Source organism: Tasmannia lanceolata, unplaced genomic scaffold (assembly GCF_043159265.1).
Source record: "Tasmannia lanceolata isolate RefF3 unplaced genomic scaffold, GAP_Taslan_0.1 ptg000019l, whole genome shotgun sequence".
NCBI classification, from domain to species: domain Eukaryota; kingdom Viridiplantae; phylum Streptophyta; class Magnoliopsida; order Canellales; family Winteraceae; genus Tasmannia; species Tasmannia lanceolata.
In genome coordinates, this window is record NW_027518696.1 from 23,089,482 (window position 1) to 23,161,570 (window position 72,089).

Genomic DNA, 72,089 nt, shown 5'->3' on the forward strand with positions numbered 1-72,089 from the left:
AATATATATTTGAAGCTTTCATAAGCCAAGTTGGTTACAGACTGAGACTTACCTCACCTCCTGGAAGTTTTAAGGCCTCAAAAGCCTCATGATCTACTATGATTCCACTATCCCCTGCATTGTTTACCTGCGTAGAAACTTTTAGTTTTTTACCATGCTTACTGCAGAAATACCAAATAAAGTGAACAGGACTAAGGGTTTCCATCAGTTAAGCAATATGAAGATCAATTCATTTCCTAACATTCTCTTTATGTTCTTTTTCAAAGGACCGACTGAAGAACCCAATTGGCAATTCATCTCCGAACAAGATAAAAAACCTTCAAATAACAGATGTAGGCTTCACATATGGTAGTTTATTCCACATATTTCTAATATTTTTAAGACATTATGATTTATTGGATCTTTAGCTATCCATGCGGGGATCGGTCATTTGTGGTCAATAAAGAGTATGTTTTATGAAATATTTGAGAGTTCAACAGAGGTACATACAGTTTATTGACCAAGATTATTGCCTTTAGATAAGGTACTAAATCTTTCTTTTCATGACAAAAGTGAAAAATTAGCGGATTTATGAGATGATAAGTCAATCTTGCATAAAAGTAGTTCCATGATGGTTTAATTTGAGTTCTTCAATTGGTGCTGAAAACATGGCACATTTAGATTTGTAATTATTAGTTGTTTTTTATGACCCTCCATTGGATCTAAACTGATTGTATCTAAGAGGAGTTTTAGCCTGACAGTACAGGTAAACAGTTGGGCATTTGTCTCTTTTTCCTCGACAAGGGCAGTACCAGTAAGTTAACGAAAATCTCCTTCCCCGATGCCATGAAAAAATACGAGATGCTAGATGTGATATCCGATATCTGATATTTGATATGAGATAGGCATGAAGGCATGAATGCTCTTAATAATCTCTGCAATTTCACGGAATCAACTAAAAACAAGAGATGCTTATTTTTTAAATTGTTTGTTTTTCTTAATTGTTTTGGTAACAGAAATAATACTTGCTACTGAAGCAGTATTAAAATTTTCTGATTCTTGAATTTCCATCTTGCTTATATTCCTTTGTTCCATGAAATGAAAAGGAAATAAGAGTTATCTAGGTTTGTAAATTGTTTGTTTCCTCTCAAGTTATAAAGCTCCCAGATATGTGTTTACAAGTTTACATGGGATTTCCTAGGGGATAGGTACTAACAGAATAAAATTTCCAAATGAAGCTAGAACACATCTGAACTCTTTGAGTGTTCAAAACACTGGCTATGTTTATACGTTCCTTTGTTTCTCAGCAAAACTACAATATTTCCAAAGTGGGTTTTGATTTTATTTGATAATGAAGCATGGTAATCAAAGAAATTTATTAGTGAGGCTATCCTGGACAGTTTTGAATTCTTGAATGCACATATTACTAATATTATCTTCTTTGCTCCTTGAGATGAACTAAAAAGAAGAGATGGTTTTGTGTATGATTTCTTTATTTCTTACCAAGATATCAAGCTTTCCAAAATGGGCTTTGACAAAATTTGCTAATAAGGCAATGCTAGCAGAGTCCTTCACATCCATCTGATGAAAAATCACATCAGAAAGTCCAGTTTCTTTGAGATTTGAAACAGCTTCAACCCCCTTCTTTTCATCTCTAGCTGTTAATATGACAATGATTCCATTAGAAGCAAGTTGGCGACAAACCTCCAATCCAATTCCTTTATTTGCCCCTGTAACAACTGCACACCTGAAAGAACAGTTGAATATGGAGTGAAAGACTTCAGTGATTAGAAACATTCTTCTTAGTAGTTTGTTATACTTGTGTACAATGAAAAGGAATACCTCTTTGCAGTTTGATTGGATTTGGTTTCTTCTTCCATTACTGATGCATATGGATGAATTTGAGGTGATGGGTTTCTTGTGTAGCTTGGGAAAGGATGGTTCTGCCAATTTAATAAGCTGGTTTTTGTTGTGTGGCTGCTTATTTATTCAATCAGTTTTCAACGCTTTGTAATTGTAGTCCATATATTTAATGTCAAACATTTTTGATACAAGACTCTCCTGTTTATCGTCTTTCAGTATTTAAAGAGCTGTAAAAGGGTTTTATAGTTCCCAAAAAGCACTTACATGACAATTAAATACTAAAAGACAAGAAACATGAGGGTATTGTATCAAACATAGCTGTGCTGAAATCATAATCATTTCCCGCTTTGTAATTGTAGTCCATATATTTAGGGAAATGTTATCAGCAGTACTGTATTTTGATGTGGGCACTCCTCACTTTATTAAAAGTAAGGTATGGCCCGCACCATAGGATGATCAAAACCGTCCATTAGATGGGCCACAACCTAAATAGGTTGTGTCCCTAAAATTATTTCCATAGGTTGATCCTAACACTCCAATCTATAGAGGATTAGGATCAACCCTCGGAGGGTTAGGATCAACCTATGGAAATAATTTTTGTGGCACAACCTATTTAGGTTGTGGCCCATCTAATGAATGGTGTAGATCATCCTATGGTGCGGGCCATACCGTACTTTTAATAAAGTGAGGAGTGCCCTCATCAAAATATAGTAGTGCTGGTAATAACATTTCCCTATATTTAATGTCATAATACGAGTACTTTGGTTGCCTCCCTAGCTTGACCCATAGAGAGAGGGGGATTTAGGTAGTTCATAAGCTGCATGGGCTCTTTTTCTTTGGACCTAAAATCGGTGTAAAACAAAATTTATGTCAATTTTTAAGTGGAAAAATGGGTGAAAATTTTATTTTAAGCCCATTTTATGTCAAAGAAAACGAAGCCATCCGAAATTGGAGTCCTGCCCATTTGCATTGGCAGTAGTGTTGGTTTCTCATGCCCATGCCCCCATCCGTAGTGTTGGACACCCTATTTGTCATTGATCACACAAATTTGGCCAATGGGAGTGACATGATTTTTTAATTCAAATGCGCATTAACGATCTTGAGGAAGTTCGAAAGAATTGATTGTTGTAAGCCCGTTCCAAATAACTTCACCAAATGCTGGAAAATTCATTTTACATTCAAAATAAATTCCAAGATTACTCACTACACAATATATAACAAGAAATGCTTTAGTTCCCAAAATTGGTGTGGATTAACCATTGAGGAAAAAATGAAAAAGCAAACTAAAACCGGTAGGCAATAGCAATAGGTAAAAAGTGGGAGATTTTAATCTCCCTCTGAATTTTGAAATATTTACTACCTGTTCATATATAGACAGACACCATTTTTTTGGATCAATTTTAGTTTTCTTTCTAGACCAAATTTCACCCAAAGATTACATGAAAAGAAAAGGAAATCATGGTTAGAGTGGATAATAGGTGATCTAAAATTTCCAAGGATATCATGGAGCTCATCTTAAGATGTCTGATTCTAGCTGGTTACATTTCATTCGGCACTATCTTCGATCTGTAATTTTCACTCATCAATGGCCTAGAGTATCAAACCTTTAATCGGACTATTTGGAACCATCAGATCAACAATCCAATAATCCAAATAGTAGATCAAGGCCAAGAATATAGCAAAGGAATGCCTTTAGTACATCAATTGTTAATCTTGGATCCAAAGTTTTTTTCATTTAGTATTTTTATCTAGGAACCGGAACCACCTTTCGGTTATCAGAAACCACTTTTTGGGAACCGGAAATCACTTTGGCTACCAGGGACAATCTTCCTAGAGTCAAATATCAATTATCAACCCTCAAGCCCAAGCCAAATCCCGGAACCCGGTACCAACTTCCAGGGGACCTGGAACCCATTTCCAGGACCCAGAAACCACTTTTGGCCACCAAAAACCACTTTCCAGGAACAAGAAACTAACCCCGGTTATCAATAAAATATTCCTTAACAATTAAGGAATATTTTTGGTCACCACTAAGTTTTCATTAGGAATAAAAAACCACTCACCAGCAACCGGGACCCAAAAACCACTTTTTGGTCACAAAAAACCATAAAGTAATAGTTACTTTTTCACTACTAGGAACAATTTTTCGGCAACTGGAGGTTAGTTTGGGTCACCAAAACAGTTGTTTTAAGATTCACCAGCCCTCCCGCACCTAGAAAACCACTCCCGGAAACCCGAAACCCCGTATACACAAATCGGGACCAACATCGGGAGGTGGGACCCACTCCAAAAATCGCAGGGGAGAGTCCCTGTGATTTTAAAGTCCTCAGGAAGAGTCCCGGGGGCCTCTAAAATCGCAGGGGACTCTCAGTGTGATTTTTCTCAAAAAATCTATAAAAGGGGAGTGCCCCCCTCCTCATTTCTCATCCATTTTCCACTCCACTTGTTTTTGCTCTGGTTTACACACCCCTTTTTTGGTTTGTACACCCATTTAGCATTAGTAACCCCTTTTGGTTAGTACAGCCCTTTTAGTTTTAGCGCCCCTCCCTCTTTGATATTCACACCCCCTTTCCCCTTTTGGTTTTAGAAAGCCCTATAGAGAAAAAGAGAGAAAGAGAGAAGCTTGGGGAAATTTCCAGAACCGGTTTCTGCTGAAATCTCTTCCGCTTTATCACCGGGTATCGGAGTTCTACCGAAATTCCCTTTGGTATACTACCGGACGTCGGAGTTCTACTGGTTTTTCTGAGGATTTACAGCAGCGCCAACCTCAAACTGGTACTTTTATAGCTTTTTGCACTTTCTTTCACAAAAACAGGTTGTGAGTAGCTATAGGGTTTGGGGATCCTCTGGCCCCAAAACCTTACTCTCCTGTTCTCCCCCTTTCTAAAACAAAGGCTTCTTTCTTAAATCCAGTTATTTGTACACAACAAACAATCTGATTAACAATATACTGGTCTTCTTGGTGTTCGATATTCTTGGAAGGACAAGCCTTGATGCCCCCTGATATCAGGAATCCGAAGAACAATCTATTTCAATCATTTTAGTGTTGTTGTCTTTAAACTCACTAGATCAAGGGAGTCCCCTTTAATGTCCGTAAAGTCTAAACAAAGGCTATTTCCTTAAATCTGTTATTTGTACACAACAAATAATCTGATTAAAGATAGACCGTCCTTCTTGGTGCTTTTACAGCAAAGTGTTGTGCCATCTATCTCAAACCATTTTAGTGTTGTTGTCTACAAACACACTAGATTAAAGAAGTTTCCTTTTAATGTAAATAAAGCCTTAATGAAGGCTATTTCTTTGAATCCGGTTATTTGTAAGCCACAAACAATCTGATTAACAATAGACTGGTCTTCTTAGTATTCAATATTTTGGGAAGCACGGGCCTTGATGCCCCCATGTTATTAGAAATCTGCAAAATGGTCTATTTCAATCATTTCAGTGTTGTTTTCTACAAACACATCAGATCAAGGGGGTCCCCTTTCATTTCTGTAAAGTCTAAACAAAGGCTATTTCTTTAAATCTGGTTATTTGTACATAGCAAACAAATCTAATTAAAGATAGATCGTCCTTCTCGGTGCTTGTACAACGAAGTATTGTGCCGTTTATCTCAAATCATTTTAGTGTTGTTATCTACAAACACAGTAGATTAAAGAAGTTTCATTTTAATGTAAATAAAGTCTTAATGAAGGCTATCTCTTTGAATCCGGTTATTTGTACGCAACAAACAATCAGATTAATAATAGACTGGTCTTCTCAGTATTCAATATTCTGGGAATCCACAGAACAATCTATTTCAATAATTTTAGTGTTGTCTACTAACACACTAGATCAAGGGAGTCCCCTTTAATGTCCGTAAAGTCTAAGCAAAGGCTATTTCCTTAAATCCAGTTATTTGTACACAACAAATAATCTTATTAAAGATAGTCCGTCCTTCTCGGTGCTTGTACATCGAAGTGTTGTGCCATCTATCTCAAATCATTTTGGTGTTGTTGTCTATAAACACACTAGATTAAAGAAGTTCCCTTCATTGTTTAATAAAAAGCCCTTCCCTTCCTTCGTAAAGATTTTCCTTTAATTATCACTCTTCATCTTCGATAATCAACTAGCTTGAGATCGCCTCCGCTTCTAGGTGCTCATTTGACTTGTTCAAGACGGTTTACGCTTAAGAAGTAGATTTAGGGGCGATTTTCATTTTTCAGCATTACCGCTCGTCGAAGATTGAATTAAAGAAAACTGTTTACTCGTCTGTATAAATGAGCTTTTTTTCATTTTTACTTAGTTTTCTTAACTGCTTTATAAATTCATGTTCAAGAATAAGCGAAAAACCCTCTCTCCTTACCATTTTTACCTTTCCTTCGGTTTGAAATCCAATTCGGGCATAAGCTTAATCGTAAAAAGAGTATAAAATCAAACTTGCTAAAGTTTTCCTAACATCCACCAATTCAAGTCAAGAGACTGGGTTTCTTGGGCATGAGGGGTGCCTAACACCTTCCCCTCACGTAACCATATTCCTTACCCAGATTTTTGTCAAGACCATGCCGAAAAATAGAGTTAATCAGGGGCTCAGGCCCCAAAGTAGACGGCAACGTCAACCATTGCCTTTCTCCTGAAATTCAGATTCTTATCTTAAATTCACTAAAAACGCAGATCACGATTCTTGGGCCCTAACTTAGGTGGCGACTTTGAAAACCTCTTTTTTCCCATGAAATTTGGATCTTTATCCCAAGTTCACAGGAAACATAGACATAAACATACCCCTAAAGGGAACAAGAGAGAACAACACACCAACAAAGAACACAACCTCCAACGCACACCCCCGAGTGTGGGGAGACGAGTGGAGGCAACGCGGCGCCGCACCAGCCCCCCGCCTGTCCGGGATCCACAGGCACAAATTAAACGGAAAAGTAAAACAAACCACATGCGATAAGATGAACACCAAGATTTTACGTGGTTTGGCTAAGCCTACGTCCACGAGCAAGAAACACAATCTTCCACCATGAAAAAATAATATACAAGGATTACAATGGATTAAACCCAAACCCGCAACCCTTTCCTTGCTTCTCAACCCAATACTGTACAAGAGAGTAACCCAAGAGAAAACCCCAAAGAGAAACCCAAGAAAAGAACCCACGAGAGGAACCCAAGGAAAAACCCTCTCGCTCTCTCTCTCTCCCTCCCTCTCTCTCTCTCTCTCTCTCTCTGCAGTGGACACACAGAGAGAAACCCTCTTGCCGCACACCCAAAGAGTACAATCAAGATCTCTTTTTATAGGTTTTTACAGCCCCCCACCCCCCACCCCCCCACAAAAAGAAAAAGAAAAAAAGGGAAACACTTTATCTATTAATGCTTCTGCCTTCCCACACATGGCGTGGGAAATACGACAACTTTCCCAACACCTTCCATAACCACGCAAAATATCCTTCAATCAACTCATTTTCAAGCCTACTACTTCCAAAAAATCCAACCAATTTTGTTCCTAGTTAACCCTAATTGATTCTCTAAAAATGGCATTTTCTCCCCTCTTTCACCTATAAGGAGTCCATCCTACAGACTTCAAAGGCACGAAAAACCCAAGGCAAAAAGCCTCTACAAGCTCTCTTCTCTCTCGAGCTCTCTTATATTTTCTCTATTTTCCTCTTTTTTTTTCCTTTATCACATTGGGGGCAACAATCGAATGACGCTCTTCTCTCTCTCACCATGGTCTTCAACATCCTCTGCACATGACCCACCTATACAATTTCTCTCCACCAAATATGTAAGCCCAAGGGTTCAACCCTATATGTGTTTTGATGATATACAAACCCAAATCGATTAAGTGTATATTATTGTTGTTAGCCCAAGGTGCCCTATGGGTTCAACTAATCACCTTTCCCTTGCTGTTTTGATATTAGCAAACCCAAATTGATTAGTTATTATGGACTAATGTGTTGTCTTGTAGTATTGTGCCTTAGACAAGAAAGTCATATGTCAATCCAAAGTTAGCACATTAGCACAATACAAAATAACACATGGCTTGAGGATCAACATGCACAAATGGACAAAGTGAGCTTGAAAGCAATGGAGACATCATCCTTGGAAGATTTCCAAGTCAATAGCTCAAGTTGAAGATCCCACAAGCAAGCCTTGCAGAGTGCCAAGAGAACCTTGAAGATGAACAAGTGTTGGTGACTATCTCAAGCATTCGAAGTGAAGATTATTCAAGAAGAAAGTCAAATGTATTAAAGTAATCACAAGTGTTCAATTACAAGCCTAAGATCCAAAAGAAGACCTTTGAATCCAATACAATCAAGGTGCTAAGTAGTTTTACATTTCTAGATTGTATTGGAGATCTCTTTCAAGTGATTTTGCATTTCAAAGTGTTTTTCGATCATCTTTCAAAACCAACCTTGAAACATATTCATATTTCATGAAAAATCATTTTCAAAGGTCCTAAATATTATTAAAACAAAAGTCCATATCCCAAGAACCAAAGCCCAAGTGCTAACCAAAGTTTACAAATGGAAAGACATAACATTGGCACTTAAATTATGAATCCAGCACCTTAAACCTAATTTAACTGGTCTAAAATATTTTTAAATATTTTTGAAAATATTTTTAACAGATAGATTTCATTCTTCTAATATCCGTAGAGTATAAGAACTTCAAAATCCGAAATGAGAGAGATATGAATTTTACAAAACTGACTGCAGAAACTGGTGTAGACACCCCATTTTGTTTTGTTTTAATCAACAAATAAATTAGTGTGTTAAATCCATGTGAGAACCCCCTCTATCATTGATTTATATGTTTTAGGTCATTAATATCTTAATCTGACTTTACGGATCATCAATCGGGACAAAATAAGCTAGGGTCACTTCATAGCCCGGACCCTGATTCCATTCCGAGACCCGATTTCCGTAAATCGTTAGATCAATGGCAGATCTTGACCTGGGTCTAACCATCCAAAACCACCTAACCTCTCCTCTCATCCTAACCATCCAAACCTCACCTAACCTCACCTAACCTCTCCTCTCATCCTAACCATCCAAACCTCACCTAACCTCACCTAACCTCACCTAACCTTACCTAACCCCACCTAACCTTACCTAACCTCATCCTCTCATCCTAACCATCCAAAACCACCTAACCTCACCTAACCTCCTATCCCATTCTCCTATAAATACCCTCTCATCCCACCATCCAAGAGGAGAAGAAAAAGAACCCCTCTCTTAGAAAATTCATCCCTCTCCCTCATCTCTTCAAGGGTTCGGCCATCCTTGCCGGATCGGGTGATTTTATACGTTGGGTGATATATATCAAAAGCAGTCATTATCAAGCAAGGAATCATCTTCAAGGAATTAACATCAAAGAAAAATCAAACACAAAGTGGGTTTCCAAAGAGGTAGGCATTTATTTCAATTCTATGTAGGGTCTGTTTTCATGCATATCTTTTACTTTAAAAGAAAAACCATGTTAGGAAGCATGTAGGGTCCGTTTTCCCCCTGGTTAGCCTCTGGTTAGACCCTGGTTGCACCCAGGTTCGCTGCTGGTTGCACCCAGGTTCGATGCTGGTTGCACCCTGGTTCCCTACTGATTCGCACCCTGGTTCCCTTGCTGGTTTCACCCTGGTTCCCTACTGGTTGCACCCTGGTTCCCTGCTGGTTGCACCCTGGTTCCCTACTGGTTCGCACCCTGGTTCGATATTGGTTCGCACCCTGGTTCCCTGCTGGTTCGCACTCTGGTTAGACCCTGGTTGCACCCAGGTTCGCTGCTGGTTGCACCCAGGTTCCCTCCTGGTTGCACCCTGGTTCCCCTGCTGGTTCGCACCCTGGTTCCCTGCTGGTTCGCACCCAGGTTCGCTGCTGGTTGCACCCAGGTTCCCTGCTGGTTGCACCCTGGTTCCCCTGCTGGTTCGCACCCTGGTTCCCTGCTGGTTCGCACCCTGGTGCACCCTGGTCCGCACCCTGGTTTGTACCCTGCTTCCTCCTAGTTAGACCATGGCTAGTCTCGGGTTTGCTCCTAACTTAGACCCGACTCACTTGACCCTAACCATTAACCCAATCCAACCAAGTAATATCCCAACACAATCCGAGTCGCATGTCTGAATCCATTTGGCCGAATCTCATAAGCCCGCCCACTTTGAATTCCGAAAATTCAAACCCTTGATGATTCCTATATGCTCAATTCTTTGATGCAAATTCCCAATTCCAAAATCCCATTGCTAGATCAATGTTTCTGAATCTCAAGTCCAATGCTCAAATGCAAACCCGATTCCAGATACAAATACCAATTCTGTCTTCCAAAATCCAAGCAACCTCGCCAGTGGAACTACGTGTGGCTTGATCCCCATCACGGGGTACGTAGGCAATTTGGCACTCCCAAGTTCAGTCGCACCTTTCTCTATCTTTCCCATTCCCTCACACTATTGATCATCTCGATTCATCTCGTGTCTCTCGGAACCGTTGGATTACGGTTTCCGTCGTAAGGACCCTTAGAGCCCAATTTAGGAACACCGGTGTCGTGTCGTGTCCTAAGTTTTAGGGAGTCTTAGGTTTTAGGGAGTCCTAGAGTTAGGAGTCCAGCCTCATCACGGACGTTTGCTATGTATAGCAACCGTGCCATAGGTCTAGTTACACTAGTCACCCAATCTTTCCCTAGGACAAGCCTAGTAAACTAGGATGTAGGCAAACCTGCATTAGTCTAAGGGACCATTTGCATTTAGATGAGAATCATATAGCATCTTAGATGAAATCCTAAGATAATAAAATCCTCAACTTGAATTAAATAACTTCTCCTAAAACTGTTGAAACAGTCAATCCCGTCTAGGTCGGTGTCCTAGTTGAGTTAGGCATAAGTAGCTTAGCTTAGGTACACCGAACTACGTCGACTCTGATCCCAGTGAGGCTTGGGTACGTAGGCAGCTTGGATGTCTGATGGCATACCACCCGCGAGTCGGCACCACAAACAAATTGTGGTGTTTTGTATATTAATTTTCTTGTAAATGCTTAATCAAATCACTTAGGACTTTCCATGAAATTAGAATTTTAGGAGAACTTTCACTTAGATTGAATCCAGACAAATTAATAAATCAAGATACACATTTAGGATTCACATTGAAATTAGATCATAGGATGCATGTCACTTAGTTCGCACATTAACATAGAGTTGAATGAGCCATTTAAAATAAATTTAAAAGAGTTAGCTTTTGGAATCGAAGACCGATTATCGGGCAAGAATGGTGCATGTGGTGGATAACTCCCCATACCTTCCATTCTCGTAACCAGGTAGCGAGTCTAGATTTCTGGTTAATTACGGGTCCTAGATCCCACATCTAGGTGGCGACTCTGTCAGTCTCTTTCGTGTGGAATTCGGATTGCCTTAGTGATCCCAAGTTCACAGGAAAGATTAATTCAAATCAATAATAAAATGCACACGCCAATCGCGTGGATACGAGAGACCAAGAGAGAGAGCGCGGCGGCTCGCCCCACGCCCCTCTCGCGGGATCAGGGTACCACAGTCTGGCGACTTTGCTGGGGACCACCTAACTTCATTAAAATTTCAAAAGATAATTCATTTGAATTTAATTTAACTGGCTCATAAAAACTCTATACTTGTTAGATTAGTTTGTCTTGTTTTATTTTCTCTCATCACATTTTACTCGAACTTAATTTAACAAAACCTGAAGGCATCATAGATTGCGCGAACTTATTGCACACACTTACATCACTTGCATCTAAACCCTTGCATCTCACATTCACACACGTCCTATTTTAGGAACCCGGAGTGTTATCTAGCATGGTTGACTGGGATTTCATCACCTGGTGCCTCTGTGCTAGAGAAGCATTCCACCCTTAGCCTAGTACCTTTATGGTACGTAAACGGATCCCTTGTTCACGTACTGATACGCCGGACACTGGTACAGTATATCGAACATGGATTCGCGCTAAGGGAACTCTTGGCCTTACCCCTAGATTAACCCACACATGCATGTAATATACGAACACATGTGCATCACGTGTGTGAGCCTAGTTTAGGATATTCTACCTATTTGTGTCTAGATTAGGCCGTAGTCCATCTTCCAATGGCTACGATCGGTCCTTAGATACACGAACAAAGGCATGAGTCGAGATTCTCTCTCCACTCCGATAGATTAGGATTAGGGTTGATGCCTTCAGGTAACACTGATAAAATGTGAAAAAAAAAAAAAAATTTCCCTTTGGGTTAGGATATAAATCCCATCATTTCCAAAAATCTCATAGGATTAGTCATTCATGATCTATCCGTTGAAAGCAATCTTATGCTATCTCATCTAATCTTTTGATCGTGCGTCTTTCGTTCTTCTGTCATACGATTCGATCGTATCTTCATGCCATCCCCTAACTGGCAGATGCAGAATCTCACAATCTTTCTATTATGCATTCTCATGATCTGATCATGCCTGGTCCAGATAATCCAATCTTGCTTGTACCCCTGGTCTCTTCCTCCTCTAGGGGCTACCTTTTCAAGATTATTTTGCTAAGTCCTTCAGAGTTCACTCTCAGAATCCTTGAGCTAGGGGCATTCCCCTATGCGAATCAGTCATCATTGTCCAAAATTGAAAGTATCAGCCATGATGATGTTCAGAACGAACCAGCCTTCGCCGAGCCTTCAACGCCAAACAGTTGCAGCAGTTAAAGTTTTAGTCACTTACTATTTTATGTTGAGTCAGTCATCATGGTCAGTATAATTGTTGAGTCCGGTCTTACAGTTAAAGGTCAATGCCTAGTCCAGGCAAGTTATCTTCTGTTTCCCTTTCTTATTTAGAGTTGTGAATCCTGAGCATGTTCAGGATAGGTCGTCTGATGTAATAGCTTTTCTTTAAATAAAATTTCAGTCAGTTCCAAAAAGTTCACTTGTGTCTGTTTCTTAAGTGTGCTTCTGATCTTAAAATAAGACTCCCTCCTCAAATGAGGACAAAATTGACGAAACTCCACTTGAGTCACAGCAATTACTTGAACGAGAGGAGGAGCGCCAATCCCAACCTTTCAAAGATGAAATTGAAATGATAAACACTGGCACTGAAACTTTGATTCAGTGAATGCCGATTGAAAATACATTACCCTCTAAAGAGTGTGAAGAATTGATAAAATTATTTCAAGAATAAGAAGATTGTCTAGAAAAGCTACAACCGATACCAGGGGCAAGACATAGATGGAAAGCTCAAAGAAAATGAAGAAAGTGAGAAGATATATGCTATACAAGGGGCATAGAGTGGAAACAACTTTCATATTTCCAATCAATGACCTTGGTTCTCAAATTCATAACAAAAAGCCAACAAATTTATGATGAAAAGTTCAAGAGCAAACAATGAAAAGTGATCATCAGATATCGAGAGTACGAATCCATAGATGGAGGATGTCAAAGAACAAGTTTCGCTCTATGAAAGTCAAAAGCACGTATTAGAATCTTGGAAGAAGAAGATCCATTATCTCTTACCTGGAAATGCCGTCAAATTCTGTGAAAAAAAAAGAAAAGAAAAAATAAATAAATAATCAGTACCAGAGGGACCCTAGTAACCTAGATCGATTCCCAATTTGAACATCGGAAGGCCTCCTTTGGCCGAATAAATCCCACAATCAGAACCCAACGTCAAAAGAATACCGGTTTGCAAACCCTTCGAGCCTGAATCAAATTCTCTTGAAAACCCATCAAACTAGGGGCATCCGCCCCGAACTACGCAAGACCTGATCCCTACACTGGGGTACGTAGGCAGCTCGGTTAAACCGAGTTCGGTCGATTCAAAAAAAAAGAAAAAAAAAAGAAGGACAAGTTCCAAAAGAAGAGAAACCAATTATTCCAGAAAGAAAAGAAAAAAGAAAAATCAATTAACCTTCAAACAATTTATTTTCAAACTAGGGGCATTTGCCCTGAACTACACACGTCCTAATTCCTACATGGGGATATGGAGGCAACCTGTTCACAGGTTTGGTCGAAATCTTTGTTGAGCCTTAAGCCATTCTTTGTAAAGCCCTATCCTACCTATAAAGTCCCTCCGGTGTTCAGATTTAATGATCTAGGTCCCGAAACACAAAAAGAAAAAAAAGAACGGAGTTTGAAGATCTGCTAGACTGAAAATCTGAAAGGGCGGTCTAGGCAAAATTTAAGATCATTTCCCTGCTAAGTTGAAAACCCGAAAGGGCGGCTTAGGCAAAAGCTAAGGGGATAGCCTGCTGGATCGAAAACCTAGAAAGGTGGTTCAGGCAAAAGTTAAGGCTAGCGCGGTCCGCCAAGTTAAAAACCCTGAAGAGGTAACTTGGTCACGGTAAGAGAATCAGTATAAGAAGGCTACAGCCGGTATCAAGACTGAAGATCAACTGAAATTCAAGCAAATTCAAGTGATATCCTCAAAACTAGGGGGCATTGAAGCTAAGCAATCTTAAGGGGTGTAATTAAATCCTTGAGGCATTACTGTTTCAAGGAAGAAGTCCCATGTGCACCAATTGAAAAAAAACATTCCTTGAAAGGATAGACTTACCAAATAAAATATTAACTAAGTCAGAAGTATTACTGTGTCTGTCAGTGTAGTCAGTCAATCTTTGTCATTCTATGTTCACTCCTTCAGAGCTGCTCAATCTTTTGAGTAGTGCATTTTATCTAAGTTTTCTCTTTAGAAAGAGTCAATCGTCGTCCTGGTGTCCAAATGATGCAACTGTCTCGGTGAAGAAGGCCCAGCCTCGTCAGCTCCCTGCGATCGTATGAAGGAGTTCGAGAATCTAGTCAAACAGCTACATTTCAAAGAAGATCAACTCAGAAGAGTTCAGAAGTAGAAACATCAGAAAGCCCAACTTTCGTAAAAAGATCATACCCCAGGAAGGCACCTTAAGCTTGGAAGAGCCCCAGATGCAATGGTGGTTAAGCCAATTTCTCAGAAAGATGAACCATTAAAATTCGGAATCTCCTTCCAGTTGTTAAATACTATCCTGGTCAAGAAATGTTTATCTAAACACCTGTCAAGAGGCAAATCCCACTTTTCCATGATTATATCCAAGAGAGCCATTGTTCTAAATTACCAATCTCAACTGTCTTGTTCAAGGTTTCAGTTATCAAAATCCCCAGAAGACAAGACCAACAGTCTCATTGAGAAAAATCTTGTTGAAGTTTCATAAAAGTGTTCCTAATCCATTCTTGTTACTAATGGTTCTTCGTTCATAAGGTTGGTCGTCTCATCATTCGTCGAAGTCTTAGTTTCCAATATCTTTACTGGGCACGATCTATAATGTCCCCGATTTCATTGAGTTCAAAAAAAAAAAAAAAATCTAAAATTCATCAAATCCAATTCTACGTCAAATTCAAATTCATGAAAACCTCTAAATTCTTCGAGCCCATTTGTGAACGGTGCCTCTTTTCTCGAGGCCATTTGTGAATGGTCTCATCTTCTCCATGAGCCCGTTTGCGGACGGTGCCACATTTCCCAAAAATACAAAAAAAATAAATAAAAATAATAAAAATTCATCAAATCAAATCCCAATTCAAAAAAAAAAAAACAAATCCAATCTTACGTCAAATTCAAATCCTACGAAAAATCTCATGTCCTCTTTGAGCCCGTTTGTGAACGGCGCCTCTTTTCTCGAAGCCATTTGTGAATGGTCTCGTCTTCTCCGTAAGCCCGTTTGCGGACGGTACCTCATCTCCCAAAAATAAAAAATTTATCAAATCCAAATCCTTAACTAAAAAAAAAATCCAATCCTACGAAAAATCTCATGTCCTCTTTGAGTCCGTTTTTGAACGGTGCCTCTTTTCTCGAGGCCATTTGTGAATGGTCTCGTCTTCTCCTTGAGCCCGTTTGCGGACGGTACCTCATTTTCCAAAAATAAAAAAAATTTATCAAATCCAAATCCTTAATTAAAAAAAATCCAATTCTACGTCGAATTCAAATTCATGAAAACCTCTAAATTCTTTGAGCCCGTTTGTGAACGGTGCCTCTTTTCTCGAGGCCATTTGTGAATGGTCTCGTCTTTTCCTTGAGCCCGTTTGCGGACGGTACCTCATTTCTCAAAAATAAAAAAAATTCATCAAATCCAATCCCCGATTCAAACAAATCCAATCTTACGTCAAATTCAAGTTCATGAAAAATCTCATGTCCTCTTTGAGCCCTTTTGTGAAAGGTGCATCATTTCTCGAGTCCATTTGTGAATGGTCTCGTCTTCTTCTTGAACCCGTTTGTGAACAGGTTTCTCATTCTCTGAGTCCATTTGTGAATGGTCTCATGTCCTCTTTGAGCCCGTTTGTGAACGGTGCCTCTTTTCTCGAGGCCATTTGTGAATGGTCTCATCTTCTCCTTGAGCCCGTTTGCGGACGGTACCTCATTTTCCAAAAATAAAAAAAATTACCAAATCCAAATCCTTAATTAAATAAAAAATAAAAAATCCAATCCTACGTCAAATTCAAGTTCATAAAAAATCTCTAAATTCTTCGAGCCCGTTTGTGAACGGGGGCCGCCTCATTTCTCGAGTCCATTTGTGAATGGTCTCGTCTTCTTCTTGAACCCGTTTGTGAACGGTGTCTCATTTTTTGAGTCCATTTGTGAATGGTCTCATGTCCTCCTTGAGCCCGTTTGTGAACGGTGCCTCATTTCTCGAGTCCATTTGTGAATGGTCTCGTCTTCTCCTTGAGCCCGTTTGTGAATGGTGCCCCATTTCTCGAGTCCATTTGTGAATGGTCTTGTCTTATCCTTGAGTCCGTTTGTGAATGGTGCCTCTTTTCTCGAATCCATTTGTGAATGGTATCGTCCTCCTTGAGCCCGTTTGTGAACGGTGCCTCATTTCTCGAGTCCATTTGTGAATGGTCTTGTCTTCTCCTTGAGCCCGTTTGTGAACGGTGCCTCATTTCTCGAGTCCATTTGTGAATGGTCTTGTCTTCTCCTTGAGCCCGTTTGTGAACGGTGCCTCATTTCTCGAGTCCATCTGTGAATGGTTTTCTATCCTCCTTGAGGCCGTTTGTGAACGGTGCCTCATTATCCAAGTCCATTTGGGAATGCTTCTTATCCTCGTTGAACCCGCTTGTGAGCGGCGTCTCATCTCCTTCTAAAAACTGTTTGAGAGCGATCTTTGTCCTTTCCCTTCAGAATCCATTCGAAAATGATATCTCATTCTCTAATTGCCCGTTTGTGAACGGCGCCGCATCGAGTTTTTTTTATTATTCAAGTTCTAGGGTTTCATCTAAGGTTTTGCATTATGTTAAGGTGCGTTGTGTCTAGAGAGTCCTTTGTCGATTAAAGCTACGCAAAATGGTTCTGTCATTTTTAACTTTGGTATTCAATGACTACGTCATCTCTACCAAAGAGGGGCATCTGTAGACACCCCATTTTGTTTTGTTTTAATCAACAAATAAATTAGTGTGTTAAATCCATGTGAGAACCCCCTCTATCATTGATTTATATGTTTTAGGTCATTAATATCTTAATCTGACTTTACGGATCATCAATCGGGACAAAATAAGCTAGGGTCACTTCATAGCCCGGACCCTGATTCCATTCCGAGACCCGATTTCCGTAAATCGTTAGATCAATGGCAGATCTTGACCTGGGTCTAACCATCCAAAACCACCTAACCTCTCCTCTCATCCTAACCATCCAAACCTCACCTAACCTCACCTAACCTCTCCTCTCATCCTAACCATCCAAACCTCACCTAACCTCACCTAACCTCACCTAACCTTACCTAACCCCACCTAACCTTACCTAACCTCATCCTCTCATCCTAACCATCCAAAACCACCTAACCTCACCTAACCTCCTATCCCATTCTCCTATAAATACCCTCTCATCCCACCATCCAAGAGGAGAAGAAAAAGAACCCCTCTCTTAGAAAATTCATCCCTCTCCCTCATCTCTTCAAGGGTTCGGCCATCCTTGCCGGATCGGGTGATTTTATACGTTGGGTGATATATATCAAAAGCAGTCATTATCAAGCAAGGAATCATCTTCAAGGAATTAACATCAAAGAAAAATCAAACACAAAGTGGGTTTCCAAAGAGGTAGGCATTTATTTCAATTCTATGTAGGGTCTGTTTTCATGCATATCTTTTACTTTAAAAGAAAAACCATGTTAGGAAGCATGTAGGGTCCGTTTTCCCCCTGGTTAGCCTCTGGTTAGACCCTGGTTGCACCCAGGTTCGCTGCTGGTTGCACCCAGGTTCGATGCTGGTTGCACCCTGGTTCCCTACTGATTCGCACCCTGGTTCCCTTGCTGGTTTCACCCTGGTTCCCTACTGGTTGCACCCTGGTTCCCTGCTGGTTGCACCCTGGTTCCCTACTGGTTCGCACCCTGGTTCGATATTGGTTCGCACCCTGGTTCCCTGCTGGTTCGCACTCTGGTTAGACCCTGGTTGCACCCAGGTTCGCTGCTGGTTGCACCCAGGTTCCCTCCTGGTTGCACCCTGGTTCCCCTGCTGGTTCGCACCCTGGTTCCCTGCTGGTTCGCACCCAGGTTCGCTGCTGGTTGCACCCAGGTTCCCTGCTGGTTGCACCCTGGTTCCCCTGCTGGTTCGCACCCTGGTTCCCTGCTGGTTCGCACCCTGGTGCACCCTGGTCCGCACCCTGGTTTGTACCCTGCTTCCTCCTAGTTAGACCATGGCTAGTCTCGGGTTTGCTCCTAACTTAGACCCGACTCACTTGACCCTAACCATTAACCCAATCCAACCAAGTAATATCCCAACACAATCCGAGTCGCATGTCTGAATCCATTTGGCCGAATCTCATAAGCCCGCCCACTTTGAATTCCGAAAATTCAAACCCTTGATGATTCCTATATGCTCAATTCTTTGATGCAAATTCCCAATTCCAAAATCCCATTGCTAGATCAATGTTTCTGAATCTCAAGTCCAATGCTCAAATGCAAACCCGATTCCAGATACAAATACCAATTCTGTCTTCCAAAATCCAAGCAACCTCGCCAGTGGAACTACGTGTGGCTTGATCCCCATCACGGGGTACGTAGGCAATTTGGCACTCCCAAGTTCAGTCGCACCTTTCTCTATCTTTCCCATTCCCTCACACTATTGATCATCTCGATTCATCTCGTGTCTCTCGGAACCGTTGGATTACGGTTTCCGTCGTAAGGACCCTTAGAGCCCAATTTAGGAACACCGGTGTCGTGTCGTGTCCTAAGTTTTAGGGAGTCTTAGGTTTTAGGGAGTCCTAGAGTTAGGAGTCCAGCCTCATCACGGACGTTTGCTATGTATAGCAACCGTGCCATAGGTCTAGTTACACTAGTCACCCAATCTTTCCCTAGGACAAGCCTAGTAAACTAGGATGTAGGCAAACCTGCATTAGTCTAAGGGACCATTTGCATTTAGATGAGAATCATATAGCATCTTAGATGAAATCCTAAGATAATAAAATCCTCAACTTGAATTAAATAACTTCTCCTAAAACTGTTGAAACAGTCAATCCCGTCTAGGTCGGTGTCCTAGTTGAGTTAGGCATAAGTAGCTTAGCTTAGGTACACCGAACTACGTCGACTCTGATCCCAGTGAGGCTTGGGTACGTAGGCAGCTTGGATGTCTGATGGCATACCACCCGCGAGTCGGCACCACAAACAAATTGTGGTGTTTTGTATATTAATTTTCTTGTAAATGCTTAATCAAATCACTTAGGACTTTCCATGAAATTAGAATTTTAGGAGAACTTTCACTTAGATTGAATCCAGACAAATTAATAAATCAAGATACACATTTAGGATTCACATTGAAATTAGATCATAGGATGCATGTCACTTAGTTCGCACATTAACATAGAGTTGAATGAGCCATTTAAAATAAATTTAAAAGAGTTAGCTTTTGGAATCGAAGACCGATTATCGGGCAAGAATGGTGCATGTGGTGGATAACTCCCCATACCTTCCATTCTTGTAACCAGGTAGCGAGTCTAGATTTCTGGTTAATTACGGGTCCTAGATCCCACATCTAGGTGGCGACTCTGTCAGTCTCTTTCGTGTGGAATTCGGATTGCCTTAGTGATCCCAAGTTCACAGGAAAGATTAATTCAAATCAATAATAAAATGCACACGCCAATCGCGTGGATACGAGAGACCAAGAGAGAGAGCGCGGCGGCTCGCCCCACGCCCCTCTCGCGGGATCAGGGTACCACAACTGGAAAAACCAATTTTCTGCAGGGGCAGTCGACAGGACCCCCCAGTCAATTGGACACCCTGAAATTGGTTTTTAAAATAAACCAGTAGCCTATGGGCAGCCGATTGGTCCCCCAGTCGACTGGAGCGACTAGAACATGTCTTTTATATATTCCATCAGATTCTATTGGCCAGCCGACTGGTCGAGTCCAGCAAACTGCCAACGGTCTGAAATAGAGCCGTTGGGCTCAAACGGCTAGTTGCTTTTTGACAGTTTTGAGTTGTTTCTTGCCCAAATTACCCCCAAATGATCACAAACATATATGGAATATAAATATGATGTTTCTTCACACATTTAACAACTTTTGAAAAGATTGAAAATCTTATCTAAGCTTAAACTTTCAAAATCCATTTAATTCTTCAAAGAGCTTAAACTTGTGAAATTATTTTGAAGATCTCCGTAGGCTTACTTGTAATCTTTCTTTGGAGATTTATTTGAAATCTTTTATTGTATATCAAGCCTACAAGATGCTAAGAGAGTTTCATCATTGTTCTTCTTCAACAAGCATTTGTAAGAGTCTCCGATTCGACCTGTTAAGAAAGGTGAATCTCGACTTTGTAAGAGGGTATCCGATTCGGCCCGTTAAGAAAGGTGAATCTTGACATTGTAAGAGAGTTTTATGATCCGGCCCGTTAAGAAAGGAGGATTGTGATAGTGGAAGCACCAACGAGGTCTTGGCGATTGGTTGTTGGTAGGGGTGTTCATTAGTCGGTTATAACCGAATAACCAAACTGAACCGAATTGGTTTGGTCGGTTCGGTTCGGTTTTTTTTCTTTTCGGTTCAGTTTCGGTTATTTTTTTTTGGAAATTCGGTTATTCGGGTTCGGTTTCGGTTATCTCAAAAAAAATTCGGTTAACCGAATAACCAAAATTATAGATAACAAGCATTATTTTTTCAAAAAAATGTTCTATATGGGCACTCCGTAGGATGATCAAAACCGGCCATTTGATTGATCACAACTTAATTAGGTTGTGCTCAAAAAATCATTTCGATAGGATGATCCTAGCCCTCAGATCCAAACCGAGATTTTGCTTTTTTCCCTTTTTTTCTCCCACTATTCGGTTATAACCGAATAACTAAATTTTTAATCGGTTCGGTTTTTAGAAATTTCGGTTACCAAATTTCGGCCTATTCGGTTCGGTTATTGAAATAAGGGTGGTCCCGAGTACGGCAACTTATGAGGAGGTAAAATTAGGTTACTAACAAGTTTTAGACTTTTGAAAACTTAAACCCAATTTTAGAAGATTAAGAGATCAAAAAGAAATTCAAGCATACAAGTTAAATCCTTAGTGCGTTTGCAAAATAAAGAGCAAGAGATAAGAGAGAATGCACCCGAGATTTAAAGTGGTTCGGTCCTCAAAACGCGAGGCCTACTCCACTCCACCAACAAAAACCCGTTGATGGCTTCACTATGTGATCTTCTTAACTTCGGCGAAGATCGGTGCCGATTATAAAATTCCAACCGCCTTTAACCTTGGTGGCGATCTTCACCACGGAGAGTGGGCTACGCTTCTCCGAACACTCGCCCAAATACAATCTTGAATGAAGAAGGAAAGAACAAAAAAACAATCCCTCACAAGGGTTTACAAAATGTAGAAGATGTACAAATATAGCCTAAAGATCCAAATCCTAATCTTAGAGGATGAGAGGCATAATCAAGTTTGATTCACTCTTTGGATGTTCAAATGAAGTTTAAGAGTGTTAGGATTGATTGTTTGGAAGTTTAGAATGCCCATATATATAGGAAAACCAAAATATGACCGTTCAATGGCATTGTGGTAATTCCAGCAAAATTCCCAACGGCTCAAAATATGACCGTTACAGTGTTCTCGGAGTTCCGAGAATATTTCTCGGAGTTCCGAGAAAAAATCTCGGAGTTCCGGGAATTCAAACAGAAGATGAAAAAATGTCTACTGGACCATTTCTCGGAGTTCCGAGAATAATTCTCGGAGTTCCGAGAATTCTCGGAGTTCCGAGAAGCCTATGTCTGAGCAGATTTTCATTTCTGTTTTTGGGCTTCCAACTTAACACCAAGATGGGATTGCTATGAGGGTTTCAAGGTGTTGGAACTCCACAAATACAATCACTTATATTTTTAGGGTGTGTGTTTATTTACTTAATTATGCCTTTCAAAATCCTAAACTAGGATTGGATCTAAATACAATCTAATATAACTTGATCTTCAATGGACTCTTCAAGTCTTCATTTATCTTGGACTTCGATGTCTTTGGCCTTCCGAATGTGGTCCAATGAGTGCTTCTTGGCCTCAATCCAAGCAATGTTGTCTTAGTACCAATGTGATCTACAACTTGGACAATCAAACACATTAGTGATCATAAATCACTTGTGTATTGGAATCATCAAAATAAGATGGGAATGCCAAGGTGGAAACCATTGGGCTTATAATCTCCCCCTTTTTAATGATGACAAGTACAAGAGATTTTCCAATAAAAGCATACATATTTTCCTTACACTAGAATTCTCTCCCCCTTTGGCATCAATAAAAAAGATTGGGGTAAAAGAGAAACCAAGGGATGAAATATTCAATTTAAAGCTCCCCCTTTTTCAAGAAAAAAGACAAACCTAGAACTCCCCCTATTTAGAATTTTTATTCAACATAAGAGGGGATATTTAATTAACTTTGAAAAAGATATTCAATTTTAAGCATTAGCCCCTAATCTAAGCATATATGATGAAAATCATATGGGGGCTTTGGGAACCCAAGATTTCTTGGTTCCACCATAATCCCTAATCTTAGATGCACATTGGAATTGGTAATGACTATTTATTCCACAAAAATGGCATCTAACATGAGGGTAAGACAAGCTAGTCCTATCATAAAATGCATGATTAGGTCTTTGACTAGCTTTCTTTAAGATTATGTCAATAATTTTATCACCATTTAGAAAACCATGAAGACATAATCTTAACCGTTCATTTTTATTATGAAGATGGGTTAATTGCTTTAAAGAATTATTAAATTCATCTTCATAAGATTTGGAAGAGCTTGCCATATTTTGGAGTTTTGCAATTTGGCAAGATTTCTCATCCAAACAACCCTTAAGGGTTTCAATCTCAAGTTTAAAATTTTCAAGTTGTATTTGAGATTTGGAAGAAAATTCATTTTTCAAAAAATTAAGTTCATTTTCTAATTTTGAAATGGATTTCTTTTGAACTTTATTTTTAGAAATTTGAGAGTGCAATGTTGAGCATAATTCATCATATGATATTTTTTCACTATCACTACTAGATGAATAACATGAAGGGTTAGAGTTTACCTCGTCTTCATGGGTGAGTGCCATGAAGCAAAGATCGTCTTTCTTTTCTTCCCCTTCGCTTGAACTCTTTCCCGAGGTGCTAGTAGCATCCCATCCGGCGGCAAGAGCTTTATGTTTCTTCCATTCCTTCTTTCCCTTGTATTTTGAGGAAGATGACTTGAGAAGTGGACAATCCGGTCTTTTGTGTCCGGCCTTCTTGCAATTATAGCACCTTATTCCTCCTTCTACTTCACTTTCTTCTCTCTTCTTCGTTTTATCCTTTTTATGTTTCTTTCTCCATAAGCTTTTAAATTTCCTTAAAGCTTCTTCTTCATCGCTATCCGCCTCGCTAGAGGATGATGAGTTTGCTTTGAAGGCTTTTAGAGCTAGAGAACGACTCTCTTTCTCTTTCTCTTTCGGCTTCTTCTCCTCTTGTCGGCTAGTGAGGAGCATCTCATGGGTGATGCGAGATCCTACAAGCTCCTCCATGGTTAGCGTCTTGAGATTCTTTGATTCTTGTATGGCGGTTATCTTTGGATCCCAATATGGAGGAAGAGACCTAAGCAACTTACTCACAAGCTCATCAGTAGGATAAGATTTACCAAGATTTGCTAATTCATTAAATTTTTTAGAAAAACGGGTATACATTTCGGAAATGCTTTCGTTTTGATCCATTCTAAACATTTCATATTTGCTCTTTAACAAATTTATTTTGGAATCCTTAACTTGAGAAGTTCCCTCATGGGTAACGGCAAGTGTATCCCAAATAATCTTGGCGGAATCAAAAAGAGCAACTCGATTAAACTCCTCCGTAGATAAGGCGCAAAACAAAGAATTTATAGCTTTGTAATTTAAATTTGCATGCCTTTTTTCTACCGTATTCCATTCTTCAAATGGTGTGGAAGGCAAAATGTATCCATTTTCAACAATATGCCAAAGTTCCACATCTATCGAAAGAAGATAGATGCGCATCCTTGTCTTCCAATGTCCATAGTTGGACCCATTAAAGAAGGGAGGTCTAGTTGTGGAATGGCCCTCCGGAAGTCCGGTTCCATTTCTATCCGCCATTTCACAATTAGAAAGTTGCCAAAGATCTTATGATCTTTCCCTTGTTAAATTTTTTTTTCAAAGATTTATAGAAAAGAAAATCTTTCAAGAGCCTTAGCTCTGATACCTAGTGAAATTCCAAGGGTGGTCCCGAGTACGGCAACTTATGAGGAGGTAAAATTAGGTTACTAACAAGTTTTAGACTTTTGAAAACTTAAACCCAATTTTAGAAGATTAAGAGATCAAAAAGAAATTCAAGCATACAAGTTAAATCCTTAGTGCATTTGCAAAATAAAGAGCAAGAGATAAGAGAGAATGCACCAGAGATTTAAAGTGGTTCGGTCCTCAAAACGCGAGGCCTACTCCACTCCACCAACAAAAACCCGTTGATGGCTTCACTATGTGATCTTCTTAACTTCGGCGAAGATCGGTGCCGATTACAAAATTCCAACCGCCTTTAACCTTGGTGGCGATCTTCACCACGGAGAGTGGGCTACGCTTCTCCGAACACTCGCTGTAGACACCCCATTTTGACCGTGCCCTAAACTGTCCAATTTTGTGCGATAATTATGGTTTTCAAAGGCTGTTTGGATTTTTGCGTTAAAAAACACTTTGGAAACACTTTGAAAATACTTGCAATCTTGTTTTTAAGATGATCTCCATTTGACCTACTCTTGAATAGTCCTCTTGAGTCCGGTGGTTGAATGAGCATGCTTATCCTTCCTTGTACATGCTTGTTCTTTGGTCTTTAATTTGACTTAGCTGTTAATGACTCCATCTTGATGTTGATTGCTCTTCTCTAAGGTTCAACTTGATTTGTCTTTGTCCTTCTTGGTTGACGGATCTTCACTATGCCTTTGATCACCATGTTCTACCTTGTTGTCGATCTTGGTAATCTAAGTTTCCTGTATGAGCTTATCATGGTAAAATCATTAGTACCAACCTACTTCGATCAATGTGGGTTTGTTGTCATCAAAACAATGAGTATGGCCACACATGGGAACCCTTGGGCTAACACTAATCTTACACCTAGATTTGTGATGTCCTAATCTACTACAATATGAACAAGAATAAACATTGGTAGATAAGGAACAACTAGAACCATGAGAATACATATGATGACAAACATATTTGTCATTTTCTTCTTGTATTCTTTGGTTCTTTTTAGAGAGTTATTCTTTTACTAATTTTATCTCATTTAATTAATCTTCAAGGCAATTTATCTTATGAGATGAATTAGTTTTTAATTTTTCTTCATTTTCACAAACAAGTTTATATTTTTCATTTAAATTCTTATTTGTGATTTCAAGTCTTTCTTTTTCTTTCTCAAAAGCATTACATCTTTCAATTAAGTCATCATTTTTATTTATCAAGATTTTGCTCAATTGACTTAATTTTTCATTCCTTTTAAAACTTTCATCAATTTCCATTTTTAATCATTCAATTTGATTCTTGAAATAAGAAATTGAAGTTTCAACATTTTCTTTATTCGTAGAAGATTTTTGAGTCTCTTTTTGTTCAAGAATTTTAACGTTTGAAAAGAGACAACTATTTTTCTCAAAAATATTTTCAAGTGTGGTCCAAATGTCTTTTGGCTTTAAACATGTTAAAATTTTCTCAAAGATGCTTGGGGTTAAACTACAACACAATAAAATCATTGCTTTTGAGTTCAAGGAAAATAATTTTAAATCATTTTACTACATTTTCTTGAAATAGAAAATCCCCTTTCAATGACATCTAACATGTCATAATCTATGGATTTGATATAGGCAAAATTTTTTACTTTCAAAGCTCCAAAATTCGTTCCATCAAAAAATTGAGGAATTAGAGCGGATTGGCCTAACTCGAAATCCATTTGGATTGTCACGGATATTTCACTTGTAGATTTTTAAATTTGAAAATCTCTTTAAGAGCCTTAGCTCTGATACTAAATGAAATGCGGGTATGACAACCCAAGAAGGGGCGTGAATTGGTTAATTAAAAATTTTGGGCTTAATTAAATGGATTATTAAAGTTAATTTACTAATTAAGCACTTATTAATCTAACTCTTGTTCAAATATTCAAGATAATGAAAAAGTTAATTTACTAGTTAAGCACTTATTAATCTAACTCTTGTTCAAATATTCAAGGTAATAAAATTTTGGGTTTAGATATTACTTTAATCCTATTTGCCCTAACCCTTATTTTAATAAAACATAAATACAAGAAAGGGTAGAATTTACCAATCACCACAAAGTGCAAAGAGAAGGAGGAGAGAAAGCATCCACAAGGCACAAGATTTATAGTGGTTCGGTCTATCATAAGACCTACTCCACTCTTCCAAGTTTACCTCCTTGGGGCACTCCACTAAAACAATGAGATTCTTCAAAGGACGAATCTCGAAACCGTACACCCGACTCCTCCGATCTTCAAAGGGAACAAACCCTTTTTCCACAAAGTCTTGGCAAGGGGACACACCCTCTTACAATGTCTTCTCCTTTCTTAACGGGCCGAAGAGTAGACCCTCACAACGTCTTCACCTTTGTTACTGGGCCGAAGAGAAGATTCTCAAATACAAATGAAGAAAATAAAAGAAAACTCTTTTGCCTCTTAGATAGGCAGATTACAAACTTTGATAGCTCACCAACACTCCAAGGAAAGATAGAATGTAAAGCTTATGGAGTTCCTCTTGATAAAATATGCAAATGCAAGATCAAAGAGGTTTAGCTTTTGATAGAAGGTTTTAGCTTAAGTAAAATGAGTTTTTATCTTTCTCAAATGTTCAAAAGCTTATTTAGATAGGTTTTAATCATGTATATATAGTGTATTTGAAAATATGACCGTTTGGGGGTAAAACCATAAAAAAACTGGGTTGAAAAAATCAACCTGCGAAAGCCCCAACGGCTAGTTTACCCTACCATCGCGGTCGACCGACCGACCCCATGGCGGTTACCTGGTGAGGGCTACCTGTTCGCTCAAAATTTAAGCTCAAAAACCTATCCGCGGTTGACCGACCCACGGCGGTTGATTGAAATATTAAATAACCGCAAGTGCACGGATCGTGTAAATACGGGTCGAACTCAAGGAAGAGAAATCTAGTTGTCAATCCTATTCTTGTACCGATTAGAATACTAGCTATGATATACTGTTGCCTGGCAAAATCTCAGGATTTCCGTGGACTTAGACCTCGGAGCCAACACTATATATATAAGCGTGTATTCTATTCAATCTAAGAATCAAATTCAACTACGATCTTTTTGATTTAAAATCCTAATTTAGGCAAAGTGTACCAAATTTTAATGATCTCTATTAACTACTTATCCAATTTAATTAGAAAACTAAATTCTAAGGGCTTAAGTAAATTGGAAAATTGCAAAAGTAATTTGGAATAGTGTAAAAACCTTAATTCAATATAAAAGATTACTTAGGGTTAGAATCCACCATGGGTTTGGAATTATATTATTAATCAAACCAATTTCTGTATTGGATAGTGTATTTGATAAATTTAGTCTATGGGGAATAAGATCTATTGATGTCATTGCCCATGAGTGTTTTATCAAATATACTACTCAATTTAAAGATATTATATAAGAAATTATATTTATTTATCGGCAATCACTTATACGACTGGGGAAAGCCAGTGGCATACGTGATTGGGATCCAACAAATACAAATCCTTACATAAGTTGTTATATAAGCCAATGGTTTTAATTACTTCTCATTCTCCTTCCCCATGGCTTCATCTAAACCCTAAGTATAGTGGGTTTAGCTACTCATGGAGAAGGCTAAAGAAACAAAAATAAAGGGGATAGAGAAGGGAAGAAGTGCCATATAAGAACTTTAAAAAGAAAAATAACACAAGTACTCTCTTTAATATTAAACTTCAAAACAAAAGTACATCGAATTATAACTTGGAATTGAACTTGAAAATAAAGAACACAAGTAAAGTAAACTTAGTCTTTTTCTCCTCCGAACAATGGTTGAATCCTTGATCGCCCTCCTTCAAGCCTTGGTATTGCCTTGGACTAGGATCTCGGACGGTTGGATCGTTCCTTGATTGAGAGAAAGAAAAGAAAAAGAGCAAGAAAAAAATAAGAGAGAGTAGAACATGGGAGAGAGTTGTAGAGAGGACCGAGAGAGAGGAGGAGAGCAAGAGGGATGTAGAGAGAATGGAGAGAGATAGCCGAATTCCACTATGGGAGAAAAAAAATGCCAAAGAAAGTCTTACGAGAATAATCCAGACCTTTTTGTCATCCTTTTATTGCAATATATAGAGGAAATCTCCTTCTATTTTCAGCTCCAAAGAGGTTCACAATCTTGGCATGTGGGTAAAGTTTTTTTGGAAACCCCAACTATCCTTGGCAATTTCAGCAACTTCAACATTTGTTGGTAATTTTAACAACTACTTCTTTTCTTCTTTACCATTTCACCAACTTTATACCTTGCTTTTGTAATTTTCTCTCTTCTTTTTGACTTTTCAACGTGGGAATGAGTGAGCTTTTTGAGCAACTTTCTTCTTCACTTTGGTGGTGGGTCCCACTTTTATTGTATAATGTATACAATACAAGCTTTTGAAAAATAATATTTTCTAACCCCAAAGTCGTGGGCTACTGTGAATCAAATAACTTTTCATGAATTTGCACCACCATGTGGGTCCCATGCGCACTATAATAGCCACACTTCAACTTGGAAACTACCGTTTTGAACCAAAAGACGTGGGAGAGCTGCTATGTTTGGAACTTTAAGGTGGGTCCCACAGCTTGCATGCATGCATATAGAAAATACTATTCTTGCTTCATCCCAAAACGTCCAAAACGTGGCTACTAAAAAATTAAATAAAGTAACATGCTGTACCTATTTGGAAAGTTGCCACCATTCACATGCACAATAACACGTGGGTCCCACTTTTAGAATTTAGAAACTGCTATTGTTGGGCCACAACCGTGAGAACCAAAGTGGCAATTTTGGCAAGATGTAAAAATCAGTGAATAGGCAAGAGGTCGGTGGATTGTGGTTTTGGATGTGAGAAATGAATGGGTGAGATCATATGGGCTGCACTTTTGATCACTATAGACACCCAGTGTGAGTGTATCAACGTCAAAAAGGGAATGGAGTGATAGTTACGCACCCTTTTGATCACACTAGAATAGTGGGCCCACACCACTTTCTTAACGTATGAGAGAGAAAGAATCACACAGCATCTTGCATGGCTTTTTGCATGGCTGTAAATCACTACCACGTGCAAGACAATTCCAAATTTGATAGATGCCATTGATAGATGGCCAATTAATCTCACCCTTATGGAAAGTTTTTAGACGGGCAATCCACTTCTTAAGATAATCCAAACCATCCATTTTATGGAATACAAAACAAATGGTCGTGCCTCTTATTCCAGTCCCACAAGTTGATCCAAACCGTTCACTTAATGGGCAACTGCAAAATAAATGGGCCGTGCCGTCAAATCATTTTTATAGAGCAATCCGAACCGTTGAATTGACTAGCCACGACATAATCGGCCATGCTCCTCAACTCATTGCCAAAGGATGATTCGAACTGTCCGAATGGAAGGTACAAAGATGGCATCCCAAATTATCATTCCCATAGGCTGACGTTAGCTCTTCAAGCTACATATGGTGGGGCCTACACTAGGCTTGGTTGATTCCCATTCCAATTCAGCAATTTCTTTCCATTCAACAACTGATTCCAGCACAATTCCAGCAGCTTTTCAGTAACCTGATTCCATTTCAGGAACCTGATTCCAGCAGCATTGAATTCATATAGATCCTTGAATTCTCTTTGCAATTCCATCTCTTAGCCCTATTTTCTATGAAAATCCAGAAAACAACCTGAAACACCAAAAACACACAAAATACCTTAGTAGCACCGATTTAAATGAGATAAATGCGTGCTTTTCCTACCTATAATTCACACATAAAAGTGCTCATCAGATTCCCCCATACTTAAGCTTTGCTTGTCCTCAAGCAAACAAGAAGAAAATAAAGAAAAATAGGAACAAAATAAAATCCTAACTCACTTTCGTAGGAATCACGATTGCACTTAGCAGGTGCAATAAGCCTTTAAACCCCTAGGTTACCCTAGTGGACGAGTTTTGTCTCGTGAGTGTTTGCAGTGAATATACACACAAAATTCTAAAAATAAACTTTTCTTTCCAAATCTCCCTATAGAATAAAGCTAAAAATTTCTAATCCTTTTTATTTGTTTGATAAATTACTCAAAAATAGAAGAACAAGAATACCTATATACTTAAACTTTGCATCCTATCCCAAGTCGGAAAAATTTGAAAAAATATTTTAATCAAGGAATCCTCTTTTGAATTTGTCCTACTTTGCTCCCTTAAACTTGCCTCTGATGTAATCGTACCATAAAAGAAATTTGATTCGGAAACTTCGTAGAAAACTTACAAATTTATATGGTCCACCATACTTTCAACTTTTCCCATAGTTTCTAAGAATAGAACTCATTTTTTTTTTGGTAATCCTCTACTGCTTTTGGCGTGAATGACATGCAGGGCATGCACCAGACACCCAGGCTACTAAGCAGTGTCCGACTAATCTTTGATTTGCATATGTCATAGACATTGATGCATATGAGTCCAAACTTTACCTTTGATTACGTGCAATGCTTTGATTTATTAAGCTTTCTAATTGACCCATGTATGTAGTTTTCAGTCAGTTGCTCTCAAGCCAGTTGGCTTTAAGGAACTAGGCATAAAAACCCTTCAGACTTAATAGCTCATGTCAAAAAGGCTACAAATCAAAACTATAATCAAGAAGCAAACTTTCTAAAAATCATTCTTTCTTTCTTTTGTTTCAACCTTTCTTTCCTTTTTATCCATACCATATAAAAAGCAAGTTTCTATTTCTATTTCTTATTCAAATCCTTTTAAAAGAAAGATTCCAAAAGAAAACAAAACTAAGAAAGGAAAGTATTCTTTCTAATTTTTTAAATTCCAAAATTAAAATATCCACAAACTTTCTTTCTTAAAATAGGAAAACAACTTTCTTTTTAAGAATACCATGTTCTTTCTAATTTGCGAAAAATTACCAAAAATAAAAAGAAAGGAAATTTTCTAACTTTAACTATAGAAAAGATTAGAAAAGAAAGTTTCTAAAAGCTACCCCCCCATACTTGAATCATGCAGTGTCCTCAATGCATGCAAAAATAGAAACAAGGACAATAAAGAGAAGAGAGGGGCGTACCTTTTTCTTTTAAGAGAGATTTGAATAAAGAGGCTCATGAAGATCCATGACCTCTTCTAAATTAGATCTTGGTAACTCAACAAAGGACTTCAATCTGAGTAAATGAAACTTGTCCTTCCAAGTAGAGTCCTTATTTTCTTTTAAAAAATTAATTAACTCTTCTTCTTGGGTCGAGTTTAAGTCCATTTTGATTGTCACAGGAGATGTGCAAGTCTTACCCAAATATGCTTTTCTTAAATTTGAATGCAAAGGCGGCAAATTTAACTGTGGGGCCTTTTTGGGTGGAGGCTTGGGAAGGGGCGGAGATAGGGATGCTCCAAATTCTATTTGTTGGATGCTAAGGTCATCAGAAAAGGAGTCCCCTATATCTCTTGCATTCTCCAAGCCTTCTTCATCCAGAGCTTCTTCAAATCCTGCATTCAAAATATTTTCACAATTAGTCTCAGGAGAGGAGTGCAACATATTAATTTCTTCTTGTAAATTAGGTTGCTTACCTAATCTAAAAACATTAAAGTCCATGGAAGCATTCCCAAAAGTTAATTTCATTAAACCATTTCTACAATCAATTAAGGCGTTGCTCGTAGCAAGGAAAGGCCTACCAAGAATTATAGGAATTTGATCCTTGATATTAGCAACGGGCTCAGTTTCTAGCACAATGAAATCTACAGGAAATAAGAACTCTCCTACTTTAACTAGGACATCCTCAACCATCCCTTTCGGTTTCTTCATTGATCTATCCGCCAACTGAAGAGTGACGGTGGTGGGTTTGAGTTCTCCTAATCCTAATTGTTTAAAAACAGAAAGAGGTAATAAATTCACACTGGCCCCTAAATCTAAAAGAGCATGATTAATATGAGTATTTCCAATAGTGCATGCAATGGTAGGACATCCCGGGTCCTTGTACTTAGCCACCATCTGTTGAGACAAGATGGAACTAATGTTTGCAGCCAAGAATGCCTTCTTGGGTACATTAGACTTGCGCTTTTGTGTGCACAAGTCTTTTAAAACTTTGGCATAAGTCGGGACTTCGGAAATCGCATCTAACAATGGAATATTAATTTGCACTTGTTTAAACATATTTAAAATTTTCTCCTTAGCAGCCACATTTTTATTATTAGCAAGTCTCCTTGGAAAAGGAGCTTTAGGCACATACTCTTTTTCAGGTGGAGAAACTGCCTGCTCTGTACTTACCTGTTCGGGCTCTTCTTCTGAACCAATGGAGGATGACTCTTTACTTACCTTAATTGGAGATTCTTGAGCATCTTTAGAAGGTTCGGATCTGCCCTCCTCCCTTTGATATTCTCTGCCACTCCTTAAAGCAAATACAGCGTTACAGTGATCGGAGGGCTCCTGCTGCGGCAAGTTTGGTTGCATGGGATTCAACTGATTTATCTGTGGTTGTTGATTCCCATTTATGGCCACATTCCTTGGATTAGGAATTGGTTGACTTGGCATCTTCCCCTTTTCCCTTTCATGCAAGGCCATGGCAAGTTGGGAGATTTGCTTCTCCATATTGTGTTGGCTTGTCATGAAAGTGCTAGTGAGAAGTTCTATGCTCTTTTCTAAGGAAGTTATGCGTGCCAACTCCCCTTGTTTTGAAAAACCCGATGGTTGCTGATTTGAAACATTATTTAAAATTGGGTTTTGAAAAGGTGGAGGTGTGGTTAGGGGTGGTCGAACATTCATAGAAGGGAAGGTGGGCCTAGGTTGGCCAAATTGGCCTTGACCTTGGAAATTTGATGGCCCTCCTTGATAATTCCCTTGATTCCAAGAAAAGTTGGGATGATTCCTCCATCCCGGATTATATGTGCTACTATATGGATTATTTAAAACCATGGCACTTGCATTTTCATTAGAATTACCAAATTTAGCAAGAGTTGGGCACTCTTCCATGACATGGTCCGTGGCTTGACACCAATTGCACATAGGAACACTATGTGCAATTTGATGGACCTGTGAAGGTCCTTTGACAACTATTGCTTCTAGCCTTTTGATTAGGCTATCAAGATGGGCCTCCTTAGCCACGGCACCCTCTATTAGAAATCCCTTACCTGTGTTGGCTCTCTCACCTTCTTGAGTGGATTCCCACTCTCTTGTTTTTTCCGCCAAATCAAGTAAGAAGTTCCATGCCGCGGCCTCATCTGTGAAAGATGTAAAACCGTTAGGACACATGGACTCAAGAAGTTGCTTTGTTTGGTAATCTATGCCCTCATAAATAATTTGGCATAAATGCCACACATCAATTCCATGGTGAGGACACTCTTGGAGTAGGTCCTTGAACCTCTCCATAAACTTAGAAAATGACTCTAATGGCTTTTGTTTGAATTGTAAAATATCGTTCCTAAGCTTATTAGTTTTATGTAATGGAAAAAACTTTTTTAGGAAAGCGACGGCGAACTCCTCCCAAGTGGTGATGGAGTTCGTTGGTAAGCCATAGAGCCACTTTTTAGCTCCCTCCTTGAGTGAAAACGTAATAAACCGCAACTTTACCGCATCATCGGTAAGTTGTTGCATCTTAATTAAAGCACATACATCTTCAAACTCACGCAAAAATAAATAAGCATCCTCCGAAGGGAGGCCATGAAAATGAGGAAGCAAAGAAATAAATTGCGATTTTAGCTCAAAATTATTGCCCTGCGCAACCGGCAATCTAATGCAAGAAGGTTGCGCGGTTCGGGCCGGATAGAAGCGATCGCGTAAACTCTTTGGCGGCTCTTGTTCTTCCGCCATGGCTACTTGATTTGGATTTGGTTCGATGTCTTCCTCCGTCTCTAACCGGTTTGCTCTTTCTAGTCGATTGGCCGAGTTCCGCACCCAACCTTCACTCATAAACACAGGAAAACCAAGTAAGAGAGATGGATAGCCAAGAAACCAAAAAATATAACTAAAATAAAAATAACTACTAATCTAACACTTCGAATAATTAAGATTCTAATGCAACTCTCTTCCCCGGCAGCGGCGCCAAAAACTTGATTGAAATATTAAATAACCGCAAGTGCACGGATCGTGTAAATACGGGTCGAACTCAAGGAAGAGAAATCTAGTTGTCAATCCTATTCTTGTACCGATTAGAATACTAGCTATGATATACTGTTGCCTGGCAAAATCTCAGGATTTCCGTGGACTTAGACCTCGGAGCCAACACTATATATATAAGCGTGTATTCTATTCAATCTAAGAATCAAATTCAACTACGATCTTTTTGATTTAAAATCCTAATTTAGGCAAAGTGTACCAAATTTTAATGATCTCTATTAACTACTTATCCAATTTAATTAGAAAACTAAATTCTAAGGGCTTAAGTAAATTGGAAAATTGCAAAAGTAATTTGGAATAGTGTAAAAACCTTAATTCAATATAAAAGATTACTTAGGGTTAGAATCCACCATGGGTTTGGAATTATATTATTAATCAAACCAATTTCTGTATTGGATAGTGTATTTGATAAATTTAGTCTATGGGGAATAAGATCTATTGATGTCATTGCCCATGAGTGTTTTATCAAATATACTACTCAATTTAAAGATATTATATAAGAAATTATATTTATTTATCGGCAATCACTTATACGACTGGGGAAAGCCAGTGGCATACGTGATTGGGATCCAACAAATACAAATCCTTACATAAGTTGTTATATAAGCCAATGGTTTTAATTACTTCTCATTCTCCTTCCCCATGGCTTCATCTAAACCCTAAGTATAGTGGGTTTAGCTACTCATGGAGAAGGCTAAAGAAACAAAAATAAAGGGGATAGAGAAGGGAAGAAGTGCCATATAAGAACTTTAAAAAGAAAAATAACACAAGTACTCTCTTTAATATTAAACTTCAAAACAAAAGTACATCGAATTATAACTTGGAATTGAACTTGAAAATAAAGAACACAAGTAAAGTAAACTTAGTCTTTTTCTCCTCCGAACAATGGTTGAATCCTTGATCGCCCTCCTTCAAGCCTTGGTATTGCCTTGGACTAGGATCTCGGACGGTTGGATCGTTCCTTGATTGAGAGAAAGAAAAGAAAAAGAGCAAAAAAAAAATAAGAGAGAGTAGAACATGGGAGAGAGTTGTAGAGAGGACCGAGAGAGAGGAGGAGAGCAAGAGGGATGTAGAGAGAATGGAGAGAGATAGCCGAATTCCACTATGGGAGAAAAAAAATGCCAAAGAAAGTCTTACGAGAATAATCCAGACCTTTTTGTCATCCTTTTATTGCAATATATAGAGGAAATCTCCTTCTATTTTCAGCTCCAAAGAGGTTCACAATCTTGGCATGTGGGTAAAGTTTTTTTGGAAACCCCAACTATCCTTGGCAATTTCAGCAACTTCACCATTTGTTGGTAATTTTAACAACTACTTCTTTTCTTCTTTACCATTTCACCAACTTTATACCTTGCTTTTGTAATTTTCTCTCTTCTTTTTGACTTTTCAACGTGGGAATGAGTGAGCTTTTTGAGCAACTTTCTTCTTCACTTTGGTGGTGGGTCCCACTTTTATTGTATAATGTATACAATACAAGCTTTTGAAAAATAATATTTTCTAACCCCAAAGTCGTGGGCTACTGTGAATCAAATAACTTTTCATGAATTTGCACCACCATGTGGGTCCCATGCGCACTATAATAGCCACACTTCAACTTGGAAACTACCGTTTTGAACCAAAAGACGTGGGAGAGCTGCTATGTTTGGAACTTTAAGGTGGGTCCCACAGCTTGCATGCATGCATATAGAAAATACTATTCTTGCTTCATCCCAAAACGTCCAAAACGTGGCTACTAAAAAATTAAATAAAGTAACATGCTGTACCTATTTGGAAAGTTGCCACCATTCACATGCACAATAACACGTGGGTCCCACTTTTAGAATTTAGAAACTGCTATTGTTGGGCCACAACCGTGAGAACCAAAGTGGCAATTTTGGCAAGATGTAAAAATCAGTGAATAGGCAAGAGGTCGGTGGATTGTGGTTTTGGATGTGAGAAATGAATGGGTGAGATCATATGGGCTGCACTTTTGATCACTATAGACACCCAGTGTGAGTGTATCAACGTCAAAAAGGGAATGGAGTGATAGTTACGCACCCTTTTGATCACACTAGAATAGTGGGCCCACACCACTTTCTTAACGTATGAGAGAGAAAGAATCACACAGCATCTTGCATGGCTGTAAATCACTACCACGTGCAAGACAATTCCAAATTTGATAGATGCCATTGATAGATGGCCAATTAATCTCACCCTTATGGAAAGTTTTTAGACGGGCAATCCACTTCTTAAGATAATCCAAACCATCCATTTTATGGAATACAAAACAAATGGTCGTGCCTCTTATTCCAGTCCCACAAGTTGATCCAAACCGTTCACTTAATGGGCAACTGCAAAATAAATGGGCCGTGCCGTCAAATCATTTTTATAGAGCAATCCGAACCGTTGAATTGACTAGCCACGACATAATCGGCCATGCTCCTCAACTCATTGCCAAAGGATGATTCGAACTGTCCGAATGGAAGGTACAAAGATGGCATCCCAAATTATCATTCCCATAGGCTGACGTTAGCTCTTCAAGCTACATATGGTGGGGCCTACACTAGGCTTGGTTGATTCCCATTCCAATTCAGCAATTTCTTTCCATTCAACAACTGATTCCAGCACAATTCCAGCAGCTTTTCAGTAACCTGATTCCATTTCAGGAACCTGATTCCAGCAGCATTGAATTCATATAGATCCTTGAATTCTCTTTGCAATTCCATCTCTTAGCCCTATTTTCTATGAAAATCCAGAAAACAACCTGAAACACCAAAAACACACAAAATACCTTAGTAGCACCGATTTAAATGAGATAAATGCGTGCTTTTCCTACCTATAATTCACACATAAAAGTGCTCATCAGCGGTCGCCCACCCAAACCCATGACAGAATGATTCTGTTGAAACAGAACCCATTCCGTGGTTGTCCGCCTTGACCCGGTCGACCGGCCCAACAAATTTCGAGATGCCCTGAAATTCCAGGTTCCATCACGCGGTCGCCCGGCATAGCCCGGTCAACTGGCCCTGTGTAAAATTCCATTTTTAACTTTAAAATTCAGGGGCTTTGGGCCATGGTCTTTGGGCTTAAGTCCTAGGTTTTCAAAACACATTTTTGGGTGTGTTGATGGTTTTCAAAGATGTAAAAGGTCAAGTATGAAAACCATTTGAAAGTGCTTTTAACATAAAGTCAAGAGGACTCCAATTACATTCTAATAGTGTGTACCATTGAGTCTTCTTGGAATGTCTTTGCCCCTTTGCACTTCCTTGGACTTCTTCGGCTTGAGAGAACATCTTGAACTCTGTCTTGGCTCTTATGACTTCCTCCAATCTTCAAATCATGCTGAAAGGTGCATGAGGAGTCACCATGGCATGTTCATCTTCAAGCACCTTCTTGACACTTGTTGGGAACTCATAGGATCTTCATGTTGAGCTTCTTGACTTGAACATCTTCAATTGAGGATGCGTCCAATGTAGGTGCAATGAAAATCCAAGGGTGGTCCCGAGTACGGCAACTTATGAGGAGTACGAAATTAGGTTGATAACAACTTTTAATTCTTTTGAAAACTCAAACCCAATTTTAGAAATTAAGAGATCAACAATTAAATTCAAGTACGCAAGTTAAATCTAAAGTGCAAATGCAAAATAAAGAGCAAGAGTAAGAGAGATTGCACCCGAGATTTAAAGTGGTTCGGTCCTCCAGACGTGAGGCCTACTCCACTCCACCAACCAAACCCGTTGATGGCTTCACTATGTGATCTTCTTAACTTCGGCGAAGATCGGTGCCGATTACAAATTCCAACCGCCTTTAACCTTGGTGGCGATCTTCACCACGGAGAGTGGGCTACACTTCTCCGAACACTCGCCCAATACAAGTTCTTGAAAAGAAAGAAAGAACAAAAACAATCCCTCACAAGGGTTTACAAGATGGTAGAAGATGTACAAATTGAGCCTATGATCCAAATCCTAATCTTTAGATGATGAGAGGCATAAACAAGTTTGATTCACTCTATGGATGTTCAAGAAGGTTTTTAGAGTGTTAGGATTGATGGTTTGGAAGTTTAGAATGCCCATATATATAGGAAAACCAAAATATGACCGTTCAATGGCATCGTGGTAATTCCAGCAAAATTCCCAACGGCTCAAAATATGACCGTTACAGTGTTCTCGGAGTTCCGAGAAAAAATCTCGGAGTTCCGGGAATATAAACAGAAGATGAAAAAAAGTCTACTAGACCATTTCTCGGAGTTCCGAGAATATTTCTCGGAGTTCCGAGAATTCTCGGAGTTCCGAGAAGCCTATGAAGAGCAGATTTTCACTTCATGTTTTTGGGCTTCCAACTTAACACCAAGATGGGATTGCTATGAGGGTTCCAAGGTGTTGGAACTCCACAAAAACAATCACTTATATTTTTAGGGTGTGTGTTTATTTACTTAATTATGCCTTTCAAATCTAAAACTAGGATTGGATCTAAATACAATCTAATATAACTTGATCTTCAATGGACTCTTCAAGTCTTCATTTATCTTGGACTTCGATGTCTTTGGCCTTCCGAATGTGGTCTAATGAGTGCTTCTTGGCCTCAATCCAAGCAATGTTGTCTTAGAACCAATGTGATCTACAACTTGGACAATCAAACACATTAGTGATCATAAATCACTTGTGTATTGGAATCATCAAAATAAGATGGGAATGCCAAGGTGGAAACCATTGGGCTTACATGCAAGCTCTTAGTTCTTTTGCTTTCTTGATCCACAAGCCATGTGTTGAGATAAGTTGTGTAATGACGATTATGACATGAAATTCCTGTATATAACACAACACCTCAAAGCAACACATTAGTCCATAAATGCTAATCAGTTTGAGTTTGCTAATTATCAAAACAAGAAGGTAAGGTGAATGATTAAACCCATGGGAACCCTTGGGCTTAAATACTTCATCGGATCCATACGAGAGACGAGGTAGATGCTTTGTGATAGCAAGTAATGTCTAAGCCTTTGAGTGGCCCACACCAATGCTAGACAAGTTTTCTCCAGCTGAGTGTAATTTAGTTCGTAATCTAGCATCTTGTTGCTGAGGTAATAAACTGGCATTTCTTTTCTTGTCTCTGGATCTTCTTGCGCCAACATACATCCGAGAGACGTATCCGTGTTTGAAAGATGCAGGAGAAAAGGCCGCCCAGGGACTGCTGGTGATAAAACTGGAGGTGATAATATATATTTTTTGATCTTTTCAAAGTCTTGCTGACATTCAGGGTTTCACTGTTTGGACACATTTTTCTTCAGAAACTTGAAGATTGGCTCGCAAGTACTGGCAAGCTGAGTGATGAAACGGGTTAGTACTGAACTTTTCCCAAGAATCTTCTAATTTCTTTTTCTGTTTGGGGAGACGGCATCTCCTAGATCACTTTGACCTTAGCAGGATCTACTTTGACTCCTCTATGGCTGACGAGAAAACCTAACAGTTTCCCAGAACTGACTCTGAAAACACACTTGTTTGGTTTTGCAATTTTTTCGAAGAATTTTCTTAGAGTATGGACATGATCTAATCGATACTTGGCTTTGACAATCATGTCATCAACGTATACCTCTACTTCCTTATGAATCAAGTCATGAAAGAGGGTAGTTGTAGCCCTTTGATACATTGCACCAGCATTTTTGAGACCGAATGGCATTACCCTGTAGCAATATGTTACCCATTGTGTTGTGAATGCTGTCTTGGTCTTGTCTTCTGGAGCCATCTTTATTTGGTTGTACCCCGAGAAACCATCCATAAAGGAGAGTAAGGCATGACCTGCCGTGTTATCGACGAGAACGTCAATGTGGGGCAAGGGAAAGTCATCATTTGGACTAGCTTTATTTAGATCTCTGAAATCGACGCAACAATGTACTCTTCCATCCTTCTTAGGTACTGGGACAATGTTTGCTAACCACTTGGGATACGTGATGACCTCTATAAATCCCACTTTCAACTGGTTTTCTACTTCATCCTTGATTTTGAGGTCAGGTCTCATTTTTTTGAGCTTTTGTTTCTTCGGCTTAGCTTCTGGGTAGAGAGAGATATGATGCTGGACAATGTCCTCACTTAATCCTGGCATATCATTGTATGACCAGACAAAGATTTCTTTGAATTCTTTTAACAATTTGATTAATTTCGCACGCTCTTCAGGGGATAAGGTTTTGCCAATCTTAATCTCCTGAGGGAGGGATTCAGTGCTTATGTTAATAGTTTCAAACTCATCTTCTAATGGTTTTGCTCGACGTTGCTCCCTTCGTTCGATTAGTTTTTTAATCTTGAGGGGAGTTTCGTCAGCATCCCCATCTGAGGAGGTTTGTTCGATATTTTTTAAAGCATCAGTTTCAATATTATCAAGAGACAAAGACGAGTACAGAGAAAGTTCTTTGATTGATTCAACAGATACATCGGAAGAACTGACTGACGCGCCTTCTTTAAGCTCATTTACATTTAAACATTTTCAGAAGATGAGTCAGAATAAGAAGAAGACTCCGACTCAGAGGATGAGAAATCTGTATTCGAAGGGATAGCTGTAGTGAGGAATGGGATGAAGGTGTCTGTCCAGTTGGAGAGCTCTGAACTGCCAGCAATGGTAATCATACTTTGAGGAGAGAACAGCGGAACGAATTCCCTAATCATGCAGACCGTCAGAGGGTCTTGTCGGAACATTGATCGCATCAGCACCGGTCCAAGGTAATTTGCCCAATCAAACTTCAAAGTCTCTGCATGCCTGTGCTATTTTCACCACCAAATGTCATCTTCTTCACTTGGCCAACCCGTAGCAAAGAAAATCTGAAACCCAGGAACTCGCTTGCCTGTGATAGGATGTGTAGACCACTCTGGGAAACCATAGTAAAGGAAGTCTTCACCTTCTCAGCAAAACTGCCCATTCAGGGTTTGCTCGATTTCTGGCATAGGCATGACCTCACCAGCTTTTTTGTATGACCTTCTTCGGGCTAGACTGTGGTACATATCTTGTTCCTCCTGATATGTGTTGTGATAGCCTAAACCAGTCGTACCGACATTGGAAGGAAAATGCAGATCATCGAACTGGACTACTCCTTGCTGATATCGTCCTAATCCCATTCCGATGATGTATCCGTTAATTTTGATTGTAGTGGACACAACTGGATTGATATCGTGAGGGAGTGGAACCAATTCTTTCTTGGCTTGTTCCTAGCTGATATGAGTGACATCAAGGTGGAACCCATTGAGGGAAACACTACCTTCGGCTGACTTGCCATGGGGATCAGATAAGATAGTACCAACTTCTAGGTCTTCGTCACCTCGAACTGTGATAACCCTGCCCTTCATGAATTTGAGCTTCTGATGCAAAGAAGAAGGGACAACCCCTACTGTGTGAAGTCAAGGTCGTCCTAACAACAAGTTGAAGGATGACTTGATGTCAAGTACTTAGAATTCGACATCGAAGGTTTCATCGGCCATAAAGATAGCAATAGAATGAGTTCTAATTATATCTCGTCGGGAGTTATCATAAGCCATGATGCCTTGATCAGATGGGGTAAAGTCACTGGGACCGAAACCATTAGTTGTGGCCGTGCTCAGTGGACATATGTTCAAGGCTGAACCATTGTCCACGAGTGCGGCAGGTACCTTTTTCTGATTACATAGCACAATAATAAGAGGCTTGGAATGGTTCTTTCCTTCGAGGGTCAGATCTTGGTCTGAAAATGAGAGAGCCGTAGAGGCTCTACTGCTGCAACCAAATTGGTGAGTGTAGACACCCCATTTTGCTCTACCTTAATCGATAAAGAAATTAGGGTTTGTTTTCCGTCGGTTTTCCAATGTCTTTCTTTCCCGCATCCGTTTGTTACATTTCTAAATATTTTTGGTCATTTCCGTCGTGTTTCGCATTTTCCCGCTAAATGTTGAGAAGGATTATTCAGAAAAATCTAAACTAGGGAGAATTTGTACCTGCTAGTGTGGGACCTGCTAGTGTGGGACCCGTTTGTGTGGGACCCGCTGGTGTGGGACCTGCTAGTGTGGGACCTGCTAGTGTGGGACCCGTTTGTGTGGGACCCGCTGATGTGGGACCCGCTTGTGTAGGGCGTAGGGCCCGCTGATGTGGGACCCGCTTGTGCGGAACCCCCAAAGTGGGACTCACCATTAGCATGACTTAACTTTCTCTACCATTTCCACTAACTTTATTTTTCCCTTTTAAAATAACACCATTATCTCCATTACCATTATATATTCCATGATTCCCACCACCATTCTCACCATTCCATTATATATTCCATTATTCCCACCACCATTCCCACCATCCCATTATATATTCCATTATTTCCATCACCATTCCCACCATTCTCATTATCTATTCCATTATTCCCACCACCATTCCCACTATTCCATTATCTATTCCATTATTCCCACCACCATTCCCACTATTCCATTATATATTCCATTATTCCCACCACCATTCCCACCATTACCATTATATATTCTCCACCATACCCACCATTCTCATTTTTTATTTTCCACCTCTCCATCTTCTCCCACTAAGTTTTTCACTATATAAAGAGAGGAGAGGAAGAGGGGATGAGAGGAAGAAAAGAGGACCAAGGTGGCTCATCTCATAAAAATCCTTCTTCCAATCACTTCCTCTATCAACAGTGAGGGAAACAAAAAAATAAAAAAAATAAAAAAGAAGAAAGAGAAAGCGAAAGACGGCGGAGCGGATCGGCGGCGGCGATTGTTCTTAACTCTTGGATTGGGCGGAGATCTTCACCACAGGTAGGTACATTGTTTTTCGAATTTTTCCGAATTTTTCCGCAAATCGTGTTTTAAAAATAGAAAACTCTTCAAAAAAAAAAACATCTTTTGACAAAGAAACATAAATTATATACTAAACAGACTCCAAAATTAATGCAATTTCGTGGAAAAATACTATGATACTGACACATTCTACCATGAATTTGTAACGATTTTTGGAGTTTATTTGGTATATTATTTAATACTTTCTTTGAAAATTATCAGATTTTGTGAGAATTGTTACTGACACTAGATCACCATTACAATTCTTCCAATTTTTACAGTAGTCATATATTCCATATTCCTTGTTTCTGTAAAAGTTTCAAGTTCTTTGGATCTGTTTTCATATGGGATGTAGTGTTAATTCACAATCTGGTCTGAAACTTATAAAATCCGAAATTGGTAGTAAATAGCCTTTAAAATTTATGAAATTCTCACAGCATGCTATGTCTATTCATATCTTATATCTGTAGAAATTTCATAGAATTTAAATTTCTATTTCTTGTAGTTTCTGTGTTAATTTGCAATCTGGTCATTGAATTGATAAATCAAGATTAAATATGAATTTAACATAAAAATCTATAAAACTCATCCAGTAAGCTACATACATTCCCATCTTGCTGCTGTTGAAATTTCAAATCATTTCGAATTTATTTGCAACAATTTCACTTGTAAAACCACTCATAGGCTTAAAATTGTTAAAATCCATTGAAAATTCGAAATTAATTAAAAATTATTGTAAAAATTCCTAAAGAACTTTTAAATTCTGTCACATGTTCACTCCTTAATCCATTGAAACAGAAATTTTAGGATCTTTAGATTTTCCTGGAAAAATGGCCAGTGCATCCATAATCGTATCCCAATTGCAACCGATCTTTGACAATTTGAATATTTAAGCTATAGCATGTTGTTGGCTCCGAGGTTACTGTCCACGGAAATCCTGAGATTTGCCAGGCAATAAGATGCCATAACCTAAGTACTAAATTGCACAAAGAAAGAACGCACGATTCCCTTCCTTGGATGCTATTCTGGGCCGAAATTGGTGAACCCTAGAACCATTGGTAATCCTCAAGTGTCCATAAATCGAAAATCCATGAAATCTGAAATTAATTAACTTCAAGAATTTGAATTGATTTGTCTCGAGTCTTCCGGAACCATTGGATTATGGTTTCCAATCTAAGAACCATTAGAGCCCAATTTAGGAACACTAGTGTTGTGTCGTGTCCTAAGTTTTAGGGAGTCCTAGAGTTAGGAGTCCAGCCTCATCACGGACGCTTGCTATGTATAGCAACCGTACCATAGGTCTAGTTACACTAGTCACCTCATCTTTCCCTAAGACATGCCTAGTAGACTAGGATGTAGGCTAACCTGCATTAGTCTAAGGGACAACTTGCATTTAGATAAGAATCATATAGCATCTTCGATGAAATCCTAAGATAATAAAATCCTCAACTTGAATTAAACAACTTCTCTTAAAACTGTTGAAACAGTCAATCCCGTCTAGGTCGGTGTCTTAGTTGAGTTAGGCATATGTAGCTTAGCTTAGGTGCACCGAACTACGTCGACTCTGATCCCAGTGAGGCTTGGGTACGTAGGCAGCTTGGATGTCTGACGGCATACCACCCGCGAGTCGGCACCACAACAAATTGTGGTGTTTTGTATATTAATTTTCTTGTAAATACTTAATCAAATCAGTTAGGGTTTTCCATGAAATTAGAATTCTAGGAGAACTTTCACTTAGAATGAATCCAGACAAATTAATAAATCAAGATACACATCTAGGATTCACATTGAAATTAAATTCTAGGATGCATGTCACTTAGTTCGCACATTAACATAGAGTTGAATGAGCCATTTAAAATAAATTTAAAAGAGTTAACTTTTGGAATCGAAGACCGATTATCGGGCAGGAATGGTGCATGTGGCGGATAACTCCCCATACCTTCCATTCTCGTAACCAGGTAGCGAGTCTAGATTTCTGGTTAATTACGGGTCCTAGATCCCACATCTAGGTGGCGACTCTGTCAGTCTCTTTCGTGTGGAATTCGGATTGCCTTAGTGATCCCAAGTCCACAGGAAAGACGAATTCAAATCAACAAATAAAATGCACACGCCAATCGCGTGGGAACGAGAGACCAAGAGAGAGCGCGCGGCGGCTCGCCCCACGCCCCTCTCGCGGGATCATGTCCCACAGTCTGGCGACTCTGCTGGGGACCACCTAACTTCATTAAAATTTCAAAAGATAATTCATTTGAATTTAATTTAACTGGCTCATAAAAACTCTATACTTGTTAGATTAGTTTGTCTCGTTTTATTTTCTCATCACATTTTACTCGAACTTAATTTAACAAAACCTGAAGGCATCATAGATTGCGCGAACTTATTGCACACACTTACATCACTTGCATCTAAACCCTTGCATTTCACATGCACACACGTCCTATTTTAGGAACCCGGAGTGTTATCTAGCATGGTTGACTGGGATTTCATCACCTGGTGCCTCTGTGCTAGAGAAGCATTCCACCCTTAGCCTAGTACCTTTATGGTGCGTAAACGGATCTCTTGTTCACGTACTGATACGCCGGACACTGGTACAGTATATCGAACATGGATTCGCGCTAAGGGGACTCTTGGCCTTACCCCTAGATTAACCCACACATGCATGCAGTATACGAACACATGTGCACCACATGTGTGAGCCTAGTTTAGGATATCTTACCCATTTGTGTCTAGATTAGGCCGTAGTCCATCTTCCAATGGCTACGATCGGTCCTAGGTACACAAACAAAGTCATGAGTCGAGATCCTCTCTCCACTCCGCTAGATTAGGATTAGGGTTGATGCCTTCAGGTAACACTGTTAAAATGTGCGAAGACTAAAAACTTTTCCTTTGGGGTTAGGATATAAATCCCATCATTTCTAAAGATCTCATAGGATTAGTTATTCTTGATCTACCCGTTGAAAGTAATCCTATGCAATCTCACATTTTGATCATGTGTCTATCATTCGTCTCTTGTGGGATTCGATTATGTCTTCATTGGCGGAAATTGTGTCTCAATCATTTGATCGTGCAATCTTGATGATCCAATCTTGCCTGTACCCTTGATCTCTTCCTCCTCTAGGGGCTACCTTTTTCAAGAATATTTCTGCTAAATCCTTCAGAGTTTACTCTCATAATCCTTGAACTAAGGGCATTCCCCTCATCATTTGGATTCATTCTATTGTCCCAATTACTTGCTTAAATGTGTAATATTTTTCAGTCATTGAGAAGAAACACTCCATGAATGTCAAGCTCATATACCTCGTGTTCATTATTTCCATGACAGGGCACTAAACACCATAGCTAACCCTACTATTCCTTGGGTTCGGATCTCTTCTCGATTGCAGAGGAAATCTGTCTCCCCGCCACCTTCTCTGAGGACCCCAGCATCTCCTTCTTTCCCATCCTCATCCTCCCCAATGGCAGAAAACCAGAACAGTAGTCTTCCACCCGCTGCTATTACCGATACTCTCACCTTGATTCTCCGGCAGCTTCAAGAACTCAAAGAAGAGAACCAAGTTATCAAGGCCCAGCTTTCTGAAAAGTTGGGGCCATCGTTGTCCAAAGATAAAGGGTCCATGCACCATACAGTTACTTCAGCCGCACCTGCCCAGCCAGTGTTCATTCCTATCCCTGACAAAACTGAAGAAGTTTTTGAAAAAGAGCAGTACAGCGAAGATCGCAGCAGGCCTTCTCAGTCCATGGTTGATAAAGTAGTTATGGAGAAATTAGAAAGTCTTACCAGGAAGGTTCAGGACATTCAGTTTCAGGACCAGGGTGGTTTCAATCCAAGTGACCTCACACTGTTCCCAGAAATCCGTCTCCCAGCCAATTTTCAAATGCCGGACTTTGATAAATATGATGGTGTGGGTTGTCCAATCACACATTTGCAAATGTTCACCATCATGTGTCAACCTCAAGGCTTATCTTCTGAGCAAATGGCTCAATTGTTCCCGGTTTCCCTAACCAAGGTTGCCAGGAGGTGGTTCATGGTCTTGGACAAGACTCGTTACAGGACATGGAAGGATATCGGCGAGCAGTTCATCAGGCAATTCAAATATGATGACGGGACAGAAATCACCAGAAAGGATTTGGAAAGGACAAAGCAAGACTTGAGGGAATCCTTTCTGACCTTTGTGAAAAGATGGAGGAGAATAGCAGCTCAGATGATGGAGCGCCCTTCTGAGGAAGAGCAGGTCCAAATAATCATGAAAAATATTTCCCCCCAGCTCCAGTATCACATGTCGTTGCAGTATTATCCGGACTTCAAACACTTTATCGTGGCAGGCACCCAAATAGAGGAGGCTATGGCTCAAGGTGTGTTCAACCGAAGTAACCCGAATACCAAAGAATTCAGGAAGCCTCCATCAGCTGAAATTAATAACCTTTCCCGCTCCAAGCCTCAGCCTTCAAAACCTCAGAACCCCATGGTGATGGATTATACCCAACCTGCTGTCGCACCTCGGCCACAGGCCCAGACAGAATTTACCCCTCTCCCTCTTCCACCATCTGTGATACTCAAGGAGTGTCTAGCCTCAGGTCGCATAATCCTGCCCGACATTAGGGCTCTTCCTAATCCTTTACCAGCAAATTGGCGAACAGATCAACACTGCGAATACCATAGAAATTCTGGCCATCTCACTGATAATTGCATTGCCCTAAAATTCAGAATCCAGAGGTTGCTCGACAATAAAAGCCTTGTGTTTGAGCCAAGTCCCGTTGCTACCAATAACCCATTATCAAATCATGCAGTACTGCCGCCAGCCGTTCGCAATGCTTAAATAACTGAAGGTTCAAAGGGGCACAGGTCCGGTTGCAATGAAAAGAATCAGAAGTTGAAAGTACCATTTATGAGCCAGCTTTCGCCGAGCCTCCGAAACCAGACAGTTGCAGCAGTTAAAGTTTTGTCATTTCCTATTTTATGATTGAGTCAGTCATCATGGTCAGGACAATTGTTGAGTCCGGTCTTACAGTTCAAGGTCAATGGCTAGTCCAGGCAAGTTATCTTTTGCTTTTCTTTTGATTGAGAGTTGTGAATCCTGAGCATGTTCAGGATAGGTTGTCAGATGTAAGAACTTTCTCTTTAAATAAAATTTGAGTCCCAATAATTCACTTGTGTCCGTTTCTTAAGTGTGCTTCTGATCTTAAAATAAGACTCCCTCCTCAAATGAGGACAAAATTGATGAAACTTCACTTGGGTCACAACAATTACTTGAACAAGAGGAGGAGCGCCAATCCCAGCCTTTCAAAGATGAAATTGAAGTGGTAAACACTGGCACTGAAACCTTGATCCAGTAAATGCCGATTGAAAATACATTACCCTCTGAAGAGTGTGAAGAATTGGTAAACCCATTTTGAGGATAAAAAGATGGTCCGGTAAGCGTTACCATTAATGCCAGGAGAAAGACCCAGATAGAAGGTTCAAGAAAGAATGAAGTGAATATCATATGCTATGCAAGGGGCATGGAGTGGAAACAACTTTCATATTTCCAATGAATGACCTTGGTTCTCAAATTCATAACATGAAGCCATCAAATTCGAGATAAGAAGTTCAAGAGCAAGCATTGAAAAGTGATCATCAGATATCAAGAGTTACAAATCCATAGATGGAGGATGTCGAAGAACAAGTTTCGCTCTATGAAAGTCGAAGGCGCGTTTTAGAATCTTGAAAGAAGAAGATCTATTATCTCTTACCTGGAAATGCCGTCAAACTCCGTAAAAAAAAAAATAAAATAAAATAAATAATCAGTACCAGAGGGACTCTAGTAAACTAGATCGACTCCCAATCTAAACATCGGAAGGCCTTCTTTGGCCGAATAAATCCCAAAATCAGAACCCAATGTCAAAACAAATACATGTTTGCAAACCCTTTTGAGCCTGAATGAAATTTTCTTGAAAACCCATCAAACTAGGGGCATTCGCCCCGAACTACGCGATACCTGATCCCTACACTGGGGTACGTAGGCAGCTCGGTTAAACTGAGTTCGGTCGATTCAAAAAAGAAAAGCAATTCAATCAATCAAAAAAAAAAGAAATTCAATCCTTTCAGAAAAAAGAGGGACAAGTTCCTAAAGAAGAGAAGTCAATTATTCCAGAAAGAAAAAAAAAATCAATAAACCTTCGAACAATTTATCTTCAAACTAGGGGCATTCGCCCTGAACTACACACGACCTGATTCCTACCTTGGGACATGTAGGCAACATGTTCACAGGTTCGGTCGAAATCTTTGTTGAACCTTAAGCCATTCTTTGAAAAGCCCTATCCTACCTATAAAGTCCTTCCGGTGTTCAGAACTAATGATCTAGGTCCCGAAACAAAAAAAAAATTGATGATGAAATGGAGTTTGAAGATCTGCTAGACTGAAAACCTGAAAGGACGGTTTAGGCAAAATTTAAGATCATTCCCCTGCTAAGTTGAAAACCCGAAAGGGCGGCTTAGGCAAAAGCTAAGGGGATAGCCTGCTGAATCGAAAACCTAGAAAGGCGGTTCAGGCAAAAGTTAAGGCTAGCACGGTCCGCCAAGTTAAAAACCTTGAAGAGGTGACTTGGTCATGGTAAGAGAATCATTGTAAGAAGGCTACAGCCGGTATCAGGACTGAAGATCAACTGAAGTTCAAGCAAATTCAAGTGACATCCTCAAAACTGGGGGCATTGGAGCTAAGCAATCCTAGGAGTTGTAATTAAATCATTGAGGCATTACTGTTTAAGGGAAAAGTCCAGTGTTTACCAATTAAAAAAAAATATTCCTTGAAAGGATAGACTTACCAAATAAAATATTAACTAAGTCAGAAGCATTACTGTGTCTGTCAGTGTAGTTAATCAATCGTTGTTATTCTATGTTCACTCCTTCAGAGATCCTCAATCCTTTGAGTAGTGTCTTTTATCTAAGTTTTCTCTTTAAAAAGAGTCAATCGTCGTCCTTGTGTCCAAAATGATGCAACTGTCTCGGTGAAGGAGGCCCGACCTCGTCAACTCCCTGCGATTGTACCTGAAAGAGTTCGAGAATCTAGTCAAACAGCTACATTTCAAAGAAGATCAACTCAGAAGAGTTCAGAAGTAGAAACATCAGAAAGCCCAGCTTCCTTAAAAAGATCATACCTCAGGAAGGCATCTTAAGCTTGGAAGAGCCTCAGATGCAATGATGGTCGAGCCAATTTCTCACAAAGATGAACCGTTAAAATTCAGAATTTCCTTCCAGTTAGTTTGATTATATCCAAGAGAGCCGTTGTTCTAGATTACCAATTTCAAGTGTCTTGTTCAAGGTTTCAGTCATCCAAATCCCCAAAGACAAGACCAGCAGTCTCTTTGAGAAAAATCTTGTTGAAGTTTCATAAAAGTGTTTCTACTCCATTCTTGTTAGTAATGGTTCTTCGGTTTGCCGTTTCATCATTCGTCAAAGTCCTAGTTTCCGATATCTTTGTCAGGCACGATCTATAACATCCCCGATTTCATTAAGTTCAAAAAATCAAAAATTCATCAAATCCAATCCTATGTCAAATTCAAGTTCATGAAAAATCTCTAAATTCTTCGTTGTTGAATTCATCAATCAAAGCTATCTTGTTTCTTTGAGCCCGTTTGTGAATGGTGCCTCTTTTCTCGAGTCCATTTGTAAATGATCTCGTCTTCTCCTTGAACCCGTTTGTGAACGGTGTCTCATTTTTCTGAGTCCATTTATGGTCTCATGTCCTCCTTAAGCCCGTTTGTGGACGGTGCCTTATTTCTGAAAAATCAAAAATTCATCAAATCCAATCCTATGTCAAATTCAAGTTCATGAAAAACTCTAAATTCTTCGTTGTTGAATTCATCAATCAAAGCTATCTTGTTTCTTTGAGCCCGTTTGTGAACGGTGCCTCGTTTCTCGAGTCCATTTGTGAATGGTCTCGTCTTCTCCTTAAGCCCGTTTGTGAAGGGTACCTCATTTTCTGAGTCTATTTGTGAATGGTCTTATGTCCTCCTTGAGCCCGTTTGTGGACGGTGCCTTATTTCTGAAAAATCAAAAATTCATCAAATCCAATCCTACGTCAAATTCAAGTTCATGAAAAATCTCTAAATTCTTCGTTGTTGAAGCTATCTTGTTTCTTTGAGCCCGTTTGTGAACGTTGCCTCATTTCTCGAGTCCATTTATGAATGGTCTCATGTTTTCCTTGAGCCCGTTTGTGAACGGTGCCTCGTTTCTCGAGTCCATTTGTGAATGGTCTCGTCTTCTCATTGAGCCCGTTTGTGAACGGTGCCTCATTTCTCGAGTCTATTTATGAATGGTCTCATGTTCTCCTTGAGCCCGTTTGTGAACGGTGCCTCATTTTCTGAGTCCATTTGTGAATGGTCTCTTATTCTCCTTGAGCCCGTTTGTGAACGGTGCCTCATTTCTCGAGTCCATTTGTGAATGGTCTCGTCTTCTCCTTAAGCCCGTTTGTGAACAGTACCTCATTTTCTGAGTCTATTTGTGAATGGTCTCATGTTCTCCTTGAGCACGTTTGTGAACGGTGCCTCATTTCTCGAGTCCATTTGAGAATGGTCTCATCTTCTCCTTGAGCCCGTTTGTGAACGGTACCTCATTTTCTGAGTCCATTTGTGAATGGTCTCGTCCTCTCCTTAAGCCCGTTTGTGAACGGTACCTCATTTTCTGAGTCCATTTGTGAATGGTCTCATCTTCTTCTTAAGCCCGTTTGTGAACGGTACCTCATTTTCTGAGTCCATTTGTGAATGGTCTCATATCCTCCTTGAGTCCGTTTGTGAATGGTACCTCATTGTCTGAGTCCATTTGTGAATGGTCTCTTATCCTCCTTGAGCCCGCTTGTGAAAGATGTCTCATTTTCTTAAAAAAAAAAAAAAAAAAAAAAAAAAAAAAAAAAAAAAAAAAAAAAACCGCTTGAGAACAATCTTTGTTCTTTCTCTTCGGAATCCATTCGAAAGTGGTATCTCATTCTCTCGTTGCTCGTTTGTAAACGGCACCGCATCAGGATTTCTTATTATGTTCTAATTCTAGGATTTCATTTAGGGCCTTGCATTAGGTAGTAAATGTTTGCGTCTAAGTTCCGTTTTGTGTAGAGTCTTTTGTCGATTAAAGCTACGCAAAATGGCTCTGTCATTTTGACTTTGGTATTCGATGACTACGTCATCTCTACCAAAGAGGGGCATCTGTAGACACCCCATTTTGCTCTACCTTAATCGATAAAGAAATTAGGGTTTGTTTTCCGTCGGTTTTCCAATGTCTTTCTTTCCCGCATCCGTTTGTTACATTTCTAAATATTTTTGGTCATTTCCGTCGTGTTTCGCATTTTCCCGCTAAATGTTGAGAAGGATTATTCAGAAAAATCTAAACTAGGGAGAATTTGTACCTGCTAGTGTGGGACCTGCTAGTGTGGGACCCGTTTGTGTGGGACCCGCTGGTGTGGGACCTGCTAGTGTGGGACCTGCTAGTGTGGGACCCGTTTGTGTGGGACCCGCTGATGTGGGACCCGCTTGTGTAGGGCCCGCTGATGTGGGACCCGCTTGTGCGGAACCCCCAAAGTGGGACTCACCATTAGCATGACTTAACTTTCTCTACCATTTCCACTAACTTTATTTTTCCCTTTTAAAATAACACCATTATCTCCATTACCATTATATATTCCATGATTCCCACCACCATTCTCACCATTCCATTATATATTCCATTATTCCCACCACCATTCCCACCATCCCATTATATATTCCATTATTTCCATCACCATTCCCACCATTCTCATTATCTATTCCATTATTCCCACCACCATTCCCACTATTCCATTATCTATTCCATTATTCCCACCACCATTCCCACTATTCCATTATATATTCCATTATTCCCACCACCATTCCCACCATTACCATTATATATTCTCCACCATACCCACCATTCTCATTTTTTATTTTCCACCTCTCCATCTTCTCCCACTAAGTTTTTCACTATATAAAGAGAGGAGAGGAAGAGGGGATGAGAGGAAGAAAAGAGGACCAAGGTGGCTCATCTCATAAAAATCCTTCTTCCAATCACTTCCTCTATCAACAGTGAGGGAAACAAAAAAATAAAAAAAATAAAAAAGAAGAAAGAGAAAGCGAAAGACGGCGGAGCGGATCGGCGGCGGCGATTGTTCTTAACTCTTGGATTGGGCGGAGATCTTCACCACAGGTAGGTACATTGTTTTTCGAATTTTTCCGAATTTTTCCGCAAATCGTGTTTTAAAAATAGAAAACTCTTCAAAAAAAAAAACATCTTTTGACAAAGAAACATAAATTATATACTAAACAGACTCCAAAATTAATGCAATTTCGTGGAAAAATACTATGATACTGACACATTCTACCATGAATTTGTAACGATTTTTGGAGTTTATTTGGTATATTATTTAATACTTTCTTTGAAAATTATCAGATTTTGTGAGAATTGTTACTGACACTAGATCACCATTACAATTCTTCCAATTTTTACAGTAGTCATATATTCCATATTCCTTGTTTCTGTAAAAGTTTCAAGTTCTTTGGATCTGTTTTCATATGGGATGTAGTGTTAATTCACAATCTGGTCTGAAACTTATAAAATCCGAAATTGGTAGTAAATAGCCTTTAAAATTTATGAAATTCTCACAGCATGCTATGTCTATTCATATCTTATATCTGTAGAAATTTCATAGAATTTAAATTTCTATTTCTTGTAGTTTCTGTGTTAATTTGCAATCTGGTCATTGAATTGATAAATCAAGATTAAATATGAATTTAACATAAAAATCTATAAAACTCATCCAGTAAGCTACATACATTCCCATCTTGCTGCTGTTGAAATTTCAAATCATTTCGAATTTATTTGCAACAATTTCACTTGTAAAACCACTCATAGGCTTAAAATTGTTAAAATCCATTGAAAATTCGAAATTAATTAAAAATTATTGTAAAAATTCCTAAAGAACTTTTAAATTCTGTCACATGTTCACTCCTTAATCCATTGAAACAGAAATTTTAGGATCTTTAGATTTTCCTGGAAAAATGGCCAGTGCATCCATAATCGTATCCCAATTGCAACCGATCTTTGACAATTTGAATATTTAAGCTATAGCATGTTGTTGGCTCCGAGGTTACTGTCCACGGAAATCCTGAGATTTGCCAGGCAATAAGATGCCATAACCTAAGTACTAAATTGCACAAAGAAAGAACGCACGATTCCCTTCCTTGGATGCTATTCTGGGCCGAAATTGGTGAACCCTAGAACCATTGGTAATCCTCAAGTGTCCATAAATCGAAAATCCATGAAATCTGAAATTAATTAACTTCAAGAATTTGAATTGATTTGTCTCGAGTCTTCCGGAACCATTGGATTATGGTTTCCAATCTAAGAACCATTAGAGCCCAATTTAGGAACACTAGTGTTGTGTCGTGTCCTAAGTTTTAGGGAGTCCTAGAGTTAGGAGTCCAGCCTCATCACGGACGCTTGCTATGTATAGCAACCGTACCATAGGTCTAGTTACACTAGTCACCTCATCTTTCCCTAAGACATGCCTAGTAGACTAGGATGTAGGCTAACCTGCATTAGTCTAAGGGACAACTTGCATTTAGATAAGAATCATATAGCATCTTCGATGAAATCCTAAGATAATAAAATCCTCAACTTGAATTAAACAACTTCTCTTAAAACTGTTGAAACAGTCAATCCCGTCTAGGTCGGTGTCTTAGTTGAGTTAGGCATATGTAGCTTAGCTTAGGTGCACCGAACTACGTCGACTCTGATCCCAGTGAGGCTTGGGTACGTAGGCAGCTTGGATGTCTGACGGCATACCACCCGCGAGTCGGCACCACAACAAATTGTGGTGTTTTGTATATTAATTTTCTTGTAAATACTTAATCAAATCAGTTAGGGTTTTCCATGAAATTAGAATTCTAGGAGAACTTTCACTTAGAATGAATCCAGACAAATTAATAAATCAAGATACACATCTAGGATTCACATTGAAATTAAATTCTAGGATGCATGTGTAGACACCCCATTTTGTTTTGTTTTAATCAATAAATAAATTAGTGTGTTAAATCCATGTGAGAACCCCCTCTATCATTGATTTATATGTTTTAGGTCATTAATATCTTGATCTGACTTTACGGATCATCAATCGGGACAAAATAAGCTAGGGTCACTTCATAGCCCGGACCCTGATTCCATTCCGAGACCCGATTTCCGTAAATCGTTAGATCAATGGCAGATCATGACCTGGTCTAACCATCCAAAACCACCTAACCTCTCCTCTCATCCTAACCATTCAAACCTCACCTAACCTCACCTAACCTCTCCTCCCATCATAACCATCCAAACCTCACCTAACCTCACCTAACCTCACCTAACATCACCTAACCTCACCTAACCTTACCTAACCTCACCTAACCTCACCTAACCTCCTATCCCATTCTCCTATAAATACCCTCTCATCTCACCAAAGAAAAGAAGAAAAAAAAAGAAAAGAGGAGAGAACCCCTCTCTTAGAAAATTCAAGCCCTCTCTCTAGACCAAATCCCTCTTCTCCATAAGTTTGCATGGAATATCGTCTACAAAAAGGTATGTCTTTTGGAATTTTATTTTCTTTTCTATATTTGTAGGATTGAGTGTTGTTTTGCGTATATTTTGGTTGATGTCATGTTTAATTTTGTACTAGTTTGGCCTTGGTCATGTTCTCACTTATGCTAAATATAATTAATGTGTTAGGGTCATTAGAACCTATTTGCGATGGGATGTTGAAATCATTAGCTTGTTAGGGAATTTAGATTTCTTTTGGGAAAACAATTCATTAAAAATTTTGAACATTTACAAGAAAGAAAACTTGAATTTTACATGAATTATCAAAACCCATTTAATTTGGCTTACAAAACCTCCATCTTTCAATTGATAACAACAGCCCCCACTCCAATTTGATAACAACAGCCCCCACTCAATCTCAAGAACCCAATATCCATACCCCACCTTGCCAAGTAGATAAAAACAACCCCTTTTTCAAACATCCCATTTGAATCTAATCTCAGGCCCATTCAAGCCATTTTTCATATTCACCGTCTTTTAATCACTAAAAAAATAAGAACTATCAAAAGAAAACATGGGGGTGCCAATATCATTCCCGTCATAGTGCTAGCTGTTAGACTTTAAACAGATTTTTCGACCTCTAAACAACAGAATCGTGGGAAATGGTTAACTACAAAGTCGTAGATATTTTCGTGCCGTTTCCAACGAGTATTCGTGCTAGATCAGACAGCGAGCGGTTAAAAAGTTAAGTCCAAAATGGTTGCGGCACACCTTTAGGCATTTCCAGTTTAATGTTGCTGTCCTTTTGTTTGCAACACAAATTCAAACCTCTAAATCACAGATTTACAAACAATGGAGAACTACAAAGTTGTAGCCCTATAAAAGATCTTTCCAACGCATGTTTGTACGTTGAATTTGGCCAAGCGGTTAAAGAGTTACGACAGTTTTAGTGGGCTGCATTTGTCAGATCTTTTAATGGTCAATGGTTTGTCGAATTTGTGCAATTGTCAAAACTTGGTTGTGTTAACGTCATTTTCCAAACCAAAATCGAAAGACATTAATCTAAAGTACATCCAACCTAAAATTAACAAAACTAAAATTCACCCATTTAAAATCCACTGATAAAAATCCGTTAAAAGCCATTAACCAAAAGACCACTAAAAATTTCAAATGAAACTAAAACCTTCTAAATAAACAACTTTAAAAGCTACCAAACACACTAAATACCTTCAGATAATAAAAGCTTCAAGAAAACTCTAAAAGTTTCCACAAACCCAAAAGAATTCGAGATTCCCAAGAGCCGGTGGATTCAAAATTCCTTTAGGAACCCTTAGAGCCCAATTTAGGAACACTGGTGTCGTGTCGTGTCCTAAGTTTTAGGGAGTCTTAGGTTTTAGGGAGTCCTAGAGTCAGGAGTCCGGCCTCATCACGGACGCTTGCTATGTATAGCAACCGTGCCATAGGTCTAGTTACACTAGTCACCCAATCTTTCCCTAGGACAAGCCTAGTAAACTAGGATGTAAGGCAAACCTGCATTAGTCTAAGGGACCATTTGCATTTAGATGAGAATCATATAGCATCTTAGATGAAATCCTAAGGTAATAAAATCTTCAACTTGAATTAAATAACTTCTCCTAAAACTGTTGAAACAGTCAATCCCGTCTAGGTCGGTGTCTTAGTTGAGTTAGGCATATGTAACTTAGCTTAGGTGCACCGAACTACGTCGACTCTGATCCCAGTGAGGCTTGGGTACGTAGGCAGCTTGGATGTCTGACGGCATACCACCCGCGAGTCGGCACCACAACAAATTGTGGTGTTTTGGATATTAATTTTCTTGTAAATGCTTAATCAAATCATTTAGGGCTTTCCATGAAATTAGAATTCTAGGAGAACTTTCACTTAGAATGAATCCAGACAAATTAATAAATCAAGATACACATCTAGGATTCACATTGAAATTAGATCATAGGATGCATGTCACTTAGTTCGCACATTAACATAGAGTTGAATGAGCCATTTAAAATAAATTTAAAAAAGTTAGCTTTTGGAATCGAAGGCCGATTATCGGGCAGGAATGGTGCATGTGGCGGATAACTCCCCATACCTTCCATTCTCGTAACCAGGTAGCGAGTCTAGATTTCTGGTTAATTACGGGTCCTAGATCCCACATCTAGGTGGCGACTCTGTCAGTCTCTTTCGTGTGGAATTCGGATTGCCTTAGTGATCCTAAGTTCACAGGAAAGATTAATTCAAATCAATAATAAAATGCACACGCCAATCGCGTGGATACGAGAGACCAAGAGAGAGAGAGCGGCGGCTCGCGCCCCACACCCCTCTCGCGGGATCAGGGTACCACAGTCTGGCGACTCTGCTGGGGATCACCTAACTTCATTAAAATTCCAAAAGATAATTCATTTGAATTTAATTTAACTGGCTCATAAGAACTCTATCTCTTGTATACTTGTCAGATTAGTTTGTCTTGTTTTATTTTCTCATCACATTTTACTCAAACTTAATCTAACAAAACCTGAAGGCATCATAGATCGCGCGAACTTATTGCACACACTTACATCACTTGCATCTAAACCCTTGCATCTCACGTGCACACACGTCCTATTTTAGGAACCCGGAGTGTTATCTAGCATGGTTGACTGGGATTTCATCACCTGGTGCCTCTGTGCTAGAGAAGCATTCCACCCTTAGCCTAGTACCTTTATGGTACGTAAACGGATCCCTTGTTCACGTACTGATACGCCGGACACTGGTACAGTATATCGAACATGGATTCGCGCTAAGGGAACTCTTGGCCTTACCCCTAGATTAACCCACACATGCATGTAATATACGAACACATGTGCATCACGTGTGTGAGCCTAGTTTAGGATATTCTACCTATTTGTGTCTAGATTAGGCCGTAGTCCATCTTCCAATGGCTACGATCGGTCCTTAGATACACGAACAAAGGCATGAGTCGAGATTCTCTCTCCACTCCGATAGATTAGGATTAGGGTTGATGCCTTCAGGTAACACTGATAAAATGTGAAAAAAAAAAAAAAATTTCCCTTTGGGTTAGGATATAAATCCCATAATTTTCAAAGATCTCATAGGATTAGTCATTCATGATCTATCCGTTGAAAGCAATCTTATGCTATCTCATCTAATCTTTTGATCGTGCGTCTTTCGTTCTTCTGTCATACGATTCGATCGTATCTTCATGCCATCCCCTAACTGGCAGATGCAGAATCTCACAATCTTTCGATTATGCGTTCTCATGATCTGATCATGCCTGGTCCAGATAATCCAATCTTGCTTGTACCCCTGGTCTGTTCCTCCTCTAGGGGCTACCTTTTTCAAGATTATTTTGCTAAGTCCTTCAGAGTTCACTCTCAGAATCATTGAGCTAGGGGCATTTCCCTATGCGAATCAGTCATCATTGTCCAAAATTGAAAGTATCAGCCATGATGATGTTCAGAACGAACCAGCCTTCGCCGAGCCTTCAACGCCAAACAGTTGCAGCAGTTAAAGTTTTAGTCACTTACTATTTTATGTTGAGTCAGTCATCATGGTCAGTATAATTGTTGAGTCCGGTCTTACAGTTAAAGGTCAATGCCTAGTCCAGGCAAGTTATCTTCTGTTTCTCTTTCTTATTTAGAGTTGTGAATCGTGAGCATGTTTAGGATAGGTCGTCTGATGTAATAGCTTTTCTTTAAATAAAATTTCAGTCAGTTCCAAAAAGTTCACTTGTGTCTGTTCTTAAGTGTGCTTCTGATCTTAAAATAAGACTCCCTCCTCAAATGAGGACAAAATTGACGAAACTCCACTTGAGTCACAGCAATTACTTGAACGAGAGGAGGAGCGCCAATCCCAACCTTTCAAAGATGAAATTGAAATGATAAACACTGGCACTGAAACTTTGATTCAGTGAATGCCGATTGAAAATACATTACCCTCTAAAGAGTGTGAAGAATTGATAAAATTATTTCAAGAATAAGAAGATTGTCTAGAAAAGCTACAACCGATACCAGGGGCAAGACATAGATGGAAAGCTCAAAGAAAATGAAGAAAGTGAGAAGATATATGCTATACAAGGGGCATAGAGTGGAAACAACTTTCATATTTCCAATCAATGACCTTGGTTCTCAAATTCATAAAGCCAACAAATTCAAGATGAAAAGTTCAAAAGCAAACAATGAAAAGTGATCATCAGATATCGAGAGTACGAATCCATAGATGGAGGATGTCAAAGAACAAGTTTCGCTCTATGAAAGTCAAAAGCACGTATTAGAATCTTGAAAGAAGAAGATCCATTATCTCTTACCTGGAAATGCCGTCAAACTCCGCGAAAAAAAAAAAAAAACAAAAGAGAAAAAAAAAAAAATCAGTACCAGAGGGACTCTAGTAACCTAGATCGATTCCCAATCTGAACATCGAAAGGCCTCCTTTGGCCGATTAAATCCCAAAATCAAAACCCAATGTCAAAAGAATACCGATTTGCAAACCCTTCGAGCCTAAATCAAATTTTCTTGAAAACCCATCAAACTTGGGGCATTTCCCCGAACTACGCGAGACCTGATCCCTATACTGGGGTACGTAGGCAACTCGGTTGAACCGAGTTCGGTCGATTCAAAAAGGAAAAGAAATTCAATCCTTTCAAAAAAAAAAAGAGAGGGACAAGTTCCAAAAGAAGAGAAGTTAATTGTTCCAGAAAGAAAAGAAAAAAGGAAAAAAAAAATCAAACAATTTATCTTCAAATTAGGGGCATTCGCCCTGAACTACACACGACCTGATTCCTACCTTGGGATATGTAGGCGACCTGTTCACAGGTTCGGTCGAAATCTTTGTTGAGCCTTAAGCCATTCTTTGAAAAGCCCTATCCTACCTATAAAAGTCCTTCTGGTGTTCAGAACTAATGAGCTAGGTCCTGAGATACAATAAAAAAATGAAATGATGATGAATAAGAAAAATAACGGAGTTTGAAGATCTGCTAGACTGAAAACCTGAAAGGGCGGTCTAGGCAAAATTTAAGATCATTCCCCTGCTAAGTTGAAAACCCGAAAGGGCGGCTTAGGCAAAAGCTAAGGGGATAGCCTGCTGGATCGAAAACCTAGAAAGGTGGTTCAGGCAAAAGTTAAGGCTAGCGCGGTCCGCCAAGTTAAAAACCCTGAAGAGGTGACTTGGTCACGGTAAGAGAATCAGTATAAGAAGGCAACAGCCGGTATCAAGACTGAAGATCAACTGAAGTTCAAGCAAATTCAAGTGATATCCTCAAAACTGGGGGCATTGAAGCTAAGCAATCTTAGGGGTCGTAATTAAATTCTTGAGGCATTACTGTTTCGAGGAAGAAGTCCGGTGTTTACCAATTGAAAAACTATTCCTTGAAAGGATAGACTTACCAAACAAAACATTAACTAAGTCAGAAGCATCACTATGTTTGTCAGTATAGTCAGTCAATCTTTATTATTCTAAGTTCACTCCTTCAGGGCTGCTCAATCCTTTGAGTAGTGCCTTTCATTTAAGTTTTCTCTTTAGAAAGAGTCAATTGTCGTTCCTATGTCCAAATGATGTAACTGTCTTGGTGAAGGAGGCCAGGCCTAGGCAGCTCCCTGCAATTATACCTGAAAGAGCTCGAGAATTTAGTCAAACAACTTCATTTCAAAGAAGATCAGCTCAGAAAAATTCAGAAGTAGAAACATCAGAAAGCCCAGCTTCCGTAAAAAGATCATACCCCAGGAAGGCACCTTAAGCTTGGAAGAACCTCAGATGCAATGGTGGTTGAGCCAATTTCTCAGAAAGATGAACCATTCAAATTCATAATTCCCTTCCGGTTAGTTATCCTGGTCAAGAAATGTTTATCTAAACACCTGTCAAGAAGCAGATCCCGCTTTTCCATGTTAATATCCAAGAGAGTCGTTGTTCTAAATTACCAATCTCAAATGTCTTGTTCAAGGTTTCAGTTATCAAAATCCCCAGAAGACAAGACCAGCAGTCTCTTTGAGAAAAATCTTGTTGAAGTTTCATAAAAATGTTCCTAATCCATTCTTGCTAGTAATGGTTCTTCGTTCCAAAGGTTTGCCGTTTCATCATTCGTCAAAGTCCTAGTTTCCAACATCTTTGTCGGGCACGATCCATAATATCCCCGATTTCATTGAGTTCAAAAAAATAAAAAATTCATCAAATCCAATCTTACGTCAAATTCAAGTTCATGGAAAATCTCTAAATTCTTCGAGCCCGTTTGTGAACGGTACCTCTTTTCTCGAGCCCATTTGCAAATGGCCTCGTCTTCTCCTTGAGCCCGTTTGTGAACGGTACCTCATCTCTCGAGTCCATTTGTGAATGGTTTCGTCTTCTCCTTGAGCCCATTTGTGAACGGTGCCTCATTTTCTGAGTTCATTTATGAATGGTCTCATGTCCTCCTTGAGCCCGTTTGTGGACGGTGCCTCATTTCTCAAAAAATCAAAAATTCATCAAATCCAATCCCCAATTCAAAAAATCCAATCCTACGTCAAATTCAAATTCATAAAAATCTCTAAATGTTTCATTGTTGAATTCATCAATCAAAGCTATCTTGTGTCGTCGAGCCCGTTTGTGAACGGTGCCTCATTTCTCGAGCCCATTTGTGAATGGTCTCGTCTTCTCCTTGAGCCCGTTTGCGGACGGTACCTCATTTCCCAAAAATAAAAATTCATCAAATCCAATCCCCGATTCAAACAAATCCAATCTTACGTCAAATTCAAGTTCATGAAAAATCTCATGTCCTCTTTGAGCCCTTCTGTGAAAGGTGCCTCATTTCTCGAGGCCGTTTGTGAATGGTCTCGTCTTCTCCTTGAGCCCGTTTGCGGACGGTACCTCATTTCCCAAAAATAAAAAATTCATCAAAACCAATCCCCGATTCAAACAAACCCAATCTTACGTCAAATTCAAGTTCATGAAAAATCTCATGCCCTCTTTGAGCCCGTTTGTGAACGGTGCCTCTTTTCTCGAGGCCATTTGGGGATGGTCTCGTCTTCTCCTTGAACCCGTTTGTGAACATGTTTCTCATTCTCTGAGTCCATTTGTGAATGGTCTCATGTCCTCTTTGAGCCCGTTTGTGAACGGTGCCTCTTTTCTCGAGGCCATTTGTGAATGGTCTCATCTTCTCCTTGAGCCCGTTTGCGGACGGTACCTCATTTTCCAAAAATAAAAAAATTTATCAAATCCAAATCCTTAATTAAAAAATAAAAATAAAAATCCATTCCTACGTCAAATTCAAGTTCATAAAAAAATCCCTAAATTCTTCGAGCCCGTTTGTGAACGGTGCCTCATTTCTCGAGTCCATTTGTGAATGGTCTCGTCTTCTCTTCGAACCCGTTTGTGAACAGGTGTCTCATTCTCTGAGTCCATTTGTGAATGGTCTCATCTTCTCCTTGAGCCCGTTTGTGAACGGTGCCTCATTTTCTGAGTCCATTTGTGAATGGTCTCGTGTCCTCTTTGAGCCCGTTTGTGAACGGTGCCTCATTTCTCGAGTCCATTTGTGAATGGCCTTGTCTTCTCCTTGAGCCCGTTTGTGAACGGTGCCTCATTTCTCGAATCCATTTGTGAATGGTCTTGTCTTCTCCTTGAGCCCGTTTGTGAACGGTGCCTCATTTCTCGAATCCATTTGTGAATGGTCTCGTCTTCTCCTTGAGCCCGTTTGTGAACGGTGCCTCATTTCTCGAGTCCATTTGTGAATGGTCTCGTCTTCTCCTTGAGCCTGTTTGTGAATGGTGCCTCATTTCTCGAGTCCATTTGTGAATGGTCTTGTCTTATCCTTGAGCCCGTTTGTGAATGGTGCCTCTTTTCTCGAATCCATTTGTGAATGGTATCGTCCTCCTTGAGCCCGTTTGTGAACGGTGCCTCATTTCTCGAGTCCATTTGTGAATGGTCTTGTCTTCTCCTTGAGCCCGTTTGTGAACGGTGCCTCTTTTCTCGAATCCATTTGTGAATGGTATCGTCCTCCTTGAGCCCGTTTGTGAACGGTGCCTCATTTCTCGAGTCCATTTGTGAATGGTCTTGTCTTCTCCTTGAGCCCGTTTGTGAACGGTGCCTCTTTTCTCGAGTCCATTTGTGAATGGTTTTCTATCCTCCTTGAGGCCGTTTGTGAACGGTGCCTCATTATCCAAGTCCATTTGGGAATGCTTCTTATCCTCGTTGAACCCGCTTGTGAGCGGCGTCTCATCTCCTTCTAAAAACTGTTTGAGAGCGATCTTTGTCCTTTCCCTTCAGAATCCATTCGAAAATGATATCTCATTCTCTAATTGCCCGTTTGTGAACGGCGCCGCATCGAGTTTTTATTATTATTCAAGTTCTAGGGTTTCATCTAAGGTTTTGCATTATGTTAAGGTGCGTTGTGTCTAGAGAGTCCTTTGTCGATTAAAACTACGCAAAATGGTTCTGTCATTTTTAACTTTGGTATTCAATGACTACGTCATCTCTACCAAAGAGGGGCATCTGTAGACACCCCATTTTGTTTTGTTTTAATCAATAAATAAATTAGTGTGTTAAATCCATGTGAGAACCCCCTCTATCATTGATTTATATGTTTTAGGTCATTAATATCTTGATCTGACTTTACGGATCATCAATCGGGACAAAATAAGCTAGGGTCACTTCATAGCCCGGACCCTGATTCCATTCCGAGACCCGATTTCCGTAAATCGTTAGATCAATGGCAGATCATGACCTGGTCTAACCATCCAAAACCACCTAACCTCTCCTCTCATCCTAACCATTCAAACCTCACCTAACCTCACCTAACCTCTCCTCCCATCATAACCATCCAAACCTCACCTAACCTCACCTAACCTCACCTAACATCACCTAACCTCACCTAACCTTACCTAACCTCACCTAACCTCACCTAACCTCCTATCCCATTCTCCTATAAATACCCTCTCATCTCACCAAAGAAAAGAAGAAAAAAAAAGAAAAGAGGAGAGAACCCCTCTCTTAGAAAATTCAAGCCCTCTCTCTAGACCAAATCCCTCTTCTCCATAAGTTTGCATGGAATATCGTCTACAAAAAGGTATGTCTTTTGGAATTTTATTTTCTTTTCTATATTTGTAGGATTGAGTGTTGTTTTGCGTATATTTTGGTTGATGTCATGTTTAATTTTGTACTAGTTTGGCCTTGGTCATGTTCTCACTTATGCTAAATATAATTAATGTGTTAGGGTCATTAGAACCTATTTGCGATGGGATGTTGAAATCATTAGCTTGTTAGGGAATTTAGATTTCTTTTGGGAAAACAATTCATTAAAAATTTTGAACATTTACAAGAAAGAAAACTTGAATTTTACATGAATTATCAAAACCCATTTAATTTGGCTTACAAAACCTCCATCTTTCAATTGATAACAACAGCCCCCACTCCAATTTGATAACAACAGCCCCCACTCAATCTCAAGAACCCAATATCCATACCCCACCTTGCCAAGTAGATAAAAACAACCCCTTTTTCAAACATCCCATTTGAATCTAATCTCAGGCCCATTCAAGCCATTTTTCATATTCACCGTCTTTTAATCACTAAAAAAATAAGAACTATCAAAAGAAAACATGGGGGTGCCAATATCATTCCCGTCATAGTGCTAGCTGTTAGACTTTAAACAGATTTTTCGACCTCTAAACAACAGAATCGTGGGAAATGGTTAACTACAAAGTCGTAGATATTTTCGTGCCGTTTCCAACGAGTATTCGTGCTAGATCAGACAGCGAGCGGTTAAAAAGTTAAGTCCAAAATGGTTGCGGCACACCTTTAGGCATTTCCAGTTTAATGTTGCTGTCCTTTTGTTTGCAACACAAATTCAAACCTCTAAATCACAGATTTACAAACAATGGAGAACTACAAAGTTGTAGCCCTATAAAAGATCTTTCCAACGCATGTTTGTACGTTGAATTTGGCCAAGCGGTTAAAGAGTTACGACAGTTTTAGTGGGCTGCATTTGTCAGATCTTTTAATGGTCAATGGTTTGTCGAATTTGTGCAATTGTCAAAACTTGGTTGTGTTAACGTCATTTTCCAAACCAAAATCGAAAGACATTAATCTAAAGTACATCCAACCTAAAATTAACAAAACTAAAATTCACCCATTTAAAATCCACTGATAAAAATCCGTTAAAAGCCATTAACCAAAAGACCACTAAAAATTTCAAATGAAACTAAAACCTTCTAAATAAACAACTTTAAAAGCTACCAAACACACTAAATACCTTCAGATAATAAAAGCTTCAAGAAAACTCTAAAAGTTTCCACAAACCCAAAAGAATTCGAGATTCCCAAGAGCCGGTGGATTCAAAATTCCTTTAGGAACCCTTAGAGCCCAATTTAGGAACACTGGTGTCGTGTCGTGTCCTAAGTTTTAGGGAGTCTTAGGTTTTAGGGAGTCCTAGAGTCAGGAGTCCGGCCTCATCACGGACGCTTGCTATGTATAGCAACCGTGCCATAGGTCTAGTTACACTAGTCACCCAATCTTTCCCTAGGACAAGCCTAGTAAACTAGGATGTAAGGCAAACCTGCATTAGTCTAAGGGACCATTTGCATTTAGATGAGAATCATATAGCATCTTAGATGAAATCCTAAGGTAATAAAATCTTCAACTTGAATTAAATAACTTCTCCTAAAACTGTTGAAACAGTCAATCCCGTCTAGGTCGGTGTCTTAGTTGAGTTAGGCATATGTAACTTAGCTTAGGTGCACCGAACTACGTCGACTCTGATCCCAGTGAGGCTTGGGTACGTAGGCAGCTTGGATGTCTGACGGCATACCACCCGCGAGTCGGCACCACAACAAATTGTGGTGTTTTGGATATTAATTTTCTTGTAAATGCTTAATCAAATCATTTAGGGCTTTCCATGAAATTAGAATTCTAGGAGAACTTTCACTTAGAATGAATCCAGACAAATTAATAAATCAAGATACACATCTAGGATTCACATTGAAATTAGATCATAGGATGCATGTCACTTAGTTCGCACATTAACATAGAGTTGAATGAGCCATTTAAAATAAATTTAAAAAAGTTAGCTTTTGGAATCGAAGGCCGATTATCGGGCAGGAATGGTGCATGTGGCGGATAACTCCCCATACCTTCCATTCTCGTAACCAGGTAGCGAGTCTAGATTTCTGGTTAATTTCGGGTCCTAGATCCCACATCTAGGTGGCGACTCTGTCAGTCTCTTTCGTGTGGAATTCGGATTGCCTTAGTGATCCCAAGTTCACATAAAAGACGAATTACAATCAACAATTAAAAACACACGCCAATCGCGTGGATACGAGAGACCAAGAGAGAGCGCGTGGCGGCTCGCGCCCCACACTCCCTCACGGGCTAGGTACCACAGCATGTCACTTAGTTCGCACATTAACATAGAGTTGAATGAGCCATTTAAAATAAATTTAAAAGAGTTAACTTTTGGAATCGAAGACCGATTATCGGGCAGGAATGGTGCATGTGGCGGATAACTCCCCATACCTTCCATTCTCGTAACCAGGTAGCGAGTCTAGATTTCTGGTTAATTACGGGTCCTAGATCCCACATCTAGGTGGCGACTCTGTCAGTCTCTTTCGTGTGGAATTCGGATTGCCTTAGTGATCCCAAGTCCACAGGAAAGACGAATTCAAATCAACAAATAAAATGCACACGCCAATCGCGTGGGAACGAGAGACCAAGAGAGAGCGCGCGGCGGCTCGCCCCACGCCCCTCTCGCGGGATCATGTCCCACAGTGAGCTGCTCGGGTGTAGTGTCTTTTGACACTTGAGAAGTCTGCAAGCTTTTGAGGAGGACCTCTCTGTGCTTAAGGGAAACCATCAATAGCCCCCATAATGAGATATCTGCCTGGGTCTTGCTGAGATGCCTGATGATGTTCAGATCCTTCAGATCCACTTCTGCGCTAACGACCTTTCGTTTGACAATGTCGACCTGATCGTCTGTCCCGAGCTCTGGGGGTTTGTAATTTCTACCACCCCTGGTGAGATGTCCTACTTCTGAGGTCTCAATATTACTGACTTCGAGATCTTCTAATGACAGCACGAACGGAGTTTCATCTATTCCAGCTTCAACTAGATCTAGGACATAAGGTTCTTCATCGAGGTCTGCGCAAATGGCAAGAGGGTATGGTTCCTCTTCCCCAATTTTTCGTATGTAATTATTATTATCCGTTCCCCATGGATAGGGTTTGATAGTGCAAATTAGGGGCGAGAAATCGATTTGTGGAGCTTCGGTGAAGATAGCACTGGTAGTGGGAGACAAAGGATTATGATTTGGAAGAGGATTGGTGTTGACATTTGGCCCAGATGGGAGGATGACCTGTTTTTTGTCTAGAAGGTCTTGGATAGCATGTTTCAGAGCGAGACATCTATCAGTTTGGTGTTCCTTACCTTGAAGGTACTCGCAGTATTCTCTGTTGTTCCAGGTTTTGGGTAGATGATTGGGAGGTGGACGGGGTGCAAGTAGAAATATTTTCTTGGCTTGAAGAAGTAATTTCATGATGGTGGTGGGAGTTGCTGGTAAGGGAGTGAATTCCTGGAGTGCTCTATTGACAATAGGAGGTCCTGACGGAGCATTGCTTTGCTGCCAGAGAAAGGGAGTTTCAGAAATTTTTCTAGAGCTGGCTTGGGCTTATTGACTTCTTTGGATATAGGAGGCTTCTTAGGCTGAGTGGTTCTAGGTTCAAGGGAAGTTTTGCTAATCCAACCACGAGCTAAAGAGTCCTCAATTTTGTTGCCTGTATCAATGAAGTGTTTGAGACTGGTGAAACTCTGAATGGCCATGGGAAGCTGGAAAGACAATGTCAGGTTCTGCTGCATCATATCGATCTGCTCTTCCTCAGTGGGCCCCTTGAGCATCTGAGCTGTCTTATGACGCCAACGTTTCACAAAATCGGAGAAGGATTCCATGGGTTCTTATCTGGTGGTCTGAAGATCCCGATGAGAGGTTTCAGTGCCATCCTCGTAGGAGAACTGCTTAATGAACTCATTCATGATTCGTTCCAAACCCATAGTCGGCAGTTCAGGTAAACTTAGGAGCCATTTCTGTGCTACTCCTTTTAAGGACATCTGAAACACAAGGGCTAACTGGTCTGGGGAAAGACCCTGTGACCGAAGCATACTCTCGAATACAGCGAGATGGTTATGAGGAGAGCCAGTCCCATCATACTTGCTAATGTCAGGCCATTTGAAGCTAGCCGGAAGCTGTACATAGGAAAATAAAGAGACATCTCGAAAAGAGAGTCCAGTTGATCCCTGAACTTTGATAAGTTTGAGGTCCTGGTTGACCTTGGCAAACTTATCTTCCCATTGTTTTAGAATCTGGGAAAAGGGATAATTCTCATCTGCATACTTATCTCCAAAAACGGGTCCGGAAGGTGAGTTGTGGGCTGGTTAGTGGGCTGAGCCGGTGCAGTTTCTTGAACAGGAGGAGGAATAGGTTGTGGTTGTGTAGGAGGTGTTACCGTAACCTGAGGGGGTATCTCAACACAGCACTCTCCTCTGAGAGATGGCGGAGATTTTGAGTGAGTTCTGCTACTGCTTTTTCCAGTTCTTGGATAATTTGGGATTGATCTGAAGGTTCAACCATGATGGCGAGAGGGATTGAAGGACTAGATGGTTCTGAAATTGCTACCAGAGGAGTAGGATTTGAAGAACTAGGTGGTTCTGAAGTCCTTTCTAAATGAGTTTGGGTTCGGCCCCAGGCTTTTGACTTCTTTGATGCAATGTTTTCAAGTATAAGAAACTTTCTACCTGTAGACGGGAAGGTACACTAGTTTTAGAATTTATCCATACAAGGTGGAAGAGTTACGCAAATAGAATGGCAGATACAAACAAAACTTTTATTTATTCATATGTCTGACCAATATTTACAATATTTATACATGAAGGCCTGTGTTGACCTGACTTCTAGCATTATTTCTTTACAAGGATTTTGTAAAAAAAGAAAAGAGAAAAGAAACTTGTTATCTTCAGTATAGAAGTAGTCCATAGCCTGGCAGTTCTGAGCTGAATGGATAGTATCAGAGGGGGGCTATGCGTCATCAGAAGATCCCACAAATTCGGTCTCTGGAGCGATGTGCGCGATTAGTGCTGAGTAGTAGTCTGGGAGTATTCTTTCCGCACGAGGAACATAGATTTTATGCAGAGGGACTACTATACGGCCTTCCCAAGCTGAGTAAAGAGTCCTGTCCAAATTTGTACTGATTCATTTTGGCAAGTAGAAGCGAATAGGTGACTCCCAAGGATGTTGTTTTGCTCCGAACTGAAGCATTATTTGGTGAGGGATGTAGAAAGAAGTGTATTATAGACCCAAGAGACAAACATATTCAGTTTGGGAGGTCCTTAAGGTGAAAGAGTTAGAACCTGGGGCTCTCCAAGCAATATCGCAACCGTCATGGGTTTCTAACCAGTCATGCCACTGAGGCTCACTATTAAAATGAACCTTTGGTTTCCAAGACTGAAAGCTCGAGATGCAAGGTATTGTCTGAGGATGGAGAATTACTATATGAAGCTTGAGACAACGCCAAATATACAGAAAGGTTGGACACCCTGAGAAAGGAAGGTGAGGGTGTTTAGAAACTTGGTCTAACCGTCTGAAGGTTTCAGCTAGAATGGTGGGCACAGGGTTGGCATTTAGAGACAATTGGTCTACAAAGATGAGAAAGGATAGAGAGACTGGATTGTCTTCCTGACACATGAGGTAGTTTGCATACATGCATAGTGTATAGGCCTCACGCCGACGTTGCTCAAACGTGGCGTCTTGCAGGTCTCCTACTGAGGAATAGGTGTCTATGAGTCTATCTATGTATAGGCCATCTGATGACATGAAATCCTCAGGGTCCTATCCTGGCATACAAAGGAGCCTACTACACATGAGCCTGTTAATCCCATATTTGATCTCCGGACAGATAAATGGTCCGTTCTGCATATACTGCAAAAGTGTACAGCATTCTTCGAAAGTGGGACATACTTCCTGAAGACTGAAATGAAAGAAGTGATATCGGGGATCCCAAAATTGTGCCTCTGCTTTGAGAAGATTCCAATCTACTTGAATGGATTGATAGAAAGGAAAGGTATACTCATGATGAGTCAGGTAGGTGAAATGGGAAGAGCTTATTGATTCTGCGTAACTTCGTATCCATTCAGACATCATTTTTGCAGACATAGTCTGTTCCATACAGAAGATAATAAGGAAATTTTCAGATAAACCAAAGGATTGATACAATATTTATGAACATACTTTTTATTTATTCACATTTCCTTTTTCTTTTACATAGGGGCCTTTGATAGGCAATTTATAAAACAAAATCGGTAAAAGAAAATAAAAACAAAACGGCTCTCTGTCTTCTACGCAAACTGGATCAACGACCGAGAGAAATAGTTGCCAGAAGGATTTCTGCTTCAAGTTCAGAGTAGTAGTTGGTTGCTACCTCGTTTATATGCAAAGAAGTCAGATCATGAAAAGAAAGGGTTTTCCTCTTTTTTCAAATTGAGGCGACGGCCTTAGAAAATTCGTTAGTAAACTCTCGTGGAGGATACAAGTAGGTGATGGGTTCGATAATCTCCTGCCTAGCTCCATAGTGCCGCATAATGTGGCTTGGGATATAAAATGAAGTGTTTTCCAAGCCAAGAAGCTGAATGTAGGAGAATCCTGGCAAAAATAGAACATTGGGGTAGTACCCATATATCTTCCTATAGATATTTTCAGCTTTTAGGCCAGACATCCGTGCATGCCAGCCAGATACCGTTTCTGGGTGAGGGAAATGGTGCCAATTGTGGAAGTTATATATCGAGACATCTAATCGGGAACCCGAGGAGGGAACTTAAAGCTTTAGACAGAGCCAAATATAAAGGAGGATAGGAAAGCCTGTAAACTGACGATTGGGATCATCTCGACTTTTGTCTAATCCATTCAAAGTTTCGGCTAAGATGATGGGTACTGGATTTGCTTTGTTAGGAACCTGATCTCGTATGCTGAGAATGCGAAAGGAAGCTTTGTCAGATTCCTGTCTAGTGAGATACTTAACATAAACAGAGAATAAGAGAGACTTGTGACAAGCTGCTTGGTAAGTGAGATTATCGATATCTTGAACTGGAGAACAAGCCTCAATTAACTGGTTAACAAGAACTCCCTTTGAAGTCATGAAGTCCGAGGGGTTTTGCCCTTGGAAGCAAAAGTGCTTCATGACTTGCCCGACATATCCTGGCCTATCGATAGGTCTGACAGTGGGTCCATCT

The 72,089-nt window shown here is 39.7% G+C and overlaps 1 protein-coding gene, 1 non-coding gene and 1 pseudogene across 3 annotated transcripts in view; 2 read left to right on the plus strand and 1 right to left on the minus strand.

Annotated features, from left to right (window-relative positions):
* LOC143853043 (short-chain dehydrogenase/reductase 1-like) overlaps positions 1–1,994 on the minus strand; it is a 4,668-nt pseudogene extending 2,674 nt beyond the window's left edge. Inside the window, exons 1-3 of the transcript XR_013236987.1 lie at positions 1,822–1,994; positions 1,483–1,726; positions 53–127 (exon numbers count right to left, since the gene is read on the minus strand). The product of XR_013236987.1 is annotated as a short-chain dehydrogenase/reductase 1-like (transcript). The remainder of the gene's footprint in view (positions 1–52; positions 128–1,482; positions 1,727–1,821) is intronic.
* A 15,816-nt stretch (positions 1,995–17,810) lies between these two features.
* On the plus strand, positions 17,811–53,751 carry LOC143852422 (uncharacterized). Its single transcript, XM_077361803.1, has 3 exons — positions 17,811–17,838; positions 46,624–47,533; positions 53,740–53,751. Exons 2-3 carry the CDS (start codon positions 46,757–46,759, stop codon positions 53,749–53,751), a joined length of 789 nt encoding a protein of 262 aa, XP_077217918.1. The 5' UTR covers positions 17,811–17,838; positions 46,624–46,756.
* On the plus strand, positions 33,740–33,846 carry LOC143853561 (small nucleolar RNA R71). The gene has a single exon (XR_013237178.1). It is a non-coding gene; the product is annotated as a small nucleolar RNA R71 (small nucleolar RNA).
* Positions 53,752–72,089: the final 18,338 nt, after the last annotated feature.

Coding starts and splice junctions, on each gene's coding strand:
- LOC143852422 (XM_077361803.1), top strand. CDS start 46,757: ATGGCAGAAAACCAGAACAGTAGTCTTCCACCCGCTGCTATTACCGAT.